We start from the raw sequence: 71,000 nt of genomic DNA, 5'->3' as shown, positions 1-71,000 counted from the left end.
TTGCACCTGAACCAGACCAAGTTACTGCCAGCTCTTTGCAGAAATCTGTGGCCCACCTGGGCTCTGCTCACAACCTTCCCCAGCAGAGCCCCCAGGGGTGTGGCCCTGCCCCCTCCCCCAACTCCAGCTCCTTATTCTCCTAGATCCTAAGGACAGTCAAGGCCCCATTCGAACACTGCCTCCATCTCAACGTTACCAGCCTGTCCTCAAGAACCAGAAGGGCTCTGACTTGGCCGGGGAATTTCTGAGCTCTGCTCCTGCTTTGTAAAGTGAGGGTAACAATGGGACTCCCCGCTCTGGGCCCACGGCACAGAGGAGCGACAGCCACATGGTACTCAGAGACCTCAGCTTGTGTCCAGCACATGCACGCCCTCTGTGGATGTTGTCCTCACCCTTCCCTAGATGCGGGGCCAGCGGCCCCTGCCCAGCCTATGTCCCCATCCCGCACCACCACACTGGAATCCCGGGAGCTCATGCCACCTTGTGGGGTGGGGCGACGCAGCTAATCACGTGTCATTCCCCTCCTCTAGCTCAAGTGTGGTTTGTTTTGGGGGGGGAGAGGCGTTTATACCACTTCAAAAATCCAGTGAAAGCAAGAGACCGTCTCTCCAAAAAAAAATGTACCCAGTAGTAATCAACTTCTATAGGGATTACTATGTGCCGTCTACTAACTCACTTCATTACGTAAACAGCACCGTGAGAAAAGTAATATTTGCATTCTGATTTTGAAGATGAGGGAGCTGAGCCAGGGAGATGAAGTGACTTAACCGATTGTGTGCCTCTAAGCGCAGAGCCAGGAGGGTCTCACCTGAAGCAGCCTCACACCTGGAGTTTCAAGGGATTTTTGGATCCCAGGCTAAGAAATGTTGACTAGGTCATGTGACTTAAGGGGCTTCTCCCGGAATTCATGGCATTTTGTGAGAATTACATGAAGTCATGCATGGGAAAATACTTCGCAAGGTATAAGATTTAAACCATTACTGTTCTTGACTGTTGTGTTTCCTTACTGCCTGGCCTCCCGCGGTTCCTCCGACCCACATGCTCCCAGGTGGGGCTGTAGTGCTCGGTCAGCATTGTCACCCTTGGCCCCGCTTCAGCTCCAACCAGACTCCACAGGCAGCTTCAGCTGACGTCCTGGCTCCTCTAGACAATGGTCCTGGTTCCACTGTGGGCAACACTGCCCCCACCACCTCGGGACACACCGAGTGGGCTCCCCTTGTGGTCCTCTTAGCCCTACAGGGGACACTCCCAGGTCCAGTGCAGCTGAGCACGGAGTCTTGCATGAAGCTGTCATTTACTACTTATTGGAGACTGGTGTGGCAGAAACAGAAGGAGCTTAATAACTAGAGCGCAATGGTCTGCCGGAGTGTGAATGCCGAGCTCAAGATTTCGGATCACTATGAGAAATCTGGGCAAATGACCTATACTGAAAATAATACTGTGTTATTACGATTTGTGAATGTCAGTCTCCACTGAACACACTTTACACCAAGAAGCTCCCTGGCGTCGTATTCTTTTGAGGCAGGACCGTGGAAGGGCATTCTAATGCATTAAGAAGAGCTGGTAGACCCCACCGTCACCTCCGCTTCTCCACTACCCATGCTCCCTAGAGGGGCCCCACTGAGAGCAGCATCCCGCAAGAAAGTCAGCTCAGATTGCCTCCCAGGCAAACCAATCAAACCATCCCACACGTTAACTGGAGCCTGGAATCCCGTGTTGAATTTCTGATGACATTAGCAAAGCACTCAGGCATCTCTCCATGGAATTACAACCCTATTATGTACAATTGAGTATACATTACTCCTTATTTTCATGTCATTAGCTTGGATAAGGCTATTTCTAAAGCACTGAAGTATGTTAAGAGTTACTTAGGGGCAGAAAAAGCTGAACCAGGAAAGCAAGATGCAAAATATGACCAAGTAGAGCTGTATTTTTAACGATACGTTTGTACGTCAACTCGGGTCATTAAACAAATAGAAAATGAGACAAATCGTTGTTTTATTTATTTCTATTCTCACTATGGTCTGGTCAACTTTGGATCTGGACCCACATGCACAAAACCCACATTACAGTATTCCTGTCGACGTTGTCGGTTTGCCTCTGCTTCCTATGATGCATATCTGCACACGCTTCCCTGCGAGAAAGAACAAGCCTTGGGCCCAGGTGGGAAGCAGGTGGAGTCTTCCCGACACCCGGAATGCTTTTTTAAAACATGACAACAGCTACCAGTTACTAAGGAATTTTGGCATAATGTTTAAAAACTGGACATGGAGCTAGCAGAGCAGCTGAACTTGAATCATTAAGGTTCAGATCCTGGCTCTGGGCCCATCATCTGGTCATGTCTCCTCTCTGGACCATACTTTTCTTCTGCAAAATGGCCTAAAACCATGGCTTTTGCACGGGCTATTTTAAGAATCCGATGAAATAGTGTATACTCAGGGAACGGTGCCCGATAGGCACCTGATCAGCTCTTGTTGTTGTTTATTACTACTGAATTGCCAATGTAGGCAACTCATAACCTTAGTGAGCCTCAATTTTCTTACCCACAAAATGGGAATAATAATAATATCTATGTCAGGGGCGCCTGGGAGGCTCAGTCGTTAAGCATCTGCCTTCGGCTCGGGTCATGATCCCAGAGTCCTGGGATCGAGCCCCACATCGGGCTCCTGCTCTGTTGGGAGCCTGCTTCTTCCTCTCCCACTCCCCCTGCTTGTGTTCCCTCTCTCGCTGCCTCTCTCTCTGTCAAATAAATAAATAAAATCTTGAAAAAAAAAAATAATAATAATAATATCTATGTCAGGGGCGCCTGGGTGGCTCAGTCGGTTAAGCATCCAACTCTTGATGTCAGCTCAGGTCATGGTCTCAGGATTGTGAGACCAAGCTCCATGTCAGGCCCCTGACTGGGCATGGAGTCTGCTTGGAATTCTGTCTCCTCTCTCTGCCCTTCCCTCACTGTCTCTATCTCTCTCTCTCAAATAAATAATAAATAGCTTAAAATATTAATAATAGTATCTCTGTCACAACATTACTAGGAGGACCGAAAATGGAAATGGCGGCTGTTGCTGTTGTTAAGCACTATGGGTTGAGAGGTGAAGCGAGCTTCTGAATGATGGAATAATCCAGCCTCATCTTGAAGAATGAGAAGGACAGTGTGGCTCATCCAAAAGGAGAATCAAGCATCAAGAGGCCTTTTCGGATGCATCTGCTATGATACCCTCACCCCAGGGCAGAAGGGAGTGGAAGACCCAAGTGCCAACACAAATGAGACGTCAGTGATGTCATCAGAGCAGCATGGTAGGGGCAAGAAGGTACGAGCAGGGACAGAGGACTTGATCCACCTGACCCAGAAGGCAGCTGAGGTGCACGAGGACAGGGGAAACACCATGTGCTCAGGTTTGAGCTAATGGCAGAAGGCAGGCACTTGGCAGAAGCTGATGGCACTTGGCAGAAGCTGATCAGTCAGCTATACTTGAGGTCCTGCCAAGAAGTGCAGGGTGAGATGAGGACCACTGTCTTTGTGATAGTCACAGGTCCTCTTCTGCTGTCATTCCAGGGCTTCTCACGTGGTGACATGGGTGACCCTTCATCAGTGACAGTCTTGCCCATGGAGTCATCGATCCATAGGTTGTCCCCGGGCCTCTGTCCCCCCGCTAGCATGAACTAAGCCGCGTGGCTGCCGAGGTGGCCGACCAAGGCCAGCATGGTGGAGAGCGCTGGCCAGCAGCCCCAGGTGGGGCCCACATGTGTGGTCCCGGAGCGCTGCACGAGGCTGAGGTCGGGGAGCAGGGAGTGCTGTGGATGGAGGAGGGGGCGCCGTGGGCTCCAGGGTGGAATGAAGTTTTGTCCTTTTGTTTTCCGGCAATCTGAAATCAACAACCGAGCCCACTGGGCAGAACCTCCCAGGTAGGGGCCAAAACAAAAGATGAGGAATAAAGTCACCAGAGGTTTCCATCCTGAGTCAGACCTTCTGAAAGGTTAGCTACAAAACCGGACAGTGGTGCCCGTGAGCGTGACTGGTGCCATCTCTGGCATCCCAGGGCACACGTCCCCTGTGCCTTGACAGTCACTCCTCCCCACACAGGGCAGCTCTGCAGATTTGGGCTGTGTGCGACCCATCACCAGCCTGCTCGGAAATGCCACTCACTGCAAATGAGAAAATTGTGTCCTCAGAAAAGGGACCGTTTCTGTTTCCTTCATCGTCCTGCTAACAGACAGCCAGCCTCAAAAGGTACCAAAGAAAAAAAAAAAAGGAAGAAGAAGGAAATATGGGGAAGAGATCATATTATATTGACACAAGTTTCCACCAAAATTACCTGGTAATTTACCCTGGCAGTTAAGGAACACTGTGGGTTTGCGACTGTCCTATCAAAATTTCCCCTGAGGTTTGTCAGCACGATTTCAGAGATGAAAACAAGGCTGTCCAGTGGAGTCCCCCATCAGCTGTCTGTTGTGCCCCAGTTTTACATCCTGTAATTAAATCAGTGAGCCTTTCAGACTATCTCTGTTTCTAAATTACATGGAATGAGGAGCCTTCCAATCGCTGCTCACACGCAATTTGTGCTGTCACTGTCTGACTGGAGGGATGGTAAGAAAAAAGAAGTCAAGTCCATCTGGGAATTTCACTCAGCCAGAGAATGCCAACAGAGAGGAGAGGTGGGGAGTGTAAGCAAATGTTCTATATGGGGTCCTCTGCTGTCACAAATCTTCCAAGAAGAAAAAAATTTGGGATTGGCTCTTCAGAGCTCGTATTTTTAAAGAACGCACTCCTACCTCATTTCCACATGACAAAAGCATTATCCTCAGTAACAGACTGAGATTTTTGCATGAATTATTAAGGACCCAGGCCAGAAAACTCGGAGGTAATTGCTTCAATTTGTCAATAGAGATGCAACCTGTGACCAGACCAAGAAGATTGGAGACAAAAATCAAAGAAAAGGAGTGAAGGCCAAAGATGGAGCTCAAGAAGGGTGTCCAAAAGCAGTTACCAAAATAGGGCGCAGCAGAAGCCCCTCCAGAGCTGGGATGCAGAACGGAAGGGTTGGTAAGTCAGGACACAGAGCAGGAACTGTGGCTCCGAATGTGAGACAGGGGTCAGGAGGCCAGCACTGGCTGGGTTCCACGGGCTTCTATGCTTTTGCGGACAGGAAATGCCCTTTTAAAGGCACTAGGCACCAAGAAAGAAGAGTCACTAACACTCTACTTAGGATGGGGCTTATTTGAACTGTCAGCAGCTCTCCTAAGAAGAATGAGACGCTTCGGGCTATCGGCCGCTGGTTACTGAGCACCAGCTCGTGGTCAACAGTGTGTGACTGCTGCACAGTGACCTCCCTTGCTGCTCACAACAGCCATGTGCAGCGAGTGTGAAACAAGAGATCATACAAAGTGAACGTGCACACACTCCTGAACATGAGCGTGTGCACACGCACAGAGAAGCATGCGCTCGTTCACCACTGTGCAGTTCTTTCACACCCAGCTTTGTCTTGCACCCCTGACCTCACCCGTTTCTCGAAGGATGGACTTTAGACACCCACATTGGCAGGCCAGTTCCCACTGTTACACTTTTTTTTTTCCTTTCCAAAACCCACTCCCCAGAGAATGCTTGTCAAGCCCGAGTCAAGAGAACATGCAGAAGATATGTTGACTGTTTCTGCCAGATAAAGACATGAGAATGTTGTGTGTGTGCTGAAGTGAATCAGCACAATTCCAGAACAAATGGGCTTCATCAAGACGGAGCCATGCCAACATGCAGTGGATAAATCAAATCTTATTGCCAAAAAGACATGATGATGCATTTTGCATGCAACTAATCAATAGAACCTTTCTGAACAAATGATAACTAGAAAGCAATTGAGAGTGTCCAAAATCACGGAAAATCACGCACATCAATGTTTTAAATGATTAATCAAAGAATGTTCTTTAAACTTAATAATAGTAATGCAGAGAGACTGGAGATAGAGTGGGCTCAGACACACAGAAACGAAGTGGTGTTCGCGGTGCCCTCCCTCACTCTTCAAAGATGTGGGTTGCTTGTACTTGCATTGTTCCGTCTTGGGCAGGATAACGAGAGATATTTTTCAACAGGAGTGTTGAGAGGTTGGTGGCTACGACTATCTCGTTAGTTCATTTCTCTCTCTCCCACGAGTACTGATGATGAGCCGTAGTCCATGGGCACTGTGGTGGGTCCTGGGGTGGCCCATGGCAGGCTCAGACTCTATCCAGACCCTCACAAATAGGTCCTTTCACGGGCACCGGGTGGACAGAAGCAGAGGGCGCATGTCAGCAGAGGAAACATTCAATCTCGCCAGGGACGGCATTTGTTAAAAGACGTGAAGCATGCCTTCCATAAAAATAATAACCATTTTGGGGAACAGAGAGAATTTTGACAAGGCTGTAGACGAAGGTGCCAGAAGGAGAGAAGTGGAGACCCAGCCATTGCACTACTGGGTATTCACCCCAAAGATACAGACGTAGTGAAGAGAAGGGCCATATGCACCCCAGTGTTCATAGCAGCATTGTCCACAATAGCTAAATCGTGGAAGGAACCGAGATGCCCTTCAACAGATGACTGGATTAAGAAGCTGTGGTCCAGGGGCGCCTGAGTGGCTCAGTCATTAAGCGTCTGCCTTCGGCTCAGGGCGTGATCCCGGCATTCTGGGTTCGAGCCCCACATCAGGCTCCTCTGCTGAAAGCCTGTTTCTTCCTCTCCCACTCCCCCTGCTTGTGTTCCCTCTCTCTCTGGCTGTCTCTATCTCTGTCAAATAAATAAATAAAATCTTTAAAAAAAAAAAAAGAAGCTGTGGTCCATATGTACATGGAATATTACTCAGCTATCAGAAAGAACGAGTTCTCAACATTTGCTGCAACATGGACGGCACTGGAGGAGATAATGCTAAGCGAAATAAGTCAAGCAGAGAAAGACAATTATCATATGATTTCACTCATCTATGGAACATAAGAACTAGGAAGATTGGTAGGGGAAGAAAGGGATAAAGAAAGGGGGGGTAATCAGAAGGGGGGATGAAGCATGAGAGATGATGGACTCTGAGAAACAAACTGAGGGCTTCAGAGGGGAGGGGGGGTGGGGGAATGGGATAGACTGGTGATGGGTAGTAAGGAGGGCACGTATTGCATGGTGCACTGGGTGTTATACGCATCTAATGAATCATCAAACTTTACATCAAAAACCAGGGATGTACTGTATGGTGACTAACATAATATAATAAAAAAAATTTTTAAAAAAAAGAAACGAAGAGCAGATTAAAGCAAGGTGTGTGTGTGAGAGAGAGTGTCATGTAAGCCGCTAAGACCTTTGGACTTCGTTCTGCATACAATGGAGTTTAAGCAATTAGGGGCTATAGACTCCATTGAGAAACTGATAAAACAGTCCGATCTTTCCCCCATGGATAAAAAAAAACAGCATACAGACGTTCTTGCCAAAATTTATATATAATTTCAAGTGGTTTACAGTCCCTCTGAGGCCCATGCATGGATACCCCAGTTTATAAAAATAAGCAATAGATAACATGAGGTCAAAAAAAGAGTGCAGGACATTGATATACCTAGAGACGAACGTATTTATTCATAGCTGTGTGTAAAATTCCATCGTTGATACATATTTGTTAATAAATATTATGATATTTATGTTGTTTCAACATAAAATGAGACTAAGGAATGATCCTATTCTTAATCATCTGAAGACAAGCTCAAAAAACTTGATTTTTACTAGCCTTCCTATGTGCCACAATTACAACTACACAGATACCATAGTCCCTGAAATTACAAATTTCCTGTGAATACAAAGCAATGAAAATCCTGTACCGTTCTTTAATAATCTATCAGCCACTTACAAATCAGTATCAAAATACCTCTACCGACTCATCTAAGGTCCAAATGCCAAGGTGAATGCAAAAGGCCACACTGCTCCTCATTCTCGGCGGGCCATTAGTTGCCACCATATTGATCGCACTATACTAATCACCAAATGGGTGTACGGCGGCAGGTACTCCCTAGGCAAATACGCCTGTCTTATTTCAGGTGAAAATTTCAAGAGGAGAACCTCCACGCACATTTGACGAACAGCATCGTATGCTGATGTAAATCAAGAGGGCTGATGGTTCTTTCAATCCATGAGCAATTTTACTGGCATATTCTGAAATAGCTGGACTTCTCTGCTTCTACTAGGCAAATTACAAAAGCTGAAAGTCAGCACCTGAGAGGTCAGATTTGACGAGAGCTGTTCATAACATCACAGGCTATGCCGGGCAGCAAGCCCACAAGGTCAGGGCAAGGTTATCACACAGCCACTGACTGGGACACACATGGGTCAGGCAGCAGATAAAGACAGAAACCGCAAGCCCAGGTGTCTCAGGCTCTTTTCCATTTCCATTTCCTAAGGGTTTCTTTTTTTTTTTTTTTAAGATATTATTTATTTATTTGACAGAGATAGAGACAGCCAGCGAGAGAGGGGGAACACAAGCAGGGGGAGTGGGAGAGAAAGAAGCAGGCTCATAGCGGAGGAGCCTGATGTGGGGCTCGATCTCGTAACACCGGGATCACGCCCTGAGCCGAAGGCAGACGCTTAACCGCTGTGCCACCCAGGCGCCCCTCCTAAGGGTTTCTGATCGCCGCCTGGGAATGCACTTACGTGGCCGACCTCTGGCTGCTCAAGGTCTCTCCTCCGGGTGCCTCTTGAAGGAATCCCACCTTACACCGCTTTGCCTCCAGAGACTGCAGATCCTGCATTGGAGACGGTGCAGGAGAGGTTGGAGGTCAAGATGTCCACTGACAGGCAAGTCCCAGCACCCGGAGCTGAATCGGGAGGACTCGGAGGCCTCAGAGTAAACTCAGACCCTTCACGCAGGGGGACTGTGGAGCCCCAGATCGGGGAAGGCAAATGTGCCTTCAGGAAAAAGAGCTGGGGGAAGGGATAAAGCTCAAACCCAAAGCTGGGGATATCTGGAAATAAGATTCAAGATGAGATCCAACGTTAAGAGAAAAGGAAGAGGAATCAATAATTGTGTTGTGAGAAGAGCTGAAATATCTGAATCTTATCCTTACTGTATACAGGCTGCAGGGTCCTTGGAAAGGATGACCTGGACTGAGAAAGGGATCAGGATGACTAGACATGTCCCCAGCACATGGCCATGTGACACGAGCCACTGCTTCATAATCTGTCTGAACTGGGTTGGAATTATGTTGACAGTTGACACCCTTTACAGTGTGTGTGTTTGGACAAATCAGCTCTTGGAGATGTAACGTTGTCAGCTCTGTAAGAAGATAGCCCTATCTGTGCTGTGGCTTTATGGGGATCACTGAGAATGTATACGGAGCCCCCTCCTACAGTATCTGGTGGTGTTATTGATATTATCTGAAAGCGTCCATGACCAGACTTAGCCTGTTTTCCAAATGTCCCTTAACACAGTTCCCTCCCGAGGGCCAAGTTTTCAGCTACATCAACACAAAATTCAGGACTTCTTGGAAGACTCCTGATTGCAAGTACCCTGCCCCATTGCTCCATAAGTAAACTTGTCCTCCCGGGTTTTCTGATGGTTCAGAAAACAATTTTCATATTCAAGGAACTCAGAGGACTCCTCACTTTTTGCCTATGTACACTAGAGTTCTCTGTAGCCGCTGCCAGTATAGACAAGGCAACACCACTGGATGCAAATGGGAGCCTCTGTCTAATAATGGGCAGAAAAGGGAGGAGTTTTGGTGGATCTGGGGGCTGAGAGTAAAAATAAGGTGGCTGAGAGAGAGGCTAGAGTGTCTGTTCCCCATTGTGGTCAGAGTCAGAGCCAGTGAAAGATTTTTCACTTTGTGAGTCTGGACACAGAACAGTTAGAGGTCCCGCTGAGCAGAAGTGACGCTGGGTTGGGGAAGTGGTCATTCTTTGGCCTTTGCCTGGATTCCAGCCGCTCGCTGGCATACCCTCCGGCCGGTGGCTTGTGGGACCCGTGGCATATCTGCACAAACACTGGGCTTCTTTGGATGGTTTAGATCCCGAGGCAGCAGACCCCTTCTTCAAACAGCTCCGCGGCCAGATACGACGGTGTGAGGCAAGCAGGTGACCCCTCACGGGCGGCTCTTTCCTTCCATCTCATTCCCTCCATCAGCCCCTTTAACGCTCCTGGCAGCTGGAGCTGGCTTGCTTTACCAATATGTGGCCCACGCAGGGGAACTGTGGTTGTAGGCACAGACCGGTGTTGCTGGAAATTCCAGAACACTTGTGAGGAAGAGAGGGAGGAGGAGGGGTGGTGAAGAAGAGGGCATGATATTTCATTGCCACAGAAAGGTGCCCGATTCCATCCATCAGTCATGGGTTCAGAAAAACGTAGGGGTGGCTTGTTTTCAGACTGAATTTGAACCAGTATTCACACTTAGTTATTGCTAGAAGGAGGCCTAAGACAATCCAGTATAGGAGTGTCCATTTGCACCCCCGTAGAACTGTGCATCTCTGAGGGAAACTGAGGCATGATGTGCAGAGACAGGTGCCTGATGACACCATCCAGCTACAATCCCTGTCCCACAGTCTCCAGGAGGCCTTGGGGGCCTCCAGTGGGTACACGTTTAATCAGTATCTTTCAGAAAGCTTAATAGATTTCTTTCCCTACTTTCAGAGCACGTTATTTCTAGGCTGTGAAAAAGCATGAGGAATTTTACTTTTCAATATACAATATTCTTTAACAACAACAACAACATTCCCGCTTCCTTCAGGCTCAGAGGCCAGTCTGTCCCCCCTTTCTGAGGCCACTGGGCCATGCAGTACCCGTTGAGGATCTAGAGGAAAAACCCCTCCCTTCCAGCCCTGGGTACAAGAGCCAGAGGGCGTTCTATGGCAGGACAGTCACTCACCCACAGCAAGGAAATAATCAATCACAAATCTAATTTTGAGTTAAGTGTTCAAAAGAGGGTGCAGGAGAAATTGGTAAAATGATAAATCAGGCTGGATTTTAAAATAAGAAAAAGAAAGATGAGCCCTGACACAAATTTTCTCTGCCAGATGATTTTTCCGTCTCTCCTGACTCAGTAGAACACAGCAGTCACCCTTCCGGTCCAGCCTAAGCTCTTCGCGCCCCCCCCTCCCCACTCCCCGCCAACCAGGCTGAACTCGGAATCCCACCCCTTGACCATCTTGCAGGGCTTTGCTCTTTACACCTTCCGTCACGTTCCCTCCATCAGCTCCTTTGCCCTCAACCACAGACTTATTCAAATGTCCCCAATCCATTCATTAATTAAAAAAAGAAGAAGAAGAAGAAGAAGAAGGAAGCTCAACCTCCTTTGATTTCGACTTGGTCATCCTCTGCTTCCTTCTTTCTAATTCTAGAAAGACAGTCCAAAAAGGGGAAACCCACGAGCACCAACGGGAGTGAGGCCCACGTAGAGAACTGCCAGGCCAGGGGAGGCCCCTGGGGCAGATGTGCCCTTGTGGGCATCCTGGTGACGGCAGCTTGGGTGACGGAGGTCCACCCTGTGGCTCACTGGGTCTCGTCTCCAAAAGGGCAGCGCAGCCCAGGCGTGGGGCCGCAGGCCAGAGCTCGGGGATGACCTCCCTGGGGCCTGGAGGGCATGGACAGCAGCAGAAGAAACTTGATTGGGGGCGGGACGATGGGGAGGGAGCCCATCAGGAGGTGGTGAAGGGCCCCACCATGGGCTCCCTCCACCATTCTTTATCACACCCAGCGCCCTCTCCAGGTTCCATGCCTCCCCGCCTGGCAGGACCACCGTTTCATTACAGTCTCATCTTCTCAAAGCCCTGGGTTCAGCTGACTGTAACAGAAAACGAAAAGCTTAATGAGCACGGACATGATAATTGCTCATAAATCTCCCCACGCACACATCGGGCACTGGGGAGAGCACGCGGCTGGGGCTGGGAGCCGAGGGGAGGCGGTCGCGTCACAGGAACCTGCGACAATCCCTCTAGGAGTTGAAGAGAGGATGGGAATTAGAAGATCCCTAAAAAAAAAAAAAAAAAAAAAAAAGGAGGAAGTCACACCCCCTCCTATGAACACAAGCCACGTGCGAAGAAAGGATAGATGATCCTGAAATGGGGGGGAAAAAAAGAATATTGGATCTTTAAGAATGAACAAATCAAAAACTCACCATGGGATATCTAGTTAACCATTAGATTGGTCAGGATTCAATGGGAGAAGAACGAAAATGATGCAAGGGCAGGACTTGAGACTTCTAACCCAGATGGTGCTAGAAGCTGAGACAAGAGGCAAGAGCAAATAAATGTTATCGAGACAGCCGAAAGGGCGGACCACCAGGCCTCCAGCCACTGTCCCTTGTCCCCAAATAAGGGAAACCTCCTTGTCACTATCTCTTTACCCAAGACGCCACATCGGGGGGTGTACAGAACGGGGATTTCTTAGCAACGAAATGCCGCATATTCCTCAGCAATACCTTCACATACTGCAAACCTAATTAATTCAAAATCCATCTTGTCTGGTCCCTTGTGCTCTGAATTAATGAGATTTTCATGCAGTCTATCTGGGTAACAGCTTCATGTCCCTTCACTTTCTCAGATGCTCGGAGCCCAAAGGGCCTCCGGTGAGTCCTCCCGTCACTACTGCTGTTTATGGGTGATTTCCCCACGTCTGGGAGTTGAGGGCAGAGGACCCGGGAGGCCGCTGATCACATCATTTTCTGCGGGTCGTCCCGCTCTCTGAGTCGCTCTCAGCCTCACCCCTGGCCTGGTATTTCTGGGCAAGGTTCTCCGCGTGCACCGCTAGAAAGCGGGAAAAGGAGGCTTGCTGGCAGCCGCTGTGCTGACCTGGTCCAGCCTGCTCACACTGGGTGTCCAGGACCCACACACAGACCCCATGCCTCCCTATCCTCCCGCCTGGATCGGGACACGGCCTTCCCCTACTGCCAAGGGGCCGGTTCCCAGCCCCGGATGCAGAACAAGTACAGGGATGCACCGGGGACAGACAGCAGTGTGCACGTGCCTGACTACTTCTCTCTGTGCGGGTGAGTGCAGGAAAGAGGAAACAGTGCAGCGTGGACCTTCTTGAGCTCACTTACCTCCACCCACGGGCTCTCATGACCACCCACACCGCATCCATTTCCTAGAATGTCTTTCTACTTCTTCGCACCTTCCTGTACAAAAAATAAGGGCTGTTCCTTTGCTGTGCCTGTGTCCTAACTTCTCTGAAAAGTTCTCCTGATTCTTACCTAGGAGTGTTCTCTTCTCCTACTGCAGATTACTCTACTTCCAGTATTCCTGATGATTTGTGCCTGTCTTCGAGCTAGACCACGAGCAACTTGAGGCAAGGCCTATCTCTTTTCATCTGTTGCCCCATTGTGGGGCTCAGCGTTGGGAAACACAAATACACTGGACAGACGGTCATGGGCCAGGAAACCGGTGCAGACTGCTCAGGACCACAGAGCTGGGGAGCATCTGGCATTGGGGCCGTCACCAACAGGTGGGACCCAAGGTGGGCATCTCCCAAGGGAAGAGCAGGCCAGATGCTCGGTGCTCCCCACCGATGGTGTGGCCGGGCTACTCCTCTTCATTACCGCACGACACCAGTGGGATTATTGTGTGCTCGTCCACTCCTTCAACAGACCCTGAGCACTTCTGAGAAGTAGGCTTGGGCCAGCTGCTGGGGACAGGGGAGGTAGGGAGCTCAGGATCCAGGGAAAGCCACAGCTTCCAGAAGAGTGCAGGGGCTCAGAGATAGATCAGCAGAGCCTGTCTTGGGGGCACAGAGGAGAGACCCCAAACCCTGCCTTGAAAGAGACAAGAAAGCTCCCCGGAGGAGACGCTCCTAAGCATAAGGAGAAACCCGCCAGATTAGTGCAGGGCCATGGCAGGAGGGGTGCAGACAGAGGAAGACGCAATCCCGGAGGCGAGAGGGCAAGGGTCTTATACCATGGAAAGCCCATGCTGGGTAAAGGGCCATCATCAAGGAAGACCGTACATACGAACTTTAACTCATCACCTGTAGAGAGGTGTGTGTGTGTGTGTGTGTGTGTGTGTGTGTGTGTGTGTCTGCACACACCACATGCAGTGATGTGTGGGTAAGTGTTTAACAACCGGCTGGGGGTGGGGTGCACCCTCATTCGTCTAATTTGCCAATCCCTGTGGTGGACACAGTCCAGCTCCAAGTCAGGAGTTGGGAAGAGATGAGCCCCAGGAGCAGGTGCATTTGGCGAGCGGGAGACGAGCAGTCAGGCCGAGGGTGCCCGCTGTGCAGGTGTGCCTGAGCCGTTTCAGGTTCTTTCTTAAAGGTATATCCTTCCAGAGGACTTACCGATTTTCTTCAAGTGTGAGCCCATTATTTCTGCATGGTATTGTTTCCAGTTCCCTGTTTCTCTTTCTTCCAAGTGGGTTTAGAATCAGAAATGCTTGTGGAGCAATCATAGTACAGGATGCTTTTCACTTTGGCCACTTTCCGTCTCCTTTACAGTCACCTTTCCTCCACCAAATGCAGCTTTTATTTGAGCTACTCCCTTGTGTTCAGTCCAAATTATTCAGCTTAGCTTTCATCGAAAGAGTTCAGGGTTTTTGTTTACACAGGCGGATTAAATATCTTTCCCTCCTAAAATCCCCTTGAAATGACCGTAAAGAAATAGAAGTAAAAGGTAAAGACTCAAAGGGCAAGGAGGGTGGGAGGGAAGACATGGGGAAGAGAGGTCAGGGGAGTGGACAGGGAGTACCAGTGGACACTGGAAGCAGAGAGGCAGGGTGCGGGTGCTAGAAGCAGGCTGGGTGGTGGAAATTTATAGAAGAAGCAATTAGGGAGCTGCCCTGCCCTACCCTCACAAAAGAGTGGGGGTCGGCTCCAGAGGTGCGGGACCAAAAGACCCTAGATCCAGGACACCAGCTGTCCCCAGCTGGACCCCAAGACCTGACCTCTACTGCTCACCCACTTGTACCCACCGGCTTTTGTCCCATGTTTTACTTCAGCTCTTCTTTCCAGCTAATCCCAACTCAAACCAAAAAGACCCAATGGGCATGACATCCATGGTGGAAACTGAAACCAGCCCTCAAACAATAACAGTTGCCTCCACAAAGAGCTCAGGCCAGCCCAGACCACCCAGACTGGTTGGAGCTTAACCCCCGACTCACGCCTGTGGACCACAGAGTGACCGAGCATCCTTTACCTCATTATAAGACTAAAATCCCCACCCGAGGAGGACCATAAGCCTCACTTACATAACATACGATGTATGTAGAGCCATGTTTCCTTAAAGTGCGTGCAGGACATTATGCTCACCTCTACATATGATGATTGGCTTCCCCATCCAAATATTCATCCTAACCCAAAATAAAAGGAACCCATTATGTACCCTTTCTCGGGGAGTCACGGCTTTGGAAGTTATTCCCAGGGATCTCCTTATTTGCTGCAAATAAAGTGTCCTTTGTGCAACAGCTTACCTGGTGTGGTTTCTGTGACTCACCATGGACTGAACTCACGTTGGTTCAATTACCCAGCCACACTAAGGAGACGGTGCTACCCACAGAATCCAGGAACTAAATGAAAGTGTGCCCCCAGAACAAGGAGGCTCCCTACCACCCTGCTCCCTGACTCTGGGAGACCCTTCAATGAATGAGACACCTGGGTGGGTTCCTGCTTAATCAGTGTCAAAACCACCTAAGAACCCACTCCATACACACACACACACACACACATACACACACACACACACACACAGACAATTACACACAGCACTCACACTCACAGGCACCTGGAGAGTGGCCCATCTGCTTGTGTTGTCTAACACTTGCATGTTATTCGACATGCAAGCAACACCTCCCACTAGACAAAAGCCTCTACCAGGAAAGAGAGGAAAGAAGGGAGGGCTGGAGAGGGGGAGGGGAGGGTGGAGGGAGGGAGGGAGGGAGAAAGGCAGAATAGTTATTTCCTCTATTATAACCAATTACCACCAACTTGGTAACTTAAAACAACAGAGATTCATTTTCTCCTTGTTTGGAGGCCAGAGTCCCAAGTCAAGACCATACTCACTCTGAAAGCTGTAGGGGAAGATCCGTTCCTTGGCTCCAGCTCCTGGGGCCCCAGGAGCTGCCTGGCTTCCTCACTCAGTCTCTGTCTCCGTCCTCCCCTGGGCTTCCGCTTGTCTCTCCAGGTAGCTTCTAAGGACGTTATCACTGGATTTAGGGCCACACAGGTAATGCAGGATGACCTTGTCTTGAGACCCCTAACTTAATAACATGTGCATAGACCTTCTTTCCACATCAAGTAACAGGGTCCAAGGGTCAGGATCTGGACATATTTGTTTTAGGGCCACTGTTCAACCCCCTGCAGAAAGAAAGATGGGAAGAGGGAAAGAAAAGGACGTTAACAAAAAGAGAATGAAAACCGAGAGAAAACCAAAAACAAGTACAAAAACTATTCATTGCCTGTGATAAAGAAGATATTGCAGATATTACCTCCATGAAATAAGAACAGAAGGTGATAACAAAAGGGGGAGTGTACAGCATGTAAACATACTGTTTAGAGCAATATGGCTCCCGACGGCCGAAACGAGAAGCAACCCAATTGACCATCAAGGGATGAATGGATCGACAAAATGCCGGCTATACACACAATGAAACACTACTCAGCCTTGGAAAGGAAAAAGGACATTCTGACCCATGCTATAGCACGGAAGACGCTTGAGGACATTGTCTAAGTGAAATTATCCAGTCACAAAGGACAATAGGATATGATTCCAACTTAAATGAGCTGTCTAGGTCAAATACAGAAAGAATGGAGAAAGCAATTACTAGGGGCACCTGGGTGACTCAGTTAAGCGTCTGACTCGTGATTTCGGCTCAGGTCATGATCTCAGGGTCAAGGGGTCAAGCCCTACGTCCTCAGCAGGGTGTCTGCTTCAGGAGTCTCTCTGTCCCTCTTCCTCTGCCCCTCCCCTTGCCCTCGTGCACATGCTCTCTCTCTAAATAAACAAATAAAATATTTAAAAGAAAGTAAGAAACAAAGAAAGAAAGAAACAAACAACGAAACAAACAATGAAACAAACGAAGAAAGAAATTAATTTCCAGTGGCTAGAAGAGACTGGAATGGGGAGTTGGGGGAAGAATGGGAACAGTTTCAATTTTGCAAGATGAAAAGACCTTTGGAGATTGCTTTGGGTGCATAACAGTGTGAATACACTTACCGTGACTGAACGAGACATTGAGAAATGATTACAATAGTAAATTTTATCTTATGCATTATTTTGCCACAATTAATTTTTTTTAATTTCATAAAAGGGAGGGCATTCAGAGAATACAGAGTTTAGATACTAAACATATGATAGGTGAAACTGAAAATTTATCAGAAACACTCAGATCATTTGTTTTCGTAGTTAGCTCGAGAACCCACAGTTACACACCACACTTTCTCGACCAGCCTGGGTCACGGTGCCCAGAGAAAGAGGACTAGAAAATTAAAGCATAGAATCTGCAACACAGAAAATACAAACTGGTGTGGAAAGCCTGACAGTGGGCCTAAAAATGAGGTCTCACGTCATCAGAAAGATCCTGAGAAGGCACCGAGCACACACCCTTTCAGCTTCAAATATCAACTTCGATGTCTCCATCACTTGAAACTCATCAGACTAGGTCTCTGAATTTTAGTGCAAAAACCATGGTGTCAGGATGGAGAGGGACAGAGGGAGAGTGGTGTGCCCCCAAAACAGGCAAGAAATGAAGCATGGGGCTGGAGCTGACATCCTGGGGTGCCCAACACCTGCTTCTGACTTCTGCTCGAATTGGAAATGTTTCCTGAAAAGGCTGGAAATTTGGTGGAAAAAACAGAAAAGAAAGAATGTGAAAGTAGAAAACTGCCCTTTGAGACTTAGTTCTTTTAACCTTTTCTCCAAATTTGCACTCTTTGACCTTTTCACAAGCCCAGGGAAATGACACGCTGATGCCACACATCATGTGCGTGGTGGGCTCCGTTCGCCCAGAGGGGACAGGACATGGTGTGACGTCGTGGTCACCGTGCCCGCTCAGGCGTGCAAAGCCACCAGAGCCTGGGCTAGCCCGTGCAACATCACAGCTCCCCTGTACTGAGCACACTTCAGATACGTTAAGTTAGGTGAGCACTTCCTAATAATTCTCAAAACAAACTTGGAAGGCAGATATTATTAGCTTTAGGAATCTCAAATTCATCTAAACGGCCTTCTAACCGATCTGACATTGACATTCAGACAGGTTAAGTAATTTGCTAATTTCCCACCAGCTCAAAAAAGGCAGAAGTGGGATTCCTTGCAGATCTTTCTGAATTTGTATCTCTCCTGCCACCCCTCCCCCCCCCCCCATTTGTGCTTCTCCTGCAAAGCCCAGCTCTTTCCAGCTATGGGTTTCAGCCTGGCCCCGGGGCAGGGAGAATTCGCACCAACATCCATACTTCTTTTTTTTTTTTTCTTTTTTTTTTTTTTTTAAAGATTTTTATTTATTTATTTGACAGAGATAGAGACAGCCAGCGAGAGAGGGAACACAAGCAGGGGGAGTGGGAGAGGAAGAAGCAGGCTCACAGCAGAGGAGCCTGATGTGGGGCTCGATCCCACAACGGCGGGATCACGCCCTGAGCCGAAGGCAGACGCTTAACCGCTGTGCCACCCAGGCGCCCAACATCCATACTTCTTATGCAATTTTATTATAGTTGGCCTGGAAACCTTCAGAGCCCTGGAGCACTGGCAAATTACAGCTCAGTAGACTGCAGATGAGAGAGACAGAGATAGAGAGACTGAGAGACACAGAGAAAGAGAGAGATGAATTCATTGATATTTTGGGTTTTTGACAAAGAGAAAGTAAACAGTGCCTCTTTGTGTGAAAGTTTCATGTCCCCTCAGTGTGTGGAGATGTCATCTGTGCCTTCCCCCGCCCAGGCTCTTGGCCCACCCTCCCTGGAATTGGATGCGCCCCCCCCCCCAGCCAGGAAACCTGCCCCAGGCTGCAGTTGGCACTGCCGAAGTGGGCCAGCTGGGGCAGCCGGGCGCTCCACATGTCCCCAGCCCCTGCCAGCCCTGGAAGCTCCACACGGGGGCACAGACGCCCTCTGCTACACCCCCTGCTCCCTTAGTTCCTGTCACAGAGGATGGGCCTGCTGCCCCTCGAGCATGTGTTTACTTGCTCCTGGGGTGTGCCAAGACAAACCCAGGTGGCTTCTCATTGCTGATGCCTTGCCCTGCACTTCCGTCTCCCCACCGCGGGTGAGGAGGTCCTGGAAAACCATGGCATACGGTGCGCACGGTGTTGGCCACACTGGCCTCGGTCAGAGACAGGGAGAAAGGCTGAGATCTCAGAATGTCACCGCTGGAGGTGCCCCGGGGATCTTCACTTCCTGGGGTTTGAATACTGGTCACCGGGGAAACCACAGATGTTAAAGAGGCAACGCAGAGCGCTGTGGGCTGGAGGGGGAGCAGAGGACTCAGACACCTTCCGGCCCCTTCCCTTAGGAAGCTCCCCAGCCACCCCCGCAAAGCAGAGGATGAGGCCACAGATCTAACCAAGCCTCTTGATCCCACTCATGAGAAAACAGGCCCCTGAAGAAGAAAGGCTAGCCAGGAGACACACACTGACTTTCGGCGGAGGATAGCCTCTCCATAGGAGTCTGGATCCCCGTTGTTTCGGACAAATTCCCTCATCCAAACGAGATTCAGCGCAAGGTGGCCTTCTCACTAGGTCACCTACTGCCCACTTGGGCATGTCCTTCAGGTCACCTTCCTCTCCTTAACCTCGCTTGCCCCTCCACCAAGCTGCTTCTTCATGTGTGTAAATTCACATTTAGATGGAGAACATGGTCCATTTGCTAAGGTACATTTCGGTAAGTGACAAATTCCAGAACGGCAGTGCATTAGTTACAACCAATTAGGAGGAAATTATCACTGTAAAGTGCTCCTATCCGCTGCACTGGGACAGAAGCCAACATGTAGCATTTACTAAGTCTTACCTCATCAGGCTCTGCAGACAGTGGAGAGGTTTAAATCCAATCCAATAAAATATTTGATGTAAAGACTAAGTCTGTAGGACTATAAATTCCAGTTAGTGGACCAGAAAGAGGTGACTTCATAGAGCCATACATCACTCACCTCTCCCCGCCGTTACCGACAGCAACAGATGTTGGAAAACGTTGCTATTTAGAAGATACAACAAGACACGTTCAAGTCCGGGCACTGCCACTTGAAAGCCGTGTGATCTGGAGCTCCTTCGTTCTGTCGTGTGCAAAACAGAGACCATTATACACACATACCTTGTTGGACTTAAAATGGGTAAAACTTGCGGAGACTCTACCCAGCACATAGTAACTTCGATCAGCGGCAGCTACTATCGCTGTTAGTGTTTCCTACACGGCCGTGGTACTGCTTAATACTTGTTAAAGCAAATATGTATCATTGCCGTAATAAACAGAGTATTTAGTGCCTTGTATATGCCAAACACTTGAGTACATCTTAGGTAGATTTCAAAGACTTGCAAAATGTAGCTCTTACCATCAAAATAATTCACGAGATGGGTGAAGAGAAAAATAAACACATATTCCAAAACCAAAATAATTTCAAATGGATTAAAAAAATAAAAGTAAGATAATTGTCTTTCTCTGCTTGACTTATTTCACTTAGCATTATCATATGATTTCTCTCATCTATGGAACATAAGAACTAGGAAGATCGGTAGGGGAAGAAAGGGATAAAGAAAGGGGGGTAATCAGAAGGGGGAATGAAGCATGAGAGACTATGGACTCTGAGAAACAAACTGAGGGCCTCAGAGGGGAGGGGGTGTGGGGGAATGGGACAGACTGGTGATGGGTAGTAAGGAGGGCACGTATTGCAGGGTGCACTGGGTGTTATACGCAACTAATGAATCATCGAGCCTTACATCGGAAACTGTGGATGTACTGTATGGTGACTAACATGATATAATAAAAAAACATTAAAATAAAAAAAATAAAAATAAAAGTAAGATAATCACAAACCAGAAGAACATGAGGACACAGAAAGAAATTTTTTAAATTTATCTTGGAGTTGAGAAAGACTTTTAAAGCTAAACAAGAAAGGCAGAGACATAGCAATGTTTGTAGCAATTTTATTCATACTTGCCAAAACTTGGAGACAACCAAGTAAGTGAGTAGATGAAAAAAAAGACAAAAACAACAACAACAACAACAAAAAAAAAAAAACGTGCCCCATCCAGACAATAGAATATTATTGAGCACTAAAAAGCAATGAGTTACAAGCCATAAAGAGACATGGAGGAAACTCAAATGCATATTACCAAGCCAAAGAATCAAATCTGAAAAGGCTAAGCCCTGTACGATTCCAGGTCTACGATGTTCTGGAAATGGTAACACTATGGAGACACTAAACAGATCAGAAGTTGCCAGGCCTTGGGATTGAGGGACTGGAGATGAATACACAGAGCACAGAGGACACTTAGGACAGTGAAACTAATCTGTATGATACTATAGTGGTGTGTACGTGTCATTATACATTTGTCTAAACTCGCAGAATATACACCACCAGCAGTGAACCCTAATGCAAGTTACGGACTTCGGGTCATGACAATGTGTCACTGGAGATTCATCGACTGTGACAAATGTCCGACCCTGGCTGGGAATGTTGACAGTGGGCAAGGCGTGCATGAGTGGGGACAGAGGTACATGGAAGATCTCTGTACCTTCTTCTCAATTTTGCTGTGAACCAAAAGCTTCTTTAAAATATGTCTTTACGGGGGAGCCTGGGTGGCTCAGTCGGTGAAGCGTCTGCTTTCTGCTCAGGTCACGATCTCAGGTCCTGGGATCCAGCTCCATGTTGGGCTCTCTGCTCAGCAGGCAATCTGCTCCTCCCTCTCCCTATGCCCCCTGCTTGTGCTCTTCTCTCTCTCTGTCAAATAAATAAATAAAATCTTTTTAAAAAATATACAAATCAAGACAATGCGATAGGATTGTTTACCTCTATAACTTGCAAAAATTAAAAATTAAAATTGTTTACCTCTACCACTATTATACACTGTTGGTATGACTAAACGGGGTGCCAAATAGATCAATTTTGAACGAAATAAAAATGAATAAAATGAATATATTATTTGACCCAGTGGCTACTTTGTTACGCATTCATTCTACAGATATACTCACAGAAATACACAAATGCATTTAGGTATACACATACACCCTCACACATACCCATGCACGTATGCATACACACAATGGTGGGCATTTGCTGCTTTGATTATTATAGCTAATAGCTGGAAACAACAGTCAATCAATCAAGAATCTGTTAAACACAAAGAAAAAAAAGAGAAAAACAAGAAAACCAGACTCTTAACCACAGAGAACCCACTGATGGTCACCAGAAGGGAGGTGGGGGCTGGGTGAGCTAGGTGATGGGGTCGAAGGAGGCCCCTGTCGTGAGGAGCGCTGAGGCACGTACAGACTTGGTCAATCACTACGTGGCACCCCTGAAGCTAATACGACATTGTAGGCTAATTATACTGGAATTCAAAAAGCATTTTTTAAGAGAATCTGTTAAATAAAGTAGGATTGCCATATACAATGAAACACTATACAGATGTGGAAATGAGTTCAGTAGATACCTGTGTTCTCCTGCGAAAAATTCCAAGATGTATTTTAAGTGAAAAACAAGGTATAAAGCATATGCACAAGGCTACCATGTGTTTTAACAAACAGAAAACAAAATAGAGATCCCTGTGCAGTTATTTAATGCGTGAAAAAAAGAAAAGAGGGCCAGTGAGAGCTGCTAAGTAGCGAGGCCGCTTCCAGAGAAGGAAGAGGACGGAGTGGTTGGCGGAGCGGGGTCACCGGCAGGAGGCTAGTGTCCCCTTAGACGCGGGGAAGACGGCCAGAGAACTGGGAGTGGCAGACAAGTGCAGGTCATCCCACAGCGGGGACGTAGGGACCGCACCGGAGAGGCCTAAAAGGGGAAGCACCCAAGCCTCCAGGGAGCCCCGGGAGGGAGGGGCCGTGGACCCCGAGGACCTGAGCTGGCCAGAGACAGGGTCTGAGAGACGAGGTGAGGATTCCATTCAGCACTCTTCACTCGAGGGTGCGGAAGGCCAGCGGCAGAGGGGAATGCATCTGCGGCGACGGTTAGAGGAATAAGATATTTTTGTCTGAAAAAAGGGAAAAAGAGCCTCAGAACCCCAAGGACAGCCTCCAGAGAAGGGGTCACAGTGTGCTGTGCGCCCCTCAGAGGAGAATTGAAGGGGGAGGGGCCCCAGTGTGGGTTCTGGGCTCATCCTCTCAAGGTCCCCTTGCCTGGAGAAGGTTCCAGCTTCCAGGGGAGGGGAGCGGGCAGACGGGTGAGCAGGTGGGGAGGTGCGCTTGTGTCTGCTTCTTAACCTGCGCACCTGTGACCCTGAGACCGCTGGGCCTCAGGACTCGGTTTGGGGTCATCCGCAGAGGTGCTGGAGGCAGCAGGACAGCAGGGCCACTCGCGGCAGCCCTCGCCCACGGGAGCACCTGCGGATCTCCGGGAGCTGAGGAATACGAATCTCGGGGCCGGCCGGCTGCTCGGCCCTGGGCCCTCCCCAGGCGGCCCGGCGCGGTGGACGCTTCCGACGGGAAATCTGGCTGGAGTCAAGGCAGGATGAGAGACAGGCGTGTGCAGTTTGATTTAAGGGGTTAGAACAGGCGTTTTCCATGCTGGCTGCAATCTCACCTCATAAAATCATACTCATCAGACGGGAGGGAGGGGGAGCTTACATTCCTGTACCGAGAGGCAGAGGGTAGAACTTTAAAAGCCAAGCTCAGGAGCCAGACTGCTGGGAACGGAATTCCTGCCGGCCGGGCAGCCGCCTGTGGCCTGGAGCGAGCCACTGAGCGTCCCTGTGTCTTCGCTGACCAGCAAAATGCGGATAACAGTGTTACCTACCGCACGGGGTTGTGTGGGAAAGTCAACGGGCTAATGTGCGTAAGGTGCTCAGAACCACACCCAGAAGGAAGGCAGAGATGCAGAAATATGCTCAGAGACCAAATCTGATCCCCTCCCGCACGAATGGGAGAATGGTACACTGGACCCGTCGGATGATTTCCCCAAATTTATTCAGCTAGTTACTGACCCTCCTGGCCCTGGACCCTGGTCTCCAGACCCTCCACCCACCACCAGCGTGTCCCTGAGGGCAAACAGGACCCCACAGAACACCTGCAGACTCAGAACCCCCCCCACTGTCCCACCCCCCCCCCCCCACGCCAGCACAGTCTGACCGGGCGCTGATGTCCCTTTCTCGAGGGGTCTGACCAGACCTCGCAGAAAAAGCTACCTAGGTCTCTAGAATTCCAGCACCTTCCATCATATTAAATATCACTTGATTTTCCATTTCCTCATGAAAGAAGAAAAAAACAGGAAGGAAAAAAGGGAGAGAGAAAGGGAAGGAGGGAGGAAGGAGGGAGGAAGGAAGGAGGGAGGGAGGGCAGGAAGGAAGGGACATCTCTCCTCAGCTACTTTACAGTCTTGTTGGGACAATAAAAGGAGACAATATATTTTAAATGTTAAAAAGTGTTACATAAATGTCAAGAAGAAAAAAAGTGGATTCTATAGTGCTGACTTCCGGTGAGTACTTATAAATCCTATTAATTAAAACGGCTTGCATGACTTTGTGACATTTGACTTCACTCTAGATAATTCATATATATGGACCCGGAGAAAAGGAGGTCTTCTGGGAAACATGACAAACGCGTGTGATATCTGCCAGGAAGATTTTAGTCGCTGGGGCAAGACGACATTAAGCCGACAGCAGGCTTGGCGCAGGTCTTCCAGGGAAGGTGGGACCCGCGTTCACTCCACGAGCAGCCCCACTGGCCGTCTCCCGACACCGCGGGGAGGCCCTTGCTTCACGTGCACGGACTGGTGCTCATTTGACTGGCCTTCACTGACCGCAGCAAACGCAGCTCGCTTTCGTGATCCAGAATCGGCTCTTTAGAAGAAACTTTGTGGAAGCTATAAAATACCGCGTGCCTGAATCACCTTTGATTTCCTGCTCCTGCAAGGAAGTATCTCACCGGTTACCTCCACGTCCCCTCCAGTGAGCACCAAGCCTTCGATTTGCCGAGCTTACCAGGCCTCGCCCCTGCACGGGGCACACACAGCTCTCTGAGCTGCAGACTCCGCTGCTCCCTGGCTGACCCAGCCCCCCTCGCCTCCTTCTGACCCCCTGGACACATCAAGGATCGTCATTACCTCAGGGCCTTTGCACAGGCACCTGCCTCCTCCTGGCCTCCATCTGCCCTGATAACCATACAGCTGGCGTCCTCCCTCCCCTCAGGGGCTCAAACCGCTCTTCAGCAGAGGAGACTTCTCACAAAACCCAATCAGCCTGGGGCTGCCTATCCCCTTCACACACTTTCGTGTTGGCACTGATATCTTACATATTTCCTTCTTCATTCTTGTCTCTATCCTCCAGAGAGGAGGGATTGTGTCCCTATTTGTCCAAAGCTGCGTGCTCGGAACAACTTCCAGAGTCAATAGCCCTTAGCAGATACTCCGTAGCCGCCTAAGTAAGTCTCTAACTGTGGAACCACAGCTTTCCTCCTAGAAAGGCCAAGGGAAGGGGCGCCTGGGTGGCACAGTGGTTAAGCGTCTGCCTTCGGCTCAGGGCGTGATCCCGGCGTTATGGGATCGAGCCCCACATCAGGCTCTTCTGCTATGAGCCTGCTTCTTCCTCTCCCACTCCCCCTGCTTGTGTTCCCTCTCTCGCTGGCTGTCTCTATCTCTGTCGAATAAATAAATAAAATCTTTTAAAAAAAAAAAAAAAAAAAAAAAAAAAAGGCCAAGGGAAGAGCAAGGAGTTACAATCCCAAAGTGGAGTTCCCGGCTCTACTCCTTAGGCACTGGGGACAATCAGGGAAGTCTGGAACTTCCCCTGCTTCAATTATAAAGGGATATAAAATGGGAGGCACTGAGATGGCTTATAAAGCACCATCTGTAAATAACGAAGGGCCACACAAACGCAATGGTCTACAGACCCAGGTATTTGCTTTTTAGTTTTATTTGTTTAGAACGTCATCGAGACGGACTCTGCCATCACTCGTGGCATCCTAGCACGGGGGTAAGGGCCTTCACTGGCTCCGGGGTCAGACAAACAAGCGCTGATTCCAGGCTTTCCTGTTAACTAGCCCCGGGACATTGGGCTTTACAGCACAGAGAAGACAACAGGTGTACTTGATCCTTGGGTGTTACTGTGAACAGTACATACAATAATGCGTGTGAAACTCTTAGCAGATGCGTGGTGCTAATCTTTTCATTGACTACAGCGATTCCTGTTTCTAAGAGAGAAACATTCTCTGTTGGAAAAATGTTTGGTTTTTAACTACAAACGGAAAGAGGACTTCTTGAAAGTTTTTCACTTATGAAACGTGATGGGCTGTCTCTTCTGTTGGGTGATGGGATAAATGCTTAAGCTCTTGTTACCTGGATGATAAAGGCGTGGCTCTTAACTCTTAATTTTTGTTGATTTGCAAAATTAAATAATAAACCCACAATCTTCTTCACTTTAGAAAAATATATTTACCATCACCATGCTTAAACTCTTGGATAAATTTGTTCTGCGTTGTGGCAAAGCTCTTGTGGAAAACAAGTGTAGGTTGGCCATTTTCCAGAGCGGGGAAGTCTCAGTTTGTCAGCTCCCAAAATAAGTCCGCTGTGAATACAAAGAGCTGTGCTTCCCTTTGAGCCCAGACATATGTGAGTGTCAGAGGTGCTCAGCAACACAGAAGGAGGAAGAAGGAAACTAACCTTAACATGGTACCTTTTTTGGGCAAGAACTGATCACTCCTTTTCATCGCAGTGTCTGATTTCTCTCTCACATCAGCTATCTGAGGAACATGATGATGTCCTCGGGGGAGAAATGAGAAAATGAAGTCACACTAGAGTTAAGTAGCTTGTCCACAGAGCTAGTAACAGCCACAACCTGAATTCCAGCCTGAGTCTGACAGGCAGGAGATCCGTCCCTCCACTTGGCAAATACTTATTGGACTCCTGTTATAGGCTGGGCACTGCTCTAGGTACTGGGATTACAGCAACGAGCAAAGCCAAGCCTCCGCCTTCATGGAGTGAGCGGAAGTACAAATAAACACACCTGTATTTACAGAGTTACAGATACGCAAATGGTACAGATAAAGTTACGGGTCTGGTTACAAATGTTATAGATGCAGTTCTAGGTACGGCTATATAGCTATGGTGTGGGCATGCAGTTACAGACACAGTTACGGACGGAGAGGACGGATGTAGCTGTGGAGAGAGGCAGGCGTAGACACAGACATGGGTGGAGACGGGTAGCACGAGTCAGAGCTAAGGGGAAGAGAAAGAGGAATGGTATTTTAGACCAAGTGATGGGGAGGACCTTTCTTAGGAGTAATGCTAAACAGAGACTTGAAAGAAGACCTAAATGAAGCCCCAAGGGTGATGTACAAGGTGGCTTGGAAGGATCAGGTTGGGTGCTATGCGAAGAGTAGACGATAGGGGGCGGTAGAGTGTGGCCAGAAACACCCGTGAAGGGGTCATTGGGACAGCTCCAAGGAGAATGGGGGCTTCAGTGAGTGGTAACGATGGCAGTGCTGAGAAGTGGTCACGCCTCAGTCACACTATGTCACATTAGACATCCTTAGGGAACTTCTAGGGAATTTTTTAAATAAAAGACTAATTCACCTAAAAGTTTTATGGGAACCAAGGCGTTTAGGAGCACCTTACATACCCACAGCATGCTTTCCCAAGTTCCTGAAACAGTGACAAAGTGGTATAAAAACTACATACCCCATGTTGATCCTGTTGAAAATCATAAGGGATTTAAGACTTTTAGTGAATTCCATCCATTATGCAATGATGAAGTCACAGCCTGGAAAAGTGGAAGCTCTGGGTCCCCTTCCAGCCTGAACTTCTGGTTTCGCAAGTAGAGTAACTTATGCAAGTTCACATATCCACTCAGTTGGGACCGATTCCTACATCTGTTCGCAGCCAGTTCTTTCATTCATCACTTTTTACTTATGCACATAGAAAAGGAAGACAATAATTGTTTATTAAAAGAATGACCACCATTCTTAGCAACGTATCTCCGTATTTTCTACCAAACCCTAACCTCATCTTTAATGCAAGTTTTCTCCAGGTAGAAAGAGACCAGAGCCCTGAGTCAGAATATTCGGCAGCATGGGGAAAATTTCTTAACAAAAGTTCTTACTACAGAAAATGTTGAAAGAAATATTATTTTATGCCTTCAAACAAGTCCACGTTTGTGGGTCACTTTTCTTTTTTTAACAACAGCAGAATAGAATATTTGGGTGGTTTTTTTTTTTTTTCAATTAAAACTCAAAAACTAATCTTTCCCACCCCAAAGATGAACAGAAAATGCATTACATTTGGAAGAGCTTATACCAGGTTCAGCCAAAAGTGAAATTTGATAGTTCCCCCAAATGCCTTATTATTTCAGAGAAATGGGACACGCCCTCAATTATGGCAGAATAAGCACAACCATTAATGTCACGCATGTTAATAAAAATCTTGGAGACTTCACAGGAAAGTTTACGATGTGTTTTCTAAACCATGGTATTTTGATGATTGGTCAATAATTACAAGAGCTTGGACCTTGTGGAATCCATTAGCCATACCCAACATAAGCTGTGCCATTTGCATCTTGAGTTATATAAGGAAGGAGCTCAGGCCGGGAGGTTTTAAAAGCAAATAAACAAGGACACATAAAAGCCCCAGAATGCTCCTTAAAGCCAGATCTCAAACCATAAACCTCACAGGGAAGAAAATATATACTGCATATGTACATATACAAATATGTCTATGGAGGTGTGTATGATATTTACCACGTCAGATTTGCTCACGCTGTCTACTGTGTTACAAAGAGCACTAGAAAAAGAATCCGAAAACTTTCTTCTATCCTTGCCTCTGCTACGACCCTGGGCAGCACAAGTCTTCCTCCTGGTCTCATTTTCCACGACTATTAAAGAAAGAGATTGAGTTCTCTGATCACTAAGGTCTTTCTTTGAATATTTTTCTGACCCCAGGGCTGTATTTAGAATTCTTAAAGCAAGAAATTAGCCACTTTTAAAGACGTGCTACTTTGACCTAGAAATGTTCCGTGTTTTGTCCTTTGTTCTCCCATTAGAGCAGACATTTAAATAAAAATGAAAGAAACCACTGTTGTTTTTCCAAGCACAGTTTGTGTGTAATGAGGGAAGTGATTATCTAGGCACAAGAACAGCTCCCTTGGAAATGTTTAAAATTGGCTCTTTTCCTCCCTCTAGTGGAATCATGATGTATTTGCTCTGAACGGAATTGACTGGAGCCTGCATCAGGCAAAATAGAGAAAAAGAGCTAGCATGACAAACTCGCAAGCAGGCGTCAAACCAAATGCAATGTGTTGCATGTTTTCCGCCCAAATGTCTTATATATTTCACTTTGTTTAAAAAAATTCAAGACTAACAATAGAAACTTGCAACGTCAATTTAGACCAATGCAGTCTTCGCATTAAACACTCGGGTCCAACTTAGATATTTTGTATTTAATTCGTGTCCACAAGAATCTTAAAAGCAGTTCACTTGTAAAAATCAGTAGATCAAAGCATTTGACTGAACAGGACAAGTGACCAAGCGCTCAACAGCAAGGCATAATGTTTGGCAAGAAATGTTCATGTCAATCAATCCAATTTAACATATATTTACACCTATTTATGTGAGTTTCTTCTGTTTCCGTCTCTCTGAAACCATTCTCGACACCCCCAGGCAATGTAAACCACACCCTGGTTTGTCGTAAACATCTACACCACCTTCAGAAGGTATGGCGATAATGCTGATGATGTGTTCACGGGGCTAGCCACTCCAACCCCAACCCCGCTCGGGCCTGGGAGGGGGATTTTCCACGAGGAAGAGTTGTAATAAGATCTGCACTTTATGGAGTGAACAAGGTGCTGGGGAAACAGATGCAGAGTCAGTGGGTGTCTACAGCAATCATCCAGAAGGTGAGAGCTTCACTCCCTGAGATCCAAAGCTACGCTCAAAGTTTTCCGTCTTACACACCAGTCGTGAGCCACCACCAAGCATTACCAGACCCTGAAGAAAACATCTTACCAGGAAGGTGCAAATAAACAGAACTCCACCTTGGAGGAAATGAAGGACTTTGGACAAAGCCATCATTGACAGTCCCGGGAAGATAAGGAAAGACCTAGCATCCAAGAAAAAAGAAATTATTTTTTAAGAAAAGAATACTTACGTAACAAGAGGAAGAAAGGAAGAAAATGAGGGAGGGAGAGAGGGAGGGAGAGAGAAACAGAAGGCTTTTAGAATTTAGAGACTTTACAGCAGAAATGAAAGTCTTAATAGATTTTAAACACAAAGTTGAGAAAATATTATAAAAATATAGTAAAGGTATAGGAAAAATAACATGTGACAGAAAAGATAAGGAAATTAGAAAATCGGTCCAAAATATCCAACATCTAAATAATAAAATATGTAAGAAAAAAGAACTGAGTGAGGAACAGAATTTGTCATGGAAACAATTCAAGAAAATTTCCAAAAACTCAAGGACATGAGTTTCTAGACTGCAAGGAGTCTAGAAGCCCAGCAAAAATGGATGGAGACACAAGAGCCCAGCAAAAATGGATGGAGACATCAAGAGCCCAGCAAAAAATGGATGGAGACACACACAGCAAATCGTGTCACTGTGAAACTCAGAACCTACTTGCTCCCTGAGGGGAAAAATAAAATGGCAGGTGCTGAGGCCCATACACCCCAATTTCCTGCCTCCAGGCTTTGCTCTAGAACCGAGAGTATCAGTTCAGTGAGGGGGACGTCGAGAGCATCCATCTCTCCCTTTGGGACCTCGAACTTCTCTGAACCAACTTCAAATAAAGTTATGTCAAAATAAACCAGGCTGTCCAGAATGATGGAGCAAAGAAGGCCTTGGCATCTACTTTCTTGACTGTTCTTGACATTTGAATGTGTCCTGAGAGTCCATGAGCCCCCAGAGAGGAAGATCCAGAACTGAAGCTGACCACGAGGCCAACTATGGCCGGGGTTACATGGAAGACAGCCTCAGGAGACCCAAACACCAGTGAGACCCACACGGAGGCCAAGTTCATCATAAAAGTTACATGAAACAAATTTCAGTCGCCTATGCCAGCAGGACCATCCACACCCAGTTAGAGAGAGGATGTGACCGCAGACCCATCTCCCCTCATCCCCATAGTTGCCTAAATGAAATTCTTGGCTCCAGCCACCCAGGTGCCATCTCGGAGAGGGGCAGGGGTGAGGCTTGGAAGACGGGATAATCTGATCCACTGAGCATTTTCTCTGCAAGAGTGTGCATTACCTCGAAGGACTGTTAAAAGATCACGTTATAGTAAGTTGAAAACTGATAGGAGCAAATATTTTTCCTCTACCAACCAGTTACGGTGCTTGTGAGAAAGACCAAATTATTGATAGGCAGCATAAAGGGAGAACATTTTCTCCTAGTTGTAGATTACAGCTGCAGGCTGCATGGATTTCAGGAAGCTTTAAAATGAGGAAATGTAATACCTTCCAGAGGAGGGGGGAAAGCCAGCATCCATTTCTCCTCTCCCTGCTCATACAAGGAAAATATCTAAGAATATGAACAAAACTACATTTACTGAAGCCTGGGGGCTCAAATGGCCTTGTGGGTGGATATGTTGGCCAACGTGAAGCATAGCTTAGTGTCTGGCTCCTAGGTTCAAAGACAAACAGCAGCTTGCATAGAGAGAAAGCCGAAGGCCAAAAACAGCCCTGTCTTCCAGGACACCTGCAATCATATTCTGCTCTAATGTGCACACAGTTCCCTTTCTGGACCTGCCAACCCAGGGAAGTGCTGTGAGACAATCTCAGCTGTATCTTCACTTTTTGCTGAAATTTAAATCACGGGCTCTTGCTGAGAGCCAAGTATTTTTGATGTTTTACACAGTCTTAGGTGCTTTGCATTCTGCTCAGGATTCTAGTAAAAGGATTTACCCCCATGTATTAACAAATGCATATCACACATAAACGTACATTATGCAGATACATCAATATGCCCCAATTACTTAAAGCATAGTATGCACAGAAAACATGTGTACGTGCAGCACTGATTATTTCCTTGGCACACATTCCGGAAAGATCCCAGGACCTAAACACTTTAAAGATGCTATGCAGTTGAGGCCCCTGGCTGGCTCAGGTGGTAGAGCGCGCAGCTCTTGATCTCGGGGCTGTGGGTTCGAGCCCCACGATGGACATAAAGATTGCTTTAAAAAATAAAATCTTTAATAAAAAAAAAAAGATGCTACACAGTTGCTGCGAGAAGAGAGAGATTTCACAGAGAGAAGGGTCAGCAAAGAAGGCGTTTCCACTCGCGAGAACGCAGGCAGGTGCCACTGAGGGGGGCAGGCTGAGGAAGAGGCGGACGGTAGGGGCTGCGCAGGTGTCCTGCGTCTGCCTCACAGCCGCTCCCCGGCAGATGCCCTTCAGGCTACCAGGCACGTTCCACCGAGCCCACGCCCACTTTCCATAAGTAAAGGCAGCCTTCATTCATACCGCTGCTTCTCCCTCTCTAGAGCGCCCCCCTTGTCTCCTGGGCCTGAGAAGGCTCACTACCACCCCGAACACCAGGCCACCAGGCCAGGTGAAGGGTTACAAGGGGAAGGGACATCCCGTAAGCCCCTCCGCTCACAGACTCCTGGAAGAACCTGAAAGGGGCCAGCCATAAGGAAGCCTGGAAATGTACTCATGACTCTTGGCAGCCGTGTGTCAAGTCAAACATTCTATTACTGTGGAAGAAAGGGAACATAAATATTTGGGACAACGGAAGGTCTGTCACAAGGACAGAAAGGAGAACGAACTTGTCAGGAAAGGGAGCCAAGCAAATGATTCCCTGTTGTCAGTTTCTGCGTAGGAGGCGCTGTCTTATCTCATGCTTATAAAGCATATATCTATCAGTGTCTAAAAAACCAAAGAGTACGAAGAATTATTTCTTCTTTTTAATATCTGCAATGAAGAAAGGATTCCACTTTCCTGAAATAATTTTTTAAAACAAAACAAAAATGCCCTCCCTTCCCCTGAAAGCACTTTGACCACAGATCCTCCTTGGCCCACGAGCTCACACCTTCCCACCTCCTTGACCAAAAATCCCCATCGATACAAAAGCCACACTGGACCAGCACCTTAGAACAACACAACATTCACTCGTGACAACATCATAAATTAGAAAATCAGAGCAACTTTATTCATTTGCAAGGTACAGAAAGCATAAAATGTTTGTTTCTCCAGACTGCCAGCATCAACTTTTCAAACTGTTTAAATAACACCAATAACATAATTAGATACCACATCTTTCAGAAACCTAATGCTATTTATTAGCTTTAAAAAATATTTTCAACTGAAACCAATTACATATTTACATATGTAAATATACTATGTAAAAATTACCTATACTTCCTTTGAAAGACAGTATGATACAGTTATTAATACTAAACTTCATTATAATTTAAGATTCCATATGATAAAACTGTTAAGGCCTTAAATGTAATTATTTGGGGGAGAATGTCTAAATTACAAACTTCACCTATCTTAGAACTGGAAGGAATTTTAGGTACTCACCTGGTTCAGCAAACTCCTCAGGACAAATAAAGAATTATTATCACTTTTTAGATCAAGTTACACAGATTATTGATGTTAGGTGACTCACCCAAGGCCTCATAGTTATTAAATTTCCTCCTTCCTCAGTTTTTTTCCCCCAGGCGAACAGATCTCAAAGCTGATTTCATGTGTAAGCATAAGACATTCAAGTGCAAGATAATTTACTAAGAAATCCCATTCCAGGATCCACTGTGCTTATTTAGTAAGATAAATTAAATCTGTGTAATGAAAATACACAACAAGCATTGCATTTAGCTTCTTGGCTTCAATTTTAATTAGTAAAGCAGAGCCCCACACTGAGGAGAAACATGATGTAAATATCAATATAAATATATTGCTCGATTGGCTGAGTTTAATGCATCTAGCTGAGTCCAAAACATTCATTATCTCCAAAGCCGTGTTTTCAGAGGAAAGGAAAGACATCTAAATAAACAGAACATGATTCAAAGGAGGTTGGTGTGTTTGCATTTAGAGCACCCTGGGTTGGCAGGCTCTGAATTTGACTCTGACGTGCTAACCAAGAGGACCATCTCAGAGGCGGCTGGGCGCAAGTCCCAGGTCTTCTTCGTAAGTGTCCTCAGACAGCCAGGACACATGGACCCTTTCTTCAGGAGCACGTGGCTCTAGGAACAGGGCTGAGCCCCCAGTGATGGAGTGTGGCCATACTGGGAAGAAGGCAAGTCTACCACATGGAGAGCTCTTCGGTGGCCCCATTGTAGGCGTGGGAGAGGCGGAAGGGGCTCCCGTTGATTTGGGAGATCTTCCTGGTTCCTTCTGTATAGCTCATGCATTCTGGATGAGACAAAACTTGGAGAGATTTGGTAGGAATGTAGTTAAAAATATATTCCAAGAAAACGTTTGTTATACCTGAAGAAAGCAACCACTGATCTCTGGCTGGAATGTGACCGTCTCAACCTTGACGGGTCCATTGGTCAGAAGGGAGGACAATGGTTTAAGTGAAATCGAAATGTCTGGCCTCCAATTTTCTAGAACACACTATGTTTATGCAACAGAAATCTGGGAAAACTGTGCAGCCAGTCATGGACCTAGATGCATCAAATAGCATCACATCTAGCAAAATGTATAATTACATTTTGGAGTAATTACAATTAATTACAATTATTTTGGATTACGCTTAAAACCATCTGGAGGACTTTTTCTCTTGAGGGGCTGGCATCAACCACGTGGCAACCAGGGTTCTCCATCCGCTGATAGGACACTTCTACCCTGGGGACAGGCAGAATGAAAAGAGTTGGCTTATTTTTTAACATGCCTCGCCATGCAAATGCTATTTTCCTACCACAATGTACACAGCTTACAGCAAGGGCCCCATCTGGTTTATCTCACTGTTTCCCTCGGCCACTAGCTTTGTCCATGGGAGACATTTGATACATTTTGTTTAATAAATCATAAATTCATAATAAGGCTTAATAGTTAGTTTTTTTCGATACCTATTACCTAGCGAACATCAGCATTCTGCATGACTCTTCTGGTTTCATACTTGGGGTAAGCTCAGGAAGGGAATCACATCATCCCCATTTTGCAGAGAAAATAGCCGAGGCTCCAAGAAATTAACTAATTGGACAAGCGGGAAATTTCTCCACGGTCTGTGCCCTGAAGGATCTCAGACAAGCCAGAGGTCCTCAGCATAGGCGCTGTTTTCACGGATGCGTCTTCTCAAACCTCACCATTTTCCACATCTCCCTTTGGTGTGAGCTAGCCTGGACGCCTATGAATGACTGTGCAGTCGGCCTTGCGGGAAGCATGACAGCACGTGGTTACAACAGGCGCCGTAACCACTCCCGAGCTGAGGGACCTTATCAAATATCTTTCCCGTCTGCCTCCGTCTTCTCATCTGTATAATGAGGACTGAAATCATGCCTTCTTGGTGAGTTTGTCACGAGATCGAATTGAGTTACTACAAGTAAACAGTGGGACGTGGTTTCTCCACACACAGCAGAGTTGTTATTCAATTATTTATAACAGGGTTGTGTTATGGTAGCACAGCTATCATTGTCTATTTATCTAAACTACTCGGCTTTGGCTCTTTGAACTCGTCCTACAGAGCTGACTCAGGCTTAGCCATAAAGCAAGAAGACGGCCTAGCTCTCCCGCTAGGGTTTCACAGATTTCTAACGAAAACAAAAGCACGGTCTTTAAAATCAGAAAGACTGTGATTTTAATCCCAGTTTTTCGACAGAGTAGCTGTTCAAATCTGGACAAATCACTTAGTCCTTTGAGCCTCCGTTCTGTAAACAAAAACATGGCTCCTGTTGTCCTTGCAAGGATCAGAGAGCATCAGAGCCCACACGCCTGACACGCGGGAAGCACCTACCAAGGAAAAGTCACTGCGAGCGCATCAGCACTCCGTGCCTGTGAGATCATGACTGGGGAACAAAGACCCAGGAGCGTGCATGGCCTTAGCCAGGTTCACACTGTTCCCGGCACAGCCAGGACTAGAAGAAAGGTCTGAGGCCCAGTCAGATAGCCTGGGGCTTTCAGCCAAAGCCCTGGGAGAACAACACCATCAGAAGGAGTTGAACTAACTTGGAGGACATTGTCTCGTGGGTTTGAACAGTGGGAACGATGTCATTTTCTCCACATTCCTGAAGTTGGAGCTGATCCCGGCTCACCACCCTGATCAGGAAGCCCTGCTGTGCATGTCGGGACACGTACTTTTGACGGAATACGCTGTTGGCCTCCAGTTCGGCCTCCTCTCTGGTCCTCTCCATGCCCCGGCCCTCAATCCGATGCATCCTCTCCTCGGGACTCACTGTGAGCAGCAGGACCAGGTCGGGCTTGAGCAGGTCCCTGGGCCACTGGTATATAGGATGATGGGCCGGAGGCAGGTGCTGGAGCCCCCCGGTCACCTCAGTGGCGATGGCATAGGTGGCCGTGCTGTGCCAGTACCTGAGAAGGAGAGGAGGAGTGAGTTCTGCATCCACATAGGCCAAGGTCAAGGTGCACCTGAAAATCAGCTGGGGAAAAAGCTGAAACCAGGGATGGCTCTGCTCAAGTTTTCTTTGCATTGCCTACATTAAATACATAAAACCAAATCTCATATTTTTATTTAAGATTTTTTTTTTTTACTTTGAGGAAGAGTAGAGTGAGCGAGAGAACACAAGTGTGGGGGAGGGGCAGAGGGAGAAGCAGACTCCCCGCTGAGCCAGGAGCCAGATGCAGGACTCTATCTCAGGACACTGGGATTGTGACCTGAGCCAAAGGCAGACGCCTAACCAACTGAGCCACCCAGGCGTCCCTAAATCTTAAAGTATTTACAAAATATAAAAAATAACCCGAAGTCAACAACCACGATAAGAACGCACTGGGCTCTTCACAGAGCGACGTTGACTCAGCTGAAACCACTGTCGCATCTCTCTGGCCTGGCCTACGTTGCCTTCCGTGAAAGGGAAGGCGGCCGGGATGAGAGATGTGTTTGGTAGTCCCCTGCATCTAATCTTGTGTCTCAGCCAAATAAAAATCTGCAGGCCCATTCCGTGTTACGTTTTAAAATGGAGCTTGTGGATGAAATCCACATTCTGGGAAACCTGGTGAGGCGGCCTTTGTCCTGCCCAGCGCCGAGCCACCCCACTATGCGTCGGCACCTGTCAGGGATGGAAATGAACCCAAATACGACCTCTACTACTCTGTGCAATCCTCCCTGAGTGAAGCAGGGCCTTCTTGACTGGCTCGCTTTAAATGTTGGAGGGGGAGGAAAAGAAGTCATAATTGTAAAAGGAAATCTATTTCAGAATGCCCCATGGCTTTCCACTGTCTGCTGGAAACATCCAGCCTAAGACAGAACAGCATTCACACTGTGCGTCCAGGCATGCTGCGTCACGAGCCTGTCTTCACACTCCTTCCTCCAGTGAGCTTCTCAGAGAACAAAACTCCTACTCTACCTGCAAAGCCCCGCTCAGATAGAGCCCCAAGCAGAGCTCATGGGTCCCTCCTCTGGGCCCTCAATGACCTTCACAGTCGACTCTACCAAAGAGCGTCTCATGGTAAAGAAAGGCAATTTGTCTAGAAGTATGACCTCTTTCAACTCCGCCCTTAGAAAACTCCTTTTTTAGTCACCTCTGCATTCCCAAACCTGAATGTCTGGCACGCTCTCAGTACACAGTATATGTTCTTTGGGCGTACAAATGAATGAGTTGGAATTAGTTTATTAAGTGGCATAGCTTATCATAATCTTGCTCTGTTTGTGTCATATTTTAAACAACTAAATGCAAAACTTCAAATACAGTATTAAAGGACTATCATCTACAACAGATATTTATGAAATGATTATAAACATCCCAATGTAGAGAAGTACCTATGGTCCCATCCTTGTCTGTATTTTCAATTTACTGCCTTCAGTGTTTTAAAATCCTAAATTCTGGGGGTGCCTGGGTGGTGCAGTTGGTTAAGCATCTGACTCTTGGTTTCGGCTCAGGTCATGATCTCAGGGTTGTGAGATCAAGCCCCGCAGGGGCTCTGCACTCAGCGTGGAGTCTGCTTGGGATTCTCTCTCTCCCTCTCTCTCTCTGACCCCCGCTTTCACACACACATCCTCGTTCTCTAAAATAAATAAATCTTTTAAAAGAAATAATAAATAAGTAAATTCCTAAATTATTAATCATTTTATATTTGAACTTTTCACAGTGAAAAGGCCATACTGGAGTCTACAAAATAAATTCAGTGTTATCTGAGCTACATATCGATTTATACCCTGCCACCTACTTGCTCTGTGAGCACAGGTAACTCATTTAAGCCAGTATAGCCTCCATTTTCCCATCTGGAAAATGAAAAGCATGCAAGCTTTGTTTTCCTTCCACAGTTGCCGTAAAAACAGACAAGTGCTTTAAAAATTGTATCACCCTGTCATTATAAAAGAATACCTATTGTTACTGGACACCGGTTGTAACTAAAGCTGCATTTTCAAATGATGGTAATACAGACAATACTGAAAAGGGCCAAAAAAAAATTAATTCGGGAGGTGATCAATCCTAATAGCACCCACCCCTCCAAGCCCTTGTCCACCTCCAGAAATGTGCACTGCAAAGCCCCAGGCTCCATAGCGGCTAGCTCCCAGAGTCCCACCCTGGGGCACTCCTCTCCACCCCATCCCTGATTCACCACCTACAAACGTGCACTTCCCTTCTCTGGGAGATGTGTCTCGTCTCCCAAGCCGAATAATCCATTCAGGGTCCAGGCGTTCATTTTCCTGGCAGCCAAACTACAATTTGCTCTGCATTTTGCACGTGTCCCACGTTCACTGAATTAAATACTCAACTATGAATACAGAGGCTGATATCATCTTCATTTTAAAAGCCTTCTTTTTGTAGAAAAACCATCAGCAAGAATAGATTTTTAAAGGTAATGAGGGTGATTAAGTTGCCAACCTTAACCACAGTCACCATCAAAAACGACTCCGTCGCCCTCATTTGTTCAGCTAGACGATGGTGTAGTCTAAATGGATTTCATTAAAATCCTTACACATGAACAAAACCCACCCAGACAACAAATAACCGCTCTTTTCTTCTCATCTGACAAGGTGATACAGTATCTCTCTAAAGAGCAAAATTGCCGACAATTCGCAGACACAAAGAAGAAAAAGCAAAGGAAGAATGAGCTCTGTTTTCTACAGCAGGAGTGCTCGCACTGACAATGCTGTGCCTCGTTTTAAATAATCATACCCTCTGGCCATCAGTTTCAGAGTCTCCACCATTTAGAATTTTCCCTTCCTGCCATCAGGCAAGCTGCATCGGTTCAAATCAAATGCAATTTACCGACACATTGTACATAGCTTATATGATAGTGCTTTATATCTTAATAGCAATTTGCTATTGCAAAGCACTTTCCCCTGTATCAACCCATTGGATATTCATCACAAGTTTTAGTGGTAGGCAGGGAAAGGATATGGAATACCTCCATTTAACAAATTAGGAAACTGGGAACAGAGAGGATAGGTATCTGTCTACACGCAGAAGCCAGTGCAGTCAGTTCCAGGACTTCGGGATGTCTGAAGAAATTATGTGCCTCAGGAAGTCACCCTGTATTAGGAAAAGTTTAGTCTGTCTCCTTGAAAAAGGACACTGTATGAAAAAAATATCTCAAATATGGCTGATCCAGACATGTTAATAATAGGGTAAAAACATCCCACAGGCGAAGAAGTCCCACAAAGGAATGCAATTTCTTACCCTTCTCCAGGATGCCCTATAACTTGCAACCTTGAAATAACGATCTGGCCATCCCCAAAGTTAAAACTATCTGCTGGCATTGTAGCTTAGATGATAGCACTGGCCTTCTAACTGACTTTTACTGTGTTCATCTCTCCTGGCAACCCACCACCTCCCACTTTATTCCCTACATACGCTCAGAATTGCCTTTTTGTGAAATATTTCAGAGATACAGAACAGCGTACAGAGAAAGATATTTCAAGAAAGGAGTAGAGGTTTCCAGACACAGCAAACTAGCCTGAAGCTGATCAACTTAGCCCCCAGGAACCAGTGGAGACCCTCGAATAAAGGCGGGCTATGCTATGTGTTCATGAGGACTCGAATCGCAGGAAATTCTCAAACACGGCTGTGGGGGGAGGGCACGGTGAATGGTTCCAACCACCTCAGAAAACTTTTTGCAATACCTACTAGAGCTGAGCACACGTGAACCCCACATCCCTACAACTGCACCCCTGGAAATCTATGCACCTACTAGAGCCGAGCACACATGAAGCCCACATCCCTACAACTGCACCCCTGGGAATCTATGCGCCAGAACCACACACGCACCCGCACCAAAGTTATGTACAGAATATTCACAGGGGCGCCTGGCTGGCTCGGTTGGTGGAGCGTCCGATTCCTGGTTTCAGCTCAGGTCATGATCTCAGCATCATGAGATCAAGCCCGGAGCGGGGCTCTGAGCTCAGCACGGAGTCTGCTTAAGATTCTCTCCCTCCCCCTCCTCCCCTCCCCACCCTGTACTCTCTCTCTATTAAAAAAAAAAAAAATGTTCATAGCAGCAAGGCGAGTGTCCTATGCAGCAAGAAGGAAGTCAGATGCAAATAGCATTAACGCACAGCTGCAAGTACAGGCAGGTCGAGAATAGATCGGACAATTGCACAGTGATGGAGGTCAGGGCAGTGGTTGCCACGGCAGGGGCGGGGGGGGGGGGGCGGAAGGGGCTGGGGAAGGATAGGCAGGGACTGGGAAGGACAATGACATGGCTTTATGGGGTGTGGTGACATTCTAAGTATGGATGTGGGTCCAGGCATCCAGACTTGGGGGTGTTTGCTACTTGAAATTCCTTGAGATCTATATTTATGATTAGTGCTTTTTCCTGAATACTTGTCATACTTGAATACAATTGCTTATCTTTCCAAAAATAAGTAAAATTGCAGAAAGCACTGCACATTCGCTGAACGTTAAGCAATAAATTCAATTGCAGGAGACGACCTTTTGTACTGTGTATCAACTGCATTTCTCTCTCCTTAGCTCTCTGTTAAATTTGTTCAATATCCTTTCTTCCCTCCATACTCTACAGTTTGTTATTACTTGGCATGTATTCTACCAAACATCTATCTGCAGCGTGATGTTTCCAGTCAAAATGTAATTTACGCACACTGATGCCTTGTACTGGTTTATACCGCTGAATGGTGTTCCATTTCACAAATATGCTAGTATCAGTGTGCCCTTTCTTATACTGATGGGCTTTTGGTTTTCTAAATTTTTCAATATTAAAAACACAGCTGAAAGAAACTCTTGCATTTCTTCAGGAGGTAGAAGCAGTGTTCGCTTTGCTGCCCCTTACAGCTTGCGCTCCGAGCCCATCGTCCACCCCCACCAGCACCTTGTAAGGCTTCTACTCACCCCAGGATCTCCAGTTCTGTGTCTTAGCACATTTTCATTGGTTCTCACCAACCCAATGAGAGAAAAATGGGATCTCACCGTGATTGCAAAATCCATATCGTCGAGTTGGGTGATTTTAAGCCGAGGATGACTTGCCCCCCATACACTTCATTCTTGTGGCATTTTAAGCAACTTCTTAGGTATGGAATTTTAAAAATCTAAATCATTTTATGTCACTCCATTATCTGAAACCTTCCGATGGCTCCCCTCTGCACTCAGAATAAAATCCACACTATCTTGGCCCAGGAGCCCTGCTGTTCTATCCCCTGCCTCTCCCTGTTCCTTCATCCAGAAAGCCCCCCCGCCCCATCCACTGTGTGCTCACCACACTGGCCTGTTTCTGTCCTTGAATTTGCTGCCTTCTTTCTGTCTGAAGGCTTCGTTCCTGCTGACCCTTCGCTCCATAATGCTGTTACTCCATAGCTTTCTTCCCATCTCTGCTGGGGCGTTCAGAACTCAGATCAATGTTACCTCCTTACACAGGCCATCCTCGGCCATATCCACCTTGACTTATCCTCCTTGGAGTATTTATCGTTCTCTGATACCCTCATATGTCTTTATGCACTTGACTACCCTCCTGCAATAGTACGTTTGCTCCGTGAAAGCAGAGCGTCATCGTCAAGCTCATTTACCGTTGAACCCCCTAAACTGAGAACAGTCTTTGGCACACAGTAGATGCTCAATAATGTCTTATAAAGAAGCTGATGAACAAATGAACTACTGAACGCATCGATTTCTAAAGCAGAGGCTTTGTCAATACCATCAACATGCTATTTCTAGCTCAGTCACGTGGCAAGTGACTTAACCCTTGTAAGACCTATGCTTCTCATCAGTCAGTTGGGGATAACAGTTAGTATCCACCTAACCATGTAATAGTTCCAGATACAGTATCATATATGCATGCTCTTGGCAAAATGCCCGCCTGTGGTGTAGGTGATTAACAAATCACAGACATTATTACTATTATTATCATAATAGAGTTTGACTTAATAAACAAAATAAGGTGTATACTTGCAGGTACACACACGCTCACATGTTAGGAGGAAAATGCCAAATTCACAGCATCTTTATACCTACCTGTCTACAATCACAGGAGATTTGCTAGATTCTTTAGCTATTTCAGAAGCCACAATATAATTGCCCAAGGAGTAAAAAGCTCTTCTAATGATAGTTGGTTCATCATCAAAGATTTTCCTCCACTGGCTGATGCAAGCGGGCGGCGACTTTAAGAGCACAGCCTTGAGTGAGTCTGAAACTGACTGGGTCACAGTGGTTTTACCTGCAGAACAGACACAAACATAGGGCTTCGTTACCACAGCCACCATATCGCTCCCAAATACTCATATTAGCCCAGAAAGAGCCTCTATCCACCTGTAAAATAAAGCAGTTCATTACCTACTATGATTCTTGATTTAAAAAAAAAACATGCCGACCTTTAGGAACCAGGGTTTCCTCTATGTGGTATCACAACACTTGGAAGAAAACCAGAACGGTGCTCTTGTTTACAAATTAATGATACACTCTGGCCTAGACCTCCAGGCCCTGGGAAAACCTCCACCTGCTTCCTCAGAACACTCTGCACCTGCTGCGGAAGGAGCCCCGCCTCCCACTGAACCACGTGACGTCTGCCCCAGGCTCCACCTCCTGCTTGGCCGTATCCAGCAGCCCTTGGCGCCTAGCTTCTCCTGCTTTCGTCTTTTGGGCTAAGTGTGAGTTGTCTGTTGTGTTTTGGTATCTGTTCGGCAGCTCCACGGCTTTTCCCCTCCGCTTCCTAGTTTTTCTTAATTTTGCTCCAAAAGGGTCCTCTGAACGGCCCGTGGTTCCCAAATACCCCAGGCTGGCTCAAGTCCGGCACTTTCGCCCACGCTGCTGCTTCTGTCGGGGAGGACCGCTTCTACCTTCCTCACCTGTACTGCTCTGATCGGTACTGAAAACACCGTCCAGGTGTCAGCCCTTCCAGAGCTGTCCCTGACTATGCCTCTGTTCCCCACACCGAGGCTGCATTAAGCGCCTTCTAGTGGTCACCTCCCCCAGAACACCTGAGGCCCAGCCCCTCCCCCCTCCCCTGGCCTCCCACCGAAGGTCTTATTCATCTTTGCATCCCAGGCCTGCCTAGTTCCGTGCCTGGCACACACTAGAGACTGACGTGAAGCTTATGAATTGAACTCTGTATCAAGTTTTACTTATTAAGACCTGTCTATTCCCGCAAGGGATCAATTAATCACATTGCCTATAACTCAAAGGAAATATTACCTGTGGCATCCAATCCTTCAATGGCAATGACCGGGAACTTTCCTTTCTGGACTTGCTCCGGGCACTGGTCAACCAGGTCAAGCACTGCTTGAGCTTCAGGAATGAAGGGTATACACTGCGAAATAATGTCTGCGCATCAGCAGTGAAGCAACGGGGCTTTTGCAATATCTTACTGCTGAGAACAAGATTGTCCAATGCTAATAAGGCGTAAGTTGTGTTTGACGCCCTGTCAAATTCACAGTATTGCACCTGGGGAGGGCTGAATTCCTTCATCTTTTACCAAATAGCTGTGCCTCAAAAAAGGCGATAGCGGCTGAGATCACTCTGCCTGCAACCCTCACTAACCAGCTACCCCAGAAGAGGAAGGACAGGCAAGACCTCGAGTGCGGAGCAGTGTAACCCAGCGACCGTGGAACAACAGCACCGACCTGGCTCAGTGTGTCCCCTGCGGAAAATCAAGTAAGACTGCAACTCCCTGGAGCAGTCAGCACCGTCCCTTCCCAACCGCTAGGGGGCGGGGGAGAGAGAGCCACGCGCCGCGGTCACCAGGTGAGTCGCGCAGGCGTCCGGGCGTTGGGAGTTCTCACCTCTGCTTTCCCGCACTGCCTACTACTGCCTCTCTGCAGCGAGGCCCACACGTTTGTATATGCGTGTGCTTAATCTTCCAAGTGCTTTCGAGGATTAACATGGCCAGCCTTCACGGTCACTCGGTGAGGGAGGCAGCATTACTATTCCCCTCTACGGACTAAGGAAACTGAGGCAACGGGGGAGGGGGGGTTAAGAAACACTAAGTGACCCAGGTAATGAATGCCAGCGTCGGGACTCAAACCCAAGCGATTGGTCCTGCCCTTTTAACAGCTTCGTAATACTATCCCAGAAGCTTGCAAAATGCACTAAATTCCACAGTGCAGCCTCAGAAACCCAAGTCTGGACGTCCCAGGCCCCGCCCAGCCGGCGCTGGGAAAGAACCTTCGCTCTCCTTCCCTGGGCACCTGCTGTGTGCCGGATCTCTGCTTGTCCTAAACACGGCAAGGCAAGTGTTTGACAGGAGAAAGTGAGAACAGCGTGGTAGCGCAACCTGGACCGGCAGCCAGTAAGCAGGCAGCCACAGTTTTAGAACAAGTTTCTTAAATCCCAAACTCATGCCCTTTTCTCCCCAAAATCATGCCCCGGCCTCCCAGATGGCATGATCCTCCCCGCACCCGGGGGCCTCTTTCCTCCTGAGGCGCCTTCAGCACGCATTCAGAGCAGGCCTGGCAAGCGTGGCGTTGGGACATCAATTCCCGCCTCGGATGGGTAGTTCTGGCGGCCAAGAATCGAGAAAAGAGCCGCAGTGTCTAAGCCGGAGTCTGGCACTCAGGAGGCCCGATTTGTCGACGGCATCAATCGATTCCCTGGGCAACAGAGGCCAGGCTGGATAGGCCGGGAGAGCGCGCGCTGAGTCCACTCCCTGTCTTGGGGGCCCACCCGAGTGCTGGGAAGGGGCAGAACTCTTACCGCCTCCAAAACGGCGCGGGCGGCCTCCCGGTGCGGGAAGACCCCAGAGCTGGGCAGGTCGGGCACCACCGGGTGCAGGACGGGCTCCGGGGCGGACACGACGCGCTCGCGGGGGCCCACCTGCCGCCACCCCGCGCCGTCCCGCAGCTCCCACAGGAGCTGCCACACCTGACGGCGCGCGTCGCCCACGAACTCGCCCAGACGCGGGCCCTCCGGGGACTCGCCGAGCAGGGAGAACAGGGCGCGCCGGGTATCGGGGCTGTCGCTGGGGTCGTGGAGCAGGAAGCCGTGCTGCACGCCGCCCTCCCCGCCGCCAGGGCCGTAGCACAGCAGCCGGCGCAGCTGGCACCGCGGGAGGGGGTCGCGGCGCAGCTGGTGCAGCAGGCGCTGGTGCAGCCGCGCCGCCCGCACCCGGGCCGCGCAGTCCCCGCCCGGCGCCAGCGGCACGCACAGCGAGTAGCTGCGGCCGGGCGGGCCCAGGAGCGCGGCCACGCGAGGGTCGGGGAGCGCGCCGGGGGCGTCGCCGCCGACGGCGAAGTGAGCCAGCGTGCAGCCCGGCAGCTCCAGCGCGAAGCGGCGCGGCGGCGCCATGGCCGGAGCGCAGACCCCGCGTCGCGGACCCGGGAGGCGCCCGAGCAGCAGTGGGGAACGCGGGCGGAGGGCGGAGGCCATGGGCTCGTCCGGTCCCGCCCCCGCCGCTCTCGGGCCGCCACCGCCACCGGGGAAACGAAAGCTAAGTGACCGACGGGCGGGGCCGGGCGGGGGGCTGCCTCCGCGGCCTCGGCCTCCCCTGCCCGCTAGCGGTCCGCGCCCCGAACGGCGGCCACAGGGAGGGGACGGCCGTAGGTGGCGCGCGCGGTCCCGGCTGCCACGCCGAGGGTGCTCTTGGCCCGGCGCCGTGTGCGGGGAGGGGGCGGGTAGCCCCGGGCCCTGCGCGAATTCCTCCTTGGTTGTTTAGGGCCCGGGTGCGCGCGCGCGCGTGTGTGTCTGTGAGTGTGTCTCGGAGACAGCGCGCGCCAGAGCTCTGCCTTTTAGCTTGGTTCTCTTCGCTGCCCCCGCCCTCCCTCCCCGGCTCTTCAGTGCGGTGCAGACTCCTGGGCCCCATACTCGACCGCAAGCCTCCACCTGACCCGCTGTCTCGCTCTCACTCTGACCCAAGTCCTTTCCCCTCTTCTTGGAATCACCCCCCTCCTTGTGCTGATTCGCAGACTAGGACATATCGCCAAATTTGCACCTGGGCCAAACTGAAGTCCTGCCTTCGGGTCCAATTTGCAGGTCGTGGCATGCTGTTATCAGCCCCAAGCTCGCATCGGCAGCATTGGTCCCTCGGTATAGCAGCTTTTACACAGTTGTTGAGATGTTTTGTTTTCACTCATTAGCTGATACCTTGGGAAATGATTGTCAAGCAGGAACGTCTGTGTGGCTCAGTCGGTTCAGCGTCTGCCTTTGTATCAGGTTACTAGGGCCCTGGGATCGAGTCCTGCATGGGCTCAGGTCATGATCTCAGGGTCCTGGGATCAAGTCCCACATCGGGCTCTTTGCTCAGCCAGGAGCCTGCTTCTCTCTCTGTCTGCCACTCCCCCGGCTTGTGTGCACGCTCGTGCGCTCTCTGACAAATGAATAAATTTTTACAAAAATGATTGTCAAGCAAACTGAAAACAAAAATCCCATGCGGAAAACTCAAACATTTAGAATAGAGATAAAGATGAAAAACATTAGGTGAACTGAGAGCAAATAAATTTTATGATTTAAGCAATTTGGATTTAGCATGGGTGGACTTTTAATTCTGGTACAGCTTTTGGACAAATGGGAACTATTGTAGATATGTGGTTGAAGTATGGGCTCATAGACAAGGAGCAATTCAGAGATTCAGATGTTTTTAGTTCTCTGCGAACAAGATCATTCTTACTCTCTGTGAGCAATCTGACTCTGGGGCATTTAGAGTGCAGAGATGTTTCTACACGTATAGTGTTCTGGCAGGAGTGTAAATTGGTTCAAGTACTCTGGAAAACTCTTTGGAGGTCTGTGCTCAAGGGGAGCACACATACACCATATGAACCAGTGATTCCAGTCGTGGGTATATACCCAACATAAATGCATACGTATATGTCGACCAAAAGACATGTACAAGAAAATTCATGGTGTAATAGCAGAATATTCCAAATGCTCATCTTAAACAATTAAATGTATTGTGGTGTATTCAAACAATGGAATCAATAAATGCGAGCTATGAAAATGAACAATCAACTTCTCGATAGGGCAAAGTGGGTAGGTCTGCAAACACAGCACTGAGTGAGACAAGCCACAGAAAGAGGCCACGCTATGATAACCTAGAGTATGTTTTTTAGAAAACAGGACAGGGTTATCTTTGGAGCAGAGGTAGAGTTCAGGGCCTGGGGGAAGGTCTTGGAGAATTCTTGGTAGAATTCTATTTCTCGATCAGGTGTTCCTTACATACATGTGTTCATGCTGCCAAGAGCTCATTGTGCTGTGCACTCATGAATTGTGTACCTTTCGATGTATGTGTAGTAGTTGAAGTACGGTACTGATGTGCAATATGCATCAGAAGACTTGGCACAGAAACGTGATAATGAGTGCAGATAACTGAACCAATTCCACAGTCTGCTAATGGGTTGCAGCCGCTGCTGGGACATTCCTGCAGGAAACGGGCCACATCAGGGAGCATGGAGTACACTAAGGATGAGCAGGTGTTTTGAGAAAAAAGTCTCTGGCTAAAGGAAAACGATGATGACATTTGGCTGTTTTCCGGTTGCATTTGGATGCCTTTCGAGACGGCTGAGTCCCAGGTAGAAAGCCTAAAGGGGGCTGCCTTGTACCTCCCCCCAGCCTACCCCCGTCTTGAGCAGTTAGAAGAAAAAATCCCTCCCTGGCCTGTGCAAGCCATGGCTTTGAATAAGGAAGTCTACCAGTCCTGAACCTTACTCTTAAATGAATGGTAAAAGACAAGTTGAAAGGAATAGAACATATGTTCAATGACTTCTGTGAGTTCTTTGCTGGAAAAGACTTTGACTTATTTATTTTATTTCTATTTTATTCATATTTATTAATATTTTATCTAAAAAATAGGTTCTTAATGGTTATTGAAGCAAAGAAGGAAGGAGAGAATGCCTGAATGAATGAATGAATGAGTCAGTGAACACATGAATGAATAAAACTGGTCTGGTTAGAACAGACTTAGGAAAAAAATAATAAAATAACGTGCTAATAATGATGAGTCATTGAGCGGTGATGCAGGTGTTTAAATCCCACTTCAAACACTTACTCCCTGTGTGACATGAGTTTCCCCAGCTGTTAAAGAAGTTAGTGCATGCAAAGTGCACGGCAGTGCCTGGTACCCACTGCTGGAGGGTATGCTAGCTCTTGCTAATTTATTATACGAGCAGTACTCTCGGTGCTTCACATACTTTACGTCATTTCATCCTGAAAATGCCCTGTGTGAGTGTGATATTAATACCCGTGTTTTCCAGTTGTGTTAAGAAGATCAGGCAGGTTAAGAAATTTACCCGAAACTAAACATTCCTGGCTGAACTAGGATTCAAACCTTAAAATGTTTGGCTTCAGAAGCCTACATGGCTCCCCTCTGTGCCGTACCTGATACTCGATTGGAAATGTAAACTGACTCGGTTTCTGTTTCTTCGTATACACGTGATCAAGCAAAAAAAGAAAAAAGAGTATTTCTTGACTGAATCATACCGTGGTGATATTTCAAAATGCTTTTGGATAAGCAGATTGCAAGCACGTGGATTCTATCCGCCAGTGCATAATTGGAAATCATTACACACAGGCTTGCTATTTTGCTAAATTTGCTTTCAGTTTCCTTTCTAAGGAAAATGAAAGTCATCTTTGTTTCCATTCAGAACATAACACTACTAGAAAAACAATAGCTAACCCTAACTGAACACTTACAGTCTTCCAGACACTGTCCCGATTTATGTGATTCACACGCATCAGCCGCTTCAGTCTTCACGAAAACGTCCCATGAGACAGCTGGATTTACAGACGAGGCACTGGAGACCCAGAGAAGTAACGTAAGTTACCAAAGTCTCGTAGCAAGTGATGAGCTGGGTTCATGGCTCCAGAAGCTTCCCCACTAAGACTGTTGCAACTTCCACAGGTCTCAAGAAGCTTCCCTGGAGTTGCAACTTCCACAGGTCTCAAGAAAACTTTAGACTTCCTGCTCAAACACAACTCTGATTAAAGACAACTAAAGAAAAAAAAAAACGTTCAGCACAAAATTTGACAGTGCTTTCTAAGAAACTGTAAAAATAAGGAAGAAGCCACTGTAACTCTTGACAATTAAGAACCATCTTAGAAAAGCATCTGATTTTCCAATGGTCTTTTATTTTTTTTTTAAAGATTTTATTTATTTATTTGACAGAGAGAGCCAGCGAGAGAGGGAACACAGCAGGGGGAGTGGGGGAGGAAGAAGCAGGCTCATAGTGGAAGAGCCTGATGTGGGGCTTGATCCCAGAATGCCGGGATCACGCCCTGAGCCAAAGGCAGACGCTTAACGACTGCGCCACCCAGGCGCCCCTTTTTATTATTTTTTTTATTAAAGATTTTGTTTCCTTGAGAGAAAGAGCAAGAGAGAGCCTGAGCTGGGGGCGGGGCAGAAGGAGAAGGTGAGGCAGACTCCCCGCTGAGCAGGGAGCCCGATGTGAGGCTTGATCCAGGACCCTGGGATCATGACCTGAGCTGAAGGCAGATGCTTAACCAGCTGAGCCACCCAGACGCCCCTTCCTTTGGTCTTTAAAAATAAAATAGAAATGGAGCACCTGGCTGACTCAGTCGGAAGAGGGAGCAACTCTTGATCTCGGGGTCATGAGTTCGAGCTTTACGCTGGGTGTAGAGATTATTAAAAAATAATCTATACATAAATAGATATGCAGGAAAACATAAATATCTATGTTTCAACACTATGAAAATACGTAAGATGAATACCTAAAGACAGATTGAGGATAAATGTTATTATGTGCCTGTGCGTTCTGACTGTGATCTGAAAGGGGCCCCGAGGCGAGCGGGTTCTGTCCTCAGCCAGCACAGGCCAGTCATACGTGCATTCTTTGACTTTCATACAAACTGTCAGTGCGGGCCCACGTAGGAAGGATGCCAGGGCAGAGCTTCCATGCGGTGTCATGCATGAGTAATGCCTCTGAAGAGGTGACCGTATCTCTCTCCAGGCTGTGGCTCTCTGCTAGATGGAGATACGGAGGGATAGCAAGGTCCTCATCTGTATCCGATTAGAAGGCTTCTGTTGACCCAGAAGACAGGTGAAAGGTGAGGCAGAGAGAGGCAGATGCCAGCCCTGATCCTGAGCCTTCAGTCTTGGCCCTGTTCCAACTTTCATTTTCATGAAGAAGAAAATCGAAACTCGAGCTCAGCTGAGAGTTAGAGGTGTGTCCATCCTGCCTGTGTGATAGGCTGTCCCCAGCACATATAAACTGAATCCCCAGGTTCAGTGCAGCCTCAGGGCACCTGGCCACCATGTGGATGCTCATGCCCGTCGCCTTTGCTGGAAAGCTGCTGAGCGCTTTCAGGAAGCCCCTGAGCTCTCTATGGGGCACCGTGTTCCCCTGGTTCTTCTGGCTCAGGTCAGCACTCTGGCTGGCAAGGGGTAAGGGCACCCAGCCGCCACTGCAGCGGGGCCGGGGAGAACTGCAGGAGAGCAGAGGGGAGGAGGAGGGCGCGGACCAGCCCACCACCCCCACCAGCGTCAACTACCACTTCACCCGCCAGTGCAACTACAAGTGTGGCTTCTGCTTCCACACGGCCAAGACGTCCTTTGTGCTGCCCCTGGCTGAGGCCAAGCGAGGGCTACGGCTGCTGCAGGAAGCCGGTGAGTCCCCAGTCCCAGGAGGGAATCAGGGCGCAGCTGCCGGCAGGGGGCAGCCACAGGTGGGAGAGCTCCCGCAGATTTTGGGATGCTCCCCATCCCATCTCGTGAGGGAGTATTAGGGTAAATTTGGGGTGGATGCCTAGGCCTTTGGAACCAGGGTTGGCTGGTGCAGACAGTAAGGGATGCAAACCCATCCCTCCTAGAGCTCCAAGGGAGCAGAAGTCTGTGCACCTGCCAGGTTCCCCGTGCTCCCAGCATGTGCCAGGAGGCAGGTTGGGAAGTTGTGCCACTTTCTGAGTTTGTCCAAAGCACTGATAGATTCGGGCTTTCCAGAAATAATTAATGAGGCAAGTTGAAAACAAAGACAAAAACTTCGACTTAAGAGCTACAATGTTTGAAGGGCACCTGGGTGGCTCGGTCAGTTAAGCGTCTGACTCTTGGTTTCAGCTCAGGTCATGATCTCAGGGTTGTGAGATCAAGCCCCACGTCAGGCTCCACACTTGGGGAGGGGGGTCTTCTTGAGATTCTCTCTCTCCCGCTTGCTCTGTCCCTGCCCTCTCCTGCCTCTCTAAATCTAAAAAAAAAAAAAAAAAAAAGAACTACAATGTTTGAGTCTTTTACTTTGAATCATGTATGTGCTCCTAACGAGAAACTTTAAAGAAGTTACTATTAGTTACTGCTAAATAGAAGAAACTATTTACAATACAAATATGGCAGTGACTTTGCTCTCAAGATTTCCTTGCCGAACTTCATCACATTAGTACAGCGAAGGCATCTCAGAGAGCGCCCAGCCTGGCTAATCTGAAGGCAACATCTTCCACTCCAGACCTGTTCTTCCTTCTCACCTTGTCTTCCTGTCTTTCCTCCAGCCCCAGCTAAGCTAGTAACTTAGCAGCCTTGCCAACTCTTTCTCAATTTGCTTAACTTTTTTTTAATGGAAGTAGAACATACATGCACAAAGTTGCACACATCCTGAGGGGTTAGCTGGACGAATTTCACAAAGTAACCACACCCATGTAAACAGCACCGAGATCCTGGAAGAGAACATGACAGCATCCAGAAGCATCTCCTTCCAGCCACTGCCCTGCCCCTGCCAGGGTAACCATGAGTTTGTCTTCTAACAGATAATAGTTTTTGCCTGCTTTTGTACTTTATATAACGAAATTATACCATTTGCGCTGCACTGGATCTGACTTATTTTGTTCTCCATTACGTTTGCTCAATCATCCACAGCTGTTCATCCAAGTACAGCCCACCTCACTGTTCCCAGTGGGCTCAGGGTCTCCCCATTTCTCACCTGGATTGCTGCAGTTCGTATCATTGTCTCTGCTGTCCCCACTGGGACATCAAGTTCCTCCGCCACAATGCCTCCAGTGCCCTGTGCTGCAGACACATCGTGTTACACCCATTCTCCCCCAACACCAGCATAAATCGAGCCTGTGATCATGCTGTCCTCTCTTTCTGGAATGCCCTCTCTCCTTCATTTGTGATCCCTTGGTGCCTGTTACAAATGTGTATTATAACACTTTTTTTTTAAAGATTTTATTATTTATTTATTTGAGAGACAGAGAAAGCATGAGCAGGGGGAAGGGCGGAGGGAGAAGCAGGCTTCCCACAGAGCAGGGAGCCCAACATGGGGCTGGATCCCAGGACCCTGGGATCATGACCTGAGCCAAAGGCAGACTCTCAACTGACTGAGCCACCCAGGTGCTCTTATTATAGCACTTTTTAAATTATACCATTATGTTTTGTTTTGTTGTTTTGTTTTTAATATCTGGGCCCCCAAAGAGTTTGAGTTCCAAGGTAGAATTTTAGCATTCTGCGTGTCTTTGTGCCTAGCAGGATATCTAGAACATGAAAGGGGGCTGATAAATGTTTTTGGAGAGATGGATTAATAGATGAATGAACGAATGAAGAGAGGTCTGGTGTTGTGGGAAGACCTTAGACTCTGGACTCACAAGGCCAGGGTTAGAGTTCTTGCCCCAACACTTGTAAGACTTGTCAAGGCATTTAACTTTTCTGAATAGCAGTTTAACAATCTTTAAAATGTAGATAATCAAGGTAATGCCTATACCGGGTGCCTGAGTGGCTCAGTGGGTTCAGCTCAGGTCATGATCCCAGGGTCCTGAGATCGAGTCCCGCATCTGGCTCCCTGCTCAGCGGGGAGTCTGCTGCTCCCCTTGTTTGTGCTGCTCTCTCTCTCTCTCACTCTCATTCTAGCTCTATTTCAAATAAATAAATGAAATCTTAAAAAAAAAAAAATAACGCCTATACCAACCTCAAAAAATTGCAATCTGGCACAAATAAGTGAATACTCAGGTGTTTTTAAATAGAGTATAAACTATTATGGTTATGATTAATACTTTTATATAATGATTTCTCAGTTTTAAGTAAATAAAGTCAAAGTTAATTAAAAATGATCAAGGTATAACATAGGTCATATGTGAGTTTCTGGCTATAAGTGAGATTTCTGGCTAATAAACGAAAATCTATTTTGGTGATGATTAAAAATATAAAGCTAAATGTAAATTATATTTAAAATGTACTACTCGGGCGGAAGATGCTTCTACAGTATATTATTTACTTCTCTCGCTTTTACAGAGAAGACTGAATAGAATTTAGCCACTGCGAGCGTCAGTTATTGATCTGTGCTGTAATGCGATCGCTCCTTGTATGTTAACATCGTTGTGAAGTAATTGTTGATTGCCTAAGATCTTAACTACGCACCTACATCCCGTTCCTCCAGCTTTCGGTTCCTTTCATCCCCTCTACTTCTTCCCCTCAAACTCATCAAGGGCCGCTGGCCAATACACTGTCTCACCCTCTCCAGTTTATCTGACCCCATTTCACCACACCTGCGGGAATAATGATGTTTCCAATGAACGATGACCACCGTCACGCAGGCAGGCTCCCAGCACGTTGGATTTCAATAGTGAGATGATGGAGTTGATCACTGTCCAGTCATAGACACATCTGAGAGAGGAAGACGGTGTTGGAAAGAATAGCAGATGTCATTTGGTCTGTCATAAAGCAGGGCTGTTCCGGGCGAGCCGGCATGAAGGGCAACCCCACTGACCAACATGGAAGGCTGTGGAGCTTGGGTATCCATCCTAGCTCCATTTTTTCCCCTAGTCTTACGGTCTCAAATAAATCATTGAACCCTCCTGAGCTTCAATTCCTGCAACTAAAAACCAGGATAATAACTCCTTCCTTGCTGAATGAGTATAAGGATGAACGCTTGCCTGAACCCTGTTACCTTGGGTGAGGTATGGGGAGGCCAGATGCAGATCAGGAGAGAAAAATTGGGAAGCATTGTGTAATTTGTATTACGCGTATTACATATTACCGTTCCTGCGGCAGGGTACCGCTCACCGCACAGGAAGTCCTGGGTGGAAGCTGGAAGGGACTGAAGTAACCCCGTCGTTGTGGTTTTCACAGGAAGGAGCTGATAGGGAGACAAAGCCAGCTGCGCATGGGCTGGTTTGAACAATCGCAGCGAGCTCTGGGCACGGGGGCTGCCCCGGTTGTCCGAGCCCCTGCCCTGGGACACAGAGGGCAGAGGATAGTGGCCCAGGGAGAGAGGGTCTCGTCGATCAGGTGCTTGCGGTGTGGAGTTCCCTGGTTGCTCAAGCAGCGGACCTGACCAGCCTTGAGCCAGGACCTCGCCGCTGAGCCAGGACGGCATTTTAAAAGCTGTGCTACAGTGAATTTGCACAAATTAAATTTCCAAGCACAGGATTCGTTTTTAGTAGGTACAAAGTTTGTTGGACAGACATTAACAAATAACGTTCTCAGGGAATTTCATGATGTAATGTGCTGCTATTTGGCCCTTAATATGTTCCCCCAGCCCTCTCTGCTCGTCTGGCTGGTGCTTCTAATTACTGTGCTCTATGACCAAACCTGTTTGCTGCTCTTACTCGTCTCATGCGTCCTCCTCTGGTCTCACACGTGCTTCCATTTCTGCGCTATGTCACCCCGGGTCCTTTCCTCACCATGCTCGGAAACGCAGTGGTGTCGGGGCCTGTGCCCTCAGCGCCCTCAAAGTCCAGTGGAGCAGATGTTTTGAACCTCACTAGTGGAGCCAGGTGCTTACTGATTACGGGTTCATTCTGGAAATGACCCACTCTGATGCAGCCACTAGCACAGAGCATCGAATAAAGACTCAGCCAACTGAGTTGAACTGAACTGAATTAAAAATGAACTCCCCGATGATAATATCACCGTACACATTCTAAATGTCAAGATCATCTGGACCTTCTAGTTAATGTCCCCATTCTCTCCAATCTTTCCTTCGCTCCACTAAAATTCCGGTAGCATCACTGAAAGCAGGGGAACAAAACCACAAATCAACACATGGTTGTTGGAACTGATTGATGGCACGTGGACGTCTTCAGCATGTGGCTGCAGGACAGTGGCTGCCTGAGTTCACCAGACTACCCCGTGGAATGCAGAGCATTTCAGAGACAGAACCATCCAATCATGCAAGTACAGCATTGATCAAAAAGGAGGGGGTAAGGCAGGAGCGAGACTACAGGTCGAAGGCAGATTCACAGCTGCCTCCACCACGAGGAGAGCCCCTCCCCAAGTCCTGTGGATGACAGAAGGAATATTTTCAGAAGGATCTGGACCACTGAGGCTGTGCTCAGCCACTCCAGGTGGAGCAGGGAGAAGAAATGCACCATACTTGAGACCAGAGTGTAAGAGTCGGCCTGGGGGGGCAGAGCCCATGTTCCGGGGCGCAGGCAGCCAGGGGATATGGCCTAGCAGGAAATGAAGAGTCTTCTCCGGCAGAACAGAATGGCCCAGAGGAAAGACCAAGGCTCCCAGTATGTGGGGCATAATCCATTTCTCTGTCGCTGTATAGGGATTTCTTCCTCAATCACGGAAATTCCCTTCTGCTCTTTTATGCATCACTCAAATAAGAAAGGACAAATAGAAACACTGAAATAAAAGGCGGGTGCCAGAACAAATAAGCAAAGAGAATATAGAAAACCTTCAAAACATCTGTAACTGATAATCCCAGAGAGATGAGAGAAAATTTACATGTAAGAAATAGCAATGCGTTAAGAAAACAGGATGTGGGAGAGTCTGGGGAATGGAAACTGGGATTTCTAAAATTAGATTTTTAATAGACTAAAAGATAAGGTCTTGGGAAAATGGGACGCAGGAGACAGAGCAGGAAGGTCTGGTGGTTACAAGCCCGATAGCCAGCAGACCAGCAGTGGGACCTCCAGAGAGACAAGCACATTGGAGAAGAGGTAGGAGTTCTCAAACAAATAGTAGGAGAAACTTCCTGTCCCAGAAGGAGCTGTATTTTTCGACCAAGGACCCTTACGTGAACAATGAATAGAGACAGATTCCGCTAAAGCACATAACCTTGCATTTGGGGACACTGGAAAGAAAGCTTCTGGAAGGGAAAAAGCCAGGCACTTAAAAGGGGTTATAAATCCCAGTGTAATCAGGCTTCTGAACAATAATATTAAAACCTAGAAGACAGTAAATGATGCCCTTAAAATTCCGAGTGCAAAGTGACTTCACCCAGAATACTATACCTGGTCAAAGTAATGATCACAGATGCATTTGGAAACATATTAAGTTCGCATCTTGATTCATATTTTGCATTTTTTCAGGAAACTACTAAAGGCTTTTTGAAAACAAGGGAGTTCACCAAGAGAAGAAAGGGCAGGAATTCCAGGCCAAGAGGCTTCCAGCATGTGGGAGAGGGAAGGGGCTCCCCCAGTGCTGCACTGTCTCAGTCTGAGAGTCCCCAAGCAAGAGCATTCCGGAGGGGGTGGAGGGGGTTTTCTGCATATCTCTGTGTTGTCTCATCCATCCGTGGAAGCAATTCCCTACATTAAAGTGCATCTATTTTATTTTTTAATTTTTTTAAAGATTTTATTTATTTATTAGAGAGAGAGCAGGAGCAGGGAGGTGGGGTAGAGAGAGAAGCAGGCTCCCTGCTCAGCAGGGAGCCGGATACTTGATCCCAGGACCCTGAGATCATGACCTGAGCCAAAGGTAGACGCTTAACCGACAGAGCCACCCAGGTGCCCTAAAGTGCATCTGTTTTAAAGCAGGGGAGAAGGTTAGGCCCTGGGTTCTGTATATGCTTATCCGCCCCCTGCCCCCCGCTGCCGAATGCCGTGGGGAGCATGGGGAGCCAGGGTTGGGGGGAGGGTGGGGGCTGGGGATAATCTCTTCATTTTTTGTTACTTTGAGAAAACATTACTTTTGTCATTACAATAATAAGGGGTGTTTGTGCAGTGGAGAAAAAACAGAAGGAAAGATTCATGTTCTGCCTCTCCCAGGGATGGAGAAGATCAACTTTTCAGGAGGAGAGCCGTTTATTCACGACCGGGGCGAGTACCTGGGCAAGCTGGTGCGGTTCTGTAAAGAGGAGCTGGGGCTGCCCAGCGTGAGTATCGTGAGCAACGGGAGCCTCATCCGCGAGCGCTGGTTCCAGAACTACGGTGAGCTTCCTGGCATCACGCTGCCTTCACCGCTGCTGCAGTGATTGTTGGGGGGGGGGGGCGGGCGGGGCAGGAAAAGGGGGCCCCGGAAAAGACACCTAACTGGAATCCCTTTGCAAGCCATGCACACATTAGGACGCTTTCATTCTGCGGGGCTCTCTACTTAGAGCCCTATACTTGTTGACGAACAGGTGTGGCAAGACAGGTAACAGAAAATGTTAGCACAACTATGTTATGCATCCCAGTTCAGCAGGTGCTGAGGCCTGTGGCTTTAGCTTAGCCGCTAGCAGGGACACTGACACGGTTCCGCAACCCCCACCTTGCTGCTTGCTACTAATGTTTAAATATTAAAGGAACTATCACTTTATTAGTCTCATAAATGAAGCAATTGGACTAAAACAGCCTTTCCCACCTTTGGCCACATATTTGGCTGCTGAAGAAAGTTAAGTAAAGTATCTGGGTGGGTACTGAATCCCAGACTAATTATATCAGAACCTCGAGGTGTGTCACAGACCAACTTGGGGGGCCCCAAGGGATTCTACTCTGCGGCCAGGATGGCGAACCACGAATCCTCAGACCGTGGAGCTCCTTTTTAGCTGAGTTTCCATGGATGTGATATCCCTAGAGCAGTGCCCGGAACTTAGGGAGCCGTGGGAAATATTAGCTGTTATTACCATTGTCATTTTAGGAGACAGTGGTAACTCTTAGAGAGCTATTTTCTTTTTTTTTTTTTTTTTTAAGATTTTATTTATTTATTCGACGGAGATAGAGACAGCCAGCGAGAGAGGGAACACAAGCAGGGGGAGTGGGAGAGAAGAAGCAGGCTCCTAGCGGAGGAGCCTGATGTGGGGCTCGATCCCAGAACGCCGGGACCACACCCTGAGCCGAAGGCAGACGCTTAACCGCTGTGCCACCCAGGCGCCCCTGAGCGCTATTCTCTGTTCTCACGTTGCATGAGCTCTCGGAGCCTTGACATCACTGCAGGAGGGCTTGCGTTTACGTGCATTTACTCTCTGTTGAGGCTGCTCACGGGAAGTCTCTGACCACATACCCTTCCCAGGATGGTGATGAGATGGGCATGGGGACGGGAGACTGGATGAGGGCAGGGCAGCCCATCTGACGAAGGTGAAGCAGGAAGACAAAGTCAAAAGTCTCTGGGGAAGGTAAATCGGGCAAGACCAAAAGATGATGTGTGAGAACCAAAACGTCTGCGAAGGGAGTCACTTAGTGAAACAGGGTCAGAAGCTTCCATGTAAACTCTGGGAACCAGATTCATGGAGGCAAGAAAGGGCTAGGGAACGGTGTGAGCAGGGGAGAACCGGTCGGCTTGTTGGCGATGTCCCCGAGCCATGCTCGCCCTCCAGCACTGGCTCTCTGTGCGTGCCCAGTGAGGTACCAAGAGTGGGTTCCGCGGGATCACTGCCTCCAGGGTCGGAAGCTCAAGTGCGCGCGTGGGAGAGGCCGTGTGAATGAGTGAACTTGGAGGTGCAGAAGAAAAACCCGCTTCAGTCATAGCCAATAAGCAAGTGTGCGGCCATGAAGAAAGGGAAGCAGCACACCCTGTTCGTGGTGGACACACAGACAGCTAGTGAGTCATGAGCTTCCAACGACGTTTCTCCTCTGCGGGAATGTAGGGTTAGAGTTGCCATATTCAGAAATCTACGTTCTATGTTAAATCTCCCAATTAAATATTTGCAAATACTTTGAAATCTTATTAGGTGTCATGAGGGAAAAACAACAGCAATGTTTATGTATAACTGCGTGGTCAGTAAGCCTCCGATTTCCCACCTCCAGTTTAAAGGACCGGGGGTAAGTCAGTGTGCTTGCGTGGACCAAGAGAGCCTTCGGGGAGCAACCACTGTCTCTCTAAGTTTGGCAGTTTTCTAGGAGCGCTCACAAGACTCAGTAGCCAGTTAGACTCATGGCTAAGGTTCATCGGAGCAAAGGAGACGGCACAGAAACAGCAGGGGACAGGCGTCACTGCGGTCCAGAGAGGTCAGACGCAGGCTTCTGAGTCCTTCCCTTCCAGGATGTGCTTTCTCTCTTGCAGTGAACTATAAGGATATGTCTGGAATGTTTTTGCCTAGGAATACTCATGGGAGTCTTAGGGTCTGAGGCTTTTATGCAGGGCTGGTCACTTAGGCACACACTGCTGGGCGCCCGTCCATGGAAACCGAAACTCAGGACTCCCGAAAACAAAACCAAGTACATCACAAATCTTGTTCAATAGTCCCAGCAGCTCGTGACAAGCTGATTTAACATGGCCATTGCTCCAGACATAGACACGTCATCAATGGGAGACATGTAGAACATTCTGGTGGTCATACACACAGGGATTCGCCAAAACCCCATCATAGTTCCATGCGCTTCCAGAGACTTGCGAGGACTCAGCGAACAGATCTGCTGTGCTAACTCTCTCTTCACAAGGGCTCTTACAAGACAGTCTGAGAGCAGGAGGAGAGGATATCATGGTCACAGAGCAGAAGCTGGAGAGGGGGCAGAATCAAGCCATTGACAGATTCTCAGCTGACTTGGAAACCAACTGAGGCTTTAATATAAGCAATAGGGCTCTATTTTAGTTTGGAACTTTGCTTTTGTTTGGGTTAGAGACCACTCACTCAGTTAGTTCCTCTTCTCAAAACGATAAGCCGTCAGGAATTTATTTGAGATCGGTGTTCAGAACATCTTGGGTTGTTTCAGGTGATGGTCGGTTGCTTACTCTGGCTTCAGCTTGTGCTGGATGCATTGAGCCTATCACATAACTAGAGGACAAGTGCTTGCCCTTGGAGAAACTAGAGACTAGTTAGTATGACTAATTAATTATTAATCTGATTAATAGATTGCAACTCACGGTTCAGAGTTCCGGACAATCGATCACATCAGTCTTCCTCCAATTTGTACTGAGAAGTGGTGGGGTGCACATGAGGATAAGAGCAAATTTGCCCCCACATTGAACTTAAAATCTCTCTGATTAAGACAGCAGGTAATAGTTGCTTAAAGGTCTTGGACCCCCAAGCTTCTATCATTAGAGAGTAGTTTTAAGAATCAATTTTGCGGGGGCGCCTGGGTGGCACAGCGGTTAAGCGTCTGCCTTCGGCTCAGGGCGTGATCCCGGCGATCTGGGATCAAGCCCCACATCAGGCTCTTCTGCTGTGAGCCTGCTTCTTCCTCTCCCACTCCCCCTGCTTGTGTTCCCTCTCGCTGGCTGTCTCTATCTCTGTCGAATAAATAAATAAAATCTTTAAAAAAAAAAAAATCAATTTTGCGGTCAATTCTGCAAAGTCACAGTAGCGAGGGAAACCCAAACTTGGTCCACTTGGAGGATGTGGCCAGCGAATAGAGGGCGCGGTACCACATGTCTGTGCTTAAGAGGTACGTAGATCATCCGAGGAAATGAAAAGGGTGCAGAGGAGAAATTAATGGTACAGAACCCAGTGGAAGAGAGACCAAAACAAAGATAATCATCACCGACATCTTCTGTGCTCCGGTCTCAAAACAAAGCTCTAAATATGTGGCCGTGCGGGGAGGGGCTTTTACACTCTGCTCCTCCCCCAAACCCCTTTATGTTGGTGTCACAGCACCCAACGCCCTTGTATCTGACACACCACAGCCACAGCGTCTCTACAAACGTGTAGTTGGTGAATTCAATATAGAACGATGTTCAGAAGAAGCCAAAGAGCTTGGCAGAAATGTTGAGGTTCTTCTGCAGAGCAGTGTTCTGTATGTGATAAGCAGAAGGGACTACCAAACCTGTGACTGCCCGTGGATCCCAACTAGTCACTGCCCCAGAAGTGACATACTAATGAAGGACCTCAGTTAAATATACCCGTAAACGCTCACGCACACACAAGTGCCATTTTACGATGGTCAGATGGGAGTATCTCCATCACCTCATGATGTGTGTATTTTTTTCCAAGATTATTTTTAAAAGTCCCAAGTATAATTCCCATTTCTGTGAGTGTTGCAGGTACGAGAAAAAGTCTTCTTTTAACATTAAAACTTAGATACAAGCAAGATGGGTTTTATCATAAAGAGATACAAATGGCCTAAAAGCTTTGGTCGTTGAATGGAAAAGCTTAAAGGTGCTCACTTTCCCTCAGGTGAATATCTGGACATCCTCGCCATCTCCTGTGACAGCTTTGATGAGCAAGTCAATGTCCTCATCGGCCGAGGTCAAGGAAAGAAGAACCATGTGGAAAATCTTCAGAAACTCAGGGCGTGGTGTCGAGAATATAGAGTGGCCTTCAAGATAAATTCTGTCATTAATCGATTCAATGTGGACGAGGATATGAGGGAACAGATTAAAGCCCTGAACCCTGTCCGCTGGAAAGTAAGTACCGTGTCCCTTTTGCTGACTTTAATTCAGAAAATGTTTGGGAGAGACTTGTGACACTGAAACCCGAAATGTGCGGGTGAGAGAGGACTCTGGATTGGCCGAGCCAGCCGGGAAACCGGGTCCTTGGCCCTTCTTCCAGCTCTCTTAAACTGTAAACTACTTACACTCCCTTTGCCTCAGTCTCCCCTTCTAGAAACTAGAACTGATTCCCTTCTGGAGTATTGGGAGGATAAAGGTCAAAAGATATAGTCAGGGGCGCCTGGCGGGCTCAGTCAGTGGAGCGTGAGTTTCTTGATCTTGGGTGTGAGTTTGAGTCCCACGTTGGGTGTGGAGATTGCTTAAAAATAAAATCTTAAAAAAAGAAAAAAAGATACAGTCAGTGCTTGGAGGTGGTTCTGAAAAATATGCCCACAGAAAACCTAACCTGTATGTATTTATCAAATATAATAAGACTGGATTTCTTCTTAAAACTCTTGGCTTATTCATAAATGGACATATGTTCTTCATAAATTCTGTTAATGTATTTTTCATTGAATTATTAGAAGATATTGGACAACACTATCCCCAGGCTGTGGCAAAGTTTATTAACGATCTGTGCTTTAGGACCAACCCCTCTATCAGCTACTGAAAAGTCTCAAGTTCAGTCTCAAGGTACAGTTATGGCACCCATGATGTGCACGCTTGGAAATAACAGTAAATTATTCCTACCCCTGGCTGTTCTTCAGAATCAACTCAGGGAACTGTTTAAAAAGCAGTTTCCTGGACCTGTACCCCCTGCCCAGAAGGAACGGGAGGGGAGCTAAAGAAAGAAGAACGGGGGGGAGGAACGGGAGCTGTGGTCCAGGAAGGGGGACGGACAAGGGCCAGAGGCTAGGCTCTAGGTTCTTAGACTTTCCTTCTAGAACCATCTGCCTGTCACTTTCCTTTTCCCTGATCCCCCATCTCTGCTTCACTTCTGCAGTTACTGTCTTCCTCATTATCCTGTTTTCAGCTTCTCTCTATATGAATATACATTTTTCCCTCCTGGCTTTGGTTTGCAAGGGGCTCCTCATGGCTACTTTATGTCAGAGCTTTCTTCTCCAGTCCCATCACTCCCACTGTGGCTCCCACTTGCGGATTCACTTCAGAACTGCCTGGTCAAAATCCTGGGTTTTCGGGGCGGGGGGGCAGGTGAGCTACTGCCTGTTTGGAAAGCAGTTTTCGCCTCAAATCACAGGCGTCTGCAGGCTGCAAACTGATGAAAATCTGCCCCCGGGTCAGGTGCCTGGCCCCCCAGGCTGCCTCCTCCCTGGGAGGGCCTGGCCTCGCGGGCCGTCAACAGTCCACCAGCACTGAACCTGTGTGGGCCGGAAGGGCCCTCGTGGTATCAACGGAGGGCTTTCCTGTCACCCGGAGGCTTGCTCTAGTGACAACAGAGCTGGCCCCCCCAACCTTGCCCAGCCAATCCCGCCACCCTCCCCCCGTCTTGCTTCTCAAGCTCCATTTGAGCTGGTGGATTCTGGAACCAAAGCCCATATGTGTCTTCACCCATGTGATATTCAAGTCAGCTTGGGCTTCCAACCTGGGGGGACACCTTCTGTGACACCCCTGCCAGGCCTCTCTCCTCACCCTGAGCCTGGACTGGGCTTGGGTGCTGTGGGGACAACGATGAGGGGTGTCCCCTCCCTAGAAACTCACAGCCTACTGAGCAAGACAACCGTGAAAGCAAATAGTAAAACTACCTTGTGACCAGGGTCTGTGGGGACCAGGGAGCACAGAGGAAGGCGGTGGGAACAGAGTGAGCAAAGAAGGCAATGGTTAGGGAATTGTACAATTAATTCTAAGCAGACGAAAATGTTAATTAAACACTATATATAATCCCCCCCCCCCCATGAAAACCCCACAGACCCGGGCCCGGTGCTGGCTCTGTGTTTGACCAGCTGCCGTCTCGTCCCACCTGGAGCGGGTCCCTGGGACAGTTTTTCCTTCTCAGATGATGGTATTTCTTACGGGGGAATAATGCATTCACACACACACGCACAGACACACACACGCACAGACACACGCACACATTTATTTAAAGGAACGTTGAAAGACTATTCATGGCTTTGGAAACCGTCCTTGTGTATTAACTGAAAAATAAACCACAGAGTCAAGAGGCCTTAATAAGGACACATTGAAGTGAGCAGAAACAGCATTTTGGAAATACTCGTTTCTTGGTTTGGGCATCACAACCGATTTATTTTCTTGTTGCTGTGTACAGTCCCTACCGCCTGCACTGAACAGCTGTCACTCGGTGGTCTGAAAAATTAGATTATCAGATTAGATCAAACAGACACTAGAGCAGTTTTATGTTTTCGGACAGTTGGTACTTCCCGACTTTGAGGGCCCCGGGGCAATGTCTTTCTAGACTGTTCCTGAGTCAGAGGAGTCTTCTTTGCTTAGAAGAGATGACCTGGGTCTCGGGGAATGAGGTTCAGGGTAAAAATGGGGGGAGGCTCTTCGCAAAGCAAACACCGTCCTTGTTTCCAGGTCTTCCAGTGCCTCCTGATTGAGGGGGAGAATTCTGGAGACGACGCTCTGCGGGAAGCACAACAGTTCGTCATCAGCGATGAAGAGTTTGAAGGGTTCTTAGACCGCCACAAAGAGGTGTCCTGTTTGGTGCCCGAGTCTAACCAGAAGGTTGTATGAAGCAAACACTGCTGGGTTCATCATCACGCCTCGAGACTGATTCCAAACACGAGCTCTAGCCCAGAGGGATCCACACACTGATCCTTGAGAGGGTTCAGCAAGCGGGACGGGAGGGGTGCAGTCACCTCCCAGCGGTGTGGCCTCTGAAAGAGCTTCAGCTGTCCTTCCCCCTCCCCATCTTTGGACCCTGCGTCCGTACTGTTCCCACAATGGGAGCTGTTCCAAGGACACTGCCTTGAGCAGGGATAGCTTCCTATAGGGGGATAGGCACACCTTCCAGCTACCTACAGAAGGTATAACTAGTTACAGGTGATGAAGGTCACATTAAAATCTTCAGGGGAGCTCCCGGGGAATAGCATTAAAGCTTTACACATTGAAAAAGGGGGAAATTCAGGGTAGGGTGGGGACAGCCATTGGGAATATGGAATAAAGAACAGGGCTCTCCCACAGCTTGAGGAAATGGGGCAACTAGCCTGGGGATTTCATTGTCAGAGACACTGCCAGAGTGCCATTTGTCCCTTCCAGCATGGGGCAGAGAGCCCAGCCTGCTGGCATCTGCTGAAATCTGAAGGGACACAGACAGACACCCCTGGAGATGTATGTCAGGTGGGGCTGGGGGCACCGTCAGGTGGGTCGCCTTGTAAGGGACATACCCAAAGCCACTCAAGGCACGTAAGAAGTGTAGACTCCTGAAGTCAGAAAGCTGTGAGACAGACCGTTGAGCGCGCGTACTGAAAAATGCACTTGAAACTAAATTTGTATTTAATTTCTCATTTTCAGATGAAAGATTCCTACTTGATTCTGGATGAGTATGTAAGTATTTGTAGTGGATTATAAGATTTGGAAACTTTTAAATAAAAAGAATTTTAAAAATTAAAAATTAAGCCGCAATGCCAGAGTTGAGCTATAATGAGCATAACCGGTCCCAATTTCTCTTCTGAGCCAGGATTTCATGTTTTTATTGTCACTGATTAGCATTCATACTTTAGAGCTCTTCCTGCCCTGGGTCGGTTCCAAGCTAAGCACGTGGGCAGGACTTCGCTTGAACCTGGTCCCCGTATTTGCACCAACCCCAGGCGATGGATTCACGGGTATCACCTTGAATCTGACATTGCAAAAGCAGAGTCCTCTGTCGTGCTGTCTCGGGCTGGGAGTTCCCGGGCAGTGGGGACCCAGGGTGCTTTGGAGGAAGGTCCTATCCCACTTCACATGACCTTTAATAGCTCCGATCCTGCCAGCTTGTCCCTGACTGATAAGTCTTAGCTTCGGTGAGAAGCCGTTGCAGCCCCCCTCCCAAAGCCACTGATAGTATTGCTACCCCTCTACCTTGCAAAGAAAAAAGAAAATCTACCCCTTCTCAAATTCGAAAAACAAATCTTTTCTTTCCTTTGTCTTTTTTTGGGAGAGGAGGGGGCTAGATTCATAAACCTTTGCCAGTAGTTCAGATACAGGATGAAGAAGTCCATTCAAAGACCTGCTTCTAAGAAATGAGCTCCAGGGCGCCTGGGTGGCTCGGTCGGTTAAGCACCTGCCTTTGGCTCAGGTCATGATCCCGGGGTCCTGGGATTGGACCCCGTGGCGGGCTCCCTGAACCACAGGGGTCTGCTTCTCCCTCTCCCTCTGAGTGCATGCACGCTCTCTCTCAAATAAATAAATAAAATTTTGAAAGAAAGAAAGAAAGAAAGAAAGAAAGAAAGAAAGAAAGAAAGAAAGAAAGAGGAAAGGGAAAAGAAGAGGAACAGGAAGAGGAAGAGGAAAGGAGCTCCACCAAGAACAATGGCTTTAATGTGTTTGGCTTTGGTGTTTTGAGAAATACTTATTTTGACTTTTGGTATTTTACTGTTTTCAAGTTAATCAGTGATGCTTCACAACCACTTTGATGTTTCCCAGTAGGGAGCATCCGTTGCCGAGTGTAAGGGGACAGGTGAGGGCACTGACGTTTAGCGTGTGGGCTCAAGGTAGAGAGGAAAAGTCAAACAATTTGTTTTTATTTTTGTCTTTTTAAGTTTTTAATTTTAGAGAGAGAGAGCATGCAAGGAGGGGGGCCGAGGGGAAGGGGCAGAGGAAGAGGGAGAGAGAGAATCTTAAGTGGGGCTTAATCTCATGACCCTGAGATCATGACCTGAACCGAAATCTAGAGTTGGATGCTTAATTGACTGAGCCCCCCCCAGCACCCCAGGTTTTGTTTTTGGAGACTCATGATTGGCTGGGGATTTTGACCGAGACTCCCCAACAGACTCTGTGGTCTCCACACAGTTGCCACAAACATAGTAGAGCCAAAATTTGCTTTTACTACTTTAAGAACATTCTGATGCAACAAGTATTACTACAAGATGCTTGGTGACATGGTCCGTCAGGAGAAGCGTGAAGACCCCATTGCTACCTGTAAGGTGTTTAATTTAGGATGAAAACTGGGACCCTTGACAGGGCATATACGAGTCTTCTTGGCCTGGTTGCCTGCCTGCCTTTGTACTTCCTTTCTGAGGCCTCTCTTTCCCTTTCTCGAAAGAAGTTATTAATTTTATGCCTATATATTTATGCACAAGCTGCTTTCACTCCAGCAATATCATCTACCTGCAGTTTCCCAAAGACACCATCCTGTGTCATGTGTCTGTGCTTTCACAACGCTGTTCTCTCCAGCTTACAATTTCTGAACGTTACCCCTCCCCCACGGAGGGACATGCACCTGCTGTGCATCTAATTCAGTTTGTCTTGCACTTAATTGATCCAACGTGCTTATGTTGGTTAAAGTGAGCTGCTTGAATAGAGAAAGGGTCTTCAAGGAGGTCAGCATCCTTGGTATGGTATCTGGCCCACAGCCTTCAATAAGTATTTGTTGAAGTAACTGCACTATCAAAAAATCACTCTGGATTAATCCCCAAAATTGAGTTTCATGGAATAAATTATACAAAAATATCCCCATTCTGTCTCGAATTTCCTAGATGCGCTTCCTGAATTGCCAGAATGGGCGGAAGGACCCTTCCAAGTCGATCCTGGATGTTGGAGTAGAAGAAGCCATAAAATTCAGTGGATTTGATGAAAAGATGTTTCTGAAGCGAGGAGGGAAATACGTATGGAGCAAGGCAGATCTGAAGCTGGACTGGTAGAGCTGAAAATGGAGCCTTCAGCCCACCTGTGGGGACTCTTGCTCAGGCTCAAGGTGTGGCAACTTCCACCAGCGGCACGTCCCGTTGGCGTTTTGTAATGGCCCCAGATCTGATTTTCTGTTCCACAAGCTATCCGATTATCTGTGGTAACTGAACGCACAAATCACTTGGGTAATTGAAATCCACAGATAATGCAGAACCATTAACTTTAGTTAATTTGCTTATTTAAGATCTAATTTTTTTGAGCAGTGTTTTCTGTGACTCCTGTGTTCCCCCATTTTGATGTTATTTTTCCAGTCCTTTCATTTGATAGAGTTGGGGTTTTTTTTCTGCTAAATATTGAGATGCCAATTTTCACACCTAGAGCAATTACAAAATCTCTCCCCTAATTACTCTGCTTGTTCCAATGCTTTTCCCTGTCTGCCTTTCTACCACTGAAGTCTTGGACTCTTGACCCAGGAGTCTGGAAATAGTCAGCAGGTGTTTCCAAGAGTAGGAAATGATCATCTCATCAGTTTTCAGTAAGTACCTAGAAGGAGATCATTCGTCTGCCCGTGCTCTGCACGACCCCTGGCCCTTGCTGACTATTCCATGAACATAGGCTGCTTTCCTTTCTCTTCCAAGTGTCTCAGCAAAACAAACAAACCCTTTACATTTCATGACAGAGTTGACACAGGGTCCGTGTTTGGGTTGCTCTATGAACCTGTTACTCCTACCACCTGAGTCTGCCTAGCAACAACACCTGAGTTCATTTGAACAGACGGTTGTCCCCACATCTCTGAGAAATGACACCTTATGGCTCAGATGGTTAAGCCTTGGGCTCAGGTCATGCTCTCCAGTTCCTGGGATGGAGCCCTGCATTTGGCTCCCTCCTCAGCGGGGAGTATGCTTCTCCCTCTGCCTGCTGCTCCCCCTGCCTGTGTTCTCTCTGTCTCTCTGTCTCTCTCTGTCTCTCTCTCTCTCTCTCAAGTGAATTAAAAAAAAAAAGTCTTAAAAAGAAACGACACCTTACACCTTACAGATCAGCCAGATGAGTTAGGAAAAAACACTGGGCTGGTATGTGGGAAAGAAGGTGTGGAAGCGTCTAGAATGTACCTGGATTTTGCGTAAATGAAGCCATGGCACAATATAATGAATCTCAACTAACTCTGAATCACTTGCAATAAGGATATAATCTGGGTCAATAGGAGAAGATTCTGTGCCTTCCTTTTCTAGCTTCTTTCGGAAAATGTCACCTAAACTGGGTGTCAGAGAACAAAGTCCCCTCCTTATGGAAATATCACATGCAGTTTGTTTATGTAATTTAGACAGTATCTCATTGCCTGGAGAACAATAATTTCCTATCATTGTTTCAGAAAAGCAAAATCATGGAAAATTTTTTTGCCCAAGCATTAAAAAAATTTTAATCCAGCTGCCATGCCGGTGTTGGTCACTAGGTGGCATTAAATGTTGCTTGAGTCCATTAAGCAGCCACACAGAAATTCCATTTAATCCAGTTTCCAGACTTAGTGGTTTTGAAAGTTTGGTTTTTGTAATTTTTTTTTCCTCAGAAAAGATATTTCTACTTCAGATTTTAAGTCACTGTAATTCAACTAAAATATTTTTGTGTCCCATCTCAAACAGGGTAACATAAATGGTAAAATAAATATATAAACAAAATTTAAAAATTAATTAATTTTAAAAACAGGATGGGTTGTCATGCATCTTCCATTTTATTTTGTCTTATATTTTAAGAGAAAAATGAATTAGGAAACGTTTTTCCTGTGTGCGTTTTGACCATCGTTGAGCTAGGATGACTTTAATATAATCAGTATAAACATAAAAGGTGTTTTTTCTTTTTAATGTAACGTGAGCGCACTTTGCTGATCTCCACATTATTCATCAAGAGCAAGTTCAGCAAAGAAAGATCATGGATGTGGAAGCACTGACGACGTTGTCCAGTAGACAGCAGGGCTCAATCATTATTATTTGACACAAAATCTAGATGGGAAGCCCACATCCTCTGAGTTGGAATGAATTTCTCTCAAATTCACTCAAATTCAAAATGCCAGGAATTATATAACTCTTTCCCCAAAGGGAATTCTAAAGCATAACAAAACAAAACAACTGCACCTGAGAAATACGCATTTTAAATGTTTTTCCAACTGCGCTCCCTGCCCTGTCAGGATTTGCAATGTTTAAAATATCTAAATGTTTCTTTTTCTTAAGGGGAAGAACTGAGGACATATAGCATTAGAGTAAAATTCAAATTTGGATTACATAACATTTTGCTTTAGTTTTTCAATTTTAAATAGGAATTTTCAGTTTTGTGAGACATTCTTTTTTATTGAGAAGACAGTCGGAGGGCACTCATCACGGTGCACATTGAGCGGTGGACAGAGTGGTGGGTCACTCAGTTGTACACCTGAAACTAAGACAACACTTTTACCTGGAATTAAAAAAAAAAAAATGAATGAAAAAGAAAGGAAAATATCAAATGGTAATTTATCTGAGGTGTCTCAATGTAAGTGTCGAGGGCAAAGGTTTTGCAGTGCTTTGAAGTATTGCTAATGTTTACATTGTGAATAGAATAGAATAGAATATGAATAGAATTTTGCCTTAAGAAACCTAGGAAGATCAGACATTAGTAATAGCATATTGGTTTAAAAAGCATGCATCATCCCTGTCATTTAGTGATAAAGGACATGAAAGTTGCCTATTTTAAGTCTGAAGATGGTTGAGATCACCCCGCTGAGTCATCCGGAATGTGGTCCTGCTCCATCTCCAGGCCTTCGGAGTCTAGTTGTCGGGTTGGTAGGGGAGCCATGATGCTAAAAGCAGCGAACACAGTCTCAGTGAGGCTCCATCAGGCAATAATTCATCTTGTTGGCTGTCCTCTTGTTGAAAGACTGTTTAATCAGCTCTTATTAGGGGGAGACTGACCATGCTGTAAGATTTTAAGGCTTTGTCGTGAGTGTATATAGGTTTCAATGTGGGGGAAAAATATATTTTCTTGAGTATCAGTCTGATGTATTGTAAGATGTTGTCTTATATTAAAATATATTTTGTACAGTGCCTTCTCTCTCAGTGGGTCAATGTAATGAAGCCTCTCCTTGGTGTGTATTTAAAGTAATTGTGTGTTTTTACAAACTGCCATTGCTAAAGGCAAGTACAATTTAAAAATCAACAAGGTTAATCAATAATTAATAAGCACATTTAGGCAACCCAATCGGCAACAAGGTAGAGTGGAGATGAGTCACTGGGGAAAACGCCCTTTGTATTCTAAAATGAAAGCCAGCGCTTCGGGGAGCAGGTGTCCCAAACCCGATGGTGTCAGGGACAGCACCGGCCTCCGCACCAG

At 47.4% G+C, this 71,000-nt stretch overlaps 2 protein-coding genes across 4 annotated transcripts; one reads left to right on the top strand and one right to left on the bottom strand.

The window, feature by feature from the left end:
• Nucleotides 1–33,147: 33,147 nt before the first annotated feature.
• On the bottom strand, nt 33,148–45,959 carry CMPK2 (cytidine/uridine monophosphate kinase 2). Its single transcript, XM_026518270.4, has 6 exons — nt 45,221–45,959; nt 43,724–43,838; nt 42,548–42,749; nt 36,261–36,494; nt 34,702–34,811; nt 33,148–34,391 (listed from the first exon to the last, which is right to left on the bottom strand). The coding sequence occupies exons 1-6, from the start codon at nt 45,890–45,892 to the stop codon at nt 34,267–34,269; spliced, it is 1,458 nt and encodes a 485-aa protein (XP_026374055.1). The 5' UTR covers nt 45,893–45,959; the 3' UTR covers nt 33,148–34,266.
• Nucleotides 45,960–46,044: 85 nt separating this feature from the next.
• Nucleotides 46,045–70,714, top strand: RSAD2 (radical S-adenosyl methionine domain containing 2). 3 transcript variants are annotated; one of them, XM_044390101.3, is made up of 8 exons: nt 46,045–48,027; nt 49,150–49,269; nt 50,978–51,077; nt 57,386–57,547; nt 61,648–61,877; nt 64,395–64,544; nt 65,334–65,366; nt 67,496–70,714. In XM_044390101.3, exons 1-8 carry the CDS (start codon nt 48,001–48,003, stop codon nt 67,658–67,660), a joined length of 987 nt encoding a protein of 328 aa, XP_044246036.1. In that variant the 5' UTR covers nt 46,045–48,000; the 3' UTR covers nt 67,661–70,714. The 3 variants fall into 3 exon arrangements, with proteins under 3 accessions (XP_044246036.1, XP_057165195.1, XP_026374076.1); XM_057309212.1 differs by adding an exon at nt 49,356–49,392 and having other exon boundaries at nt 46,045–49,269; nt 50,422–51,077; XM_026518291.4 differs by having other exon boundaries at nt 46,045–46,549; nt 49,150–51,077.
• Nucleotides 70,715–71,000: the final 286 nt, after the last annotated feature.

This window comes from Ursus arctos, unplaced genomic scaffold (genome assembly GCF_023065955.2).
Source record: "Ursus arctos isolate Adak ecotype North America unplaced genomic scaffold, UrsArc2.0 scaffold_8, whole genome shotgun sequence".
Classification (NCBI taxonomy): Eukaryota; Metazoa; Chordata; class Mammalia; order Carnivora; family Ursidae; genus Ursus; species Ursus arctos.
The sequence above is the reverse complement of the archived record's forward strand: the minus strand, read 5'-3'. Positions and strand labels throughout refer to the sequence as shown.

Bases quoted from the DNA above. Each gene is read 5' to 3' on its own strand.
- CMPK2 (XM_026518270.4), bottom strand. From the start codon at position 45,892: ATGGCCTCCGCCCTCCGCCCGCGTTCCCCACTGCTGCTCGGGCGCCTC. The intron at 34,812-36,260 runs GTACGTGTCCCG...GCCTGTCCCCAG, and splicing joins AACAGCGTATTCCGTCAAAA to GGTAGAAGTGTCCTATCAGC. The intron at 34,392-34,701 runs GTAATTAATTGT...AATCTCTCCAAG, and splicing joins AAGCGTAATCCAAAATAATT to TTTTGTCTCATCCAGAATGC.
- RSAD2 (XM_026518291.4), top strand. From the start codon at position 50,726: ATGTGGATGCTCATGCCCGTCGCCTTTGCTGGAAAGCTGCTGAGCGCT. The intron at 51,078-57,385 runs GTGAGTCCCCAG...TGCCTCTCCCAG, and splicing joins ACGGCTGCTGCAGGAAGCCG to GGATGGAGAAGATCAACTTT. The intron at 57,548-61,647 runs GTGAGCTTCCTG...ACTTTCCCTCAG, and splicing joins GCGCTGGTTCCAGAACTACG to GTGAATATCTGGACATCCTC.